This window comes from Bidens hawaiensis, unplaced genomic scaffold (assembly GCF_021521415.1).
Source record: "Bidens hawaiensis isolate Kalapana, Puna unplaced genomic scaffold, B.hawaiensis_p1.1 tig00033110_1, whole genome shotgun sequence".
Taxonomy (NCBI): domain Eukaryota; kingdom Viridiplantae; phylum Streptophyta; class Magnoliopsida; order Asterales; family Asteraceae; genus Bidens; species Bidens hawaiensis.
Window position 1 is genome coordinate 81,337 of NW_027495651.1, and position 70,597 is coordinate 151,933.

At 37.2% G+C, this 70,597-nt stretch overlaps 7 protein-coding genes across 10 annotated transcripts; 2 read left to right on the forward strand and 5 right to left on the reverse strand.

Moving 5' to 3' along the window:
* Positions 1-1,504: 1,504 nt before the first annotated feature.
* Positions 1,505-3,962, forward strand: LOC143584377 (uncharacterized). Of its 2 annotated transcripts, XM_077066446.1 has the most exons (8): positions 1,505-1,621; positions 2,500-2,735; positions 2,829-2,887; positions 3,005-3,064; positions 3,168-3,237; positions 3,397-3,466; positions 3,571-3,597; positions 3,748-3,962. In XM_077066446.1, exons 2-8 carry the CDS (start codon positions 2,529-2,531, stop codon positions 3,795-3,797), a joined length of 543 nt encoding a protein of 180 aa, XP_076922561.1. In that variant the 5' UTR covers positions 1,505-1,621; positions 2,500-2,528; the 3' UTR covers positions 3,798-3,962. The 2 variants fall into 2 exon arrangements, with proteins under 2 accessions (XP_076922561.1, XP_076922562.1); XM_077066447.1 differs by lacking the exon at positions 1,505-1,621 and having other exon boundaries at positions 2,338-2,735.
* A 404-nt stretch (positions 3,963-4,366) lies between these two features.
* Positions 4,367-6,815, reverse strand: LOC143584376 (binding partner of ACD11 1-like). Its single transcript, XM_077066445.1, has 5 exons — positions 6,699-6,815; positions 5,553-5,656; positions 5,362-5,437; positions 5,134-5,223; positions 4,367-5,042 (listed from the first exon to the last, which is right to left on the reverse strand). The coding sequence occupies exons 1-5, from the start codon at positions 6,702-6,704 to the stop codon at positions 4,518-4,520; spliced, it is 801 nt and encodes a 266-aa protein (XP_076922560.1). The 5' UTR covers positions 6,705-6,815; the 3' UTR covers positions 4,367-4,517.
* A 2,164-nt stretch (positions 6,816-8,979) lies between these two features.
* LOC143584391 (histone acetyltransferase MCC1-like) lies at positions 8,980-13,549 on the forward strand. Of its 2 annotated transcripts, none has more exons than XM_077066462.1 (6): positions 8,980-9,113; positions 10,564-10,758; positions 10,848-10,992; positions 11,648-11,744; positions 12,333-12,561; positions 13,087-13,549. In XM_077066462.1, exons 2-6 carry the CDS (start codon positions 10,637-10,639, stop codon positions 13,274-13,276), a joined length of 783 nt encoding a protein of 260 aa, XP_076922577.1. In that variant the 5' UTR covers positions 8,980-9,113; positions 10,564-10,636; the 3' UTR covers positions 13,277-13,549. The 2 variants fall into 2 exon arrangements, with proteins under 2 accessions (XP_076922577.1, XP_076922576.1); XM_077066461.1 differs by having other exon boundaries at positions 8,991-9,113; positions 10,558-10,758.
* A 4,704-nt stretch (positions 13,550-18,253) lies between these two features.
* LOC143584379 (WEB family protein At5g16730, chloroplastic-like) lies at positions 18,254-22,807 on the reverse strand. Its single transcript, XM_077066448.1, has 3 exons — positions 22,676-22,807; positions 21,451-21,670; positions 18,254-20,986 (listed from the first exon to the last, which is right to left on the reverse strand). The coding sequence occupies exons 1-3, from the start codon at positions 22,693-22,695 to the stop codon at positions 18,527-18,529; spliced, it is 2,700 nt and encodes an 899-aa protein (XP_076922563.1). The 5' UTR covers positions 22,696-22,807; the 3' UTR covers positions 18,254-18,526.
* A 4,761-nt stretch (positions 22,808-27,568) lies between these two features.
* LOC143584392 (uncharacterized) lies at positions 27,569-30,460 on the reverse strand. Its single transcript, XM_077066463.1, has 5 exons — positions 30,269-30,460; positions 28,931-29,063; positions 28,673-28,766; positions 28,446-28,526; positions 27,569-27,871 (listed from the first exon to the last, which is right to left on the reverse strand). Exons 1-5 carry the CDS (start codon positions 30,306-30,308, stop codon positions 27,737-27,739), a joined length of 483 nt encoding a protein of 160 aa, XP_076922578.1. The 5' UTR covers positions 30,309-30,460; the 3' UTR covers positions 27,569-27,736.
* Positions 30,461-32,229: 1,769 nt separating this feature from the next.
* Positions 32,230-40,259, reverse strand: LOC143584380 (protein PARALOG OF AIPP2-like). 2 transcript variants are annotated; one of them, XM_077066450.1, is made up of 11 exons: positions 40,156-40,259; positions 36,827-37,173; positions 36,555-36,736; positions 35,927-36,450; positions 35,366-35,848; positions 34,448-35,072; positions 34,127-34,357; positions 33,839-33,963; positions 33,568-33,743; positions 32,995-33,297; positions 32,230-32,915 (listed from the first exon to the last, which is right to left on the reverse strand). In XM_077066450.1, exons 4-11 carry the CDS (start codon positions 36,270-36,272, stop codon positions 32,337-32,339), a joined length of 2,868 nt encoding a protein of 955 aa, XP_076922565.1. In that variant the 5' UTR covers positions 36,273-36,450; positions 36,555-36,736; positions 36,827-37,173; positions 40,156-40,259; the 3' UTR covers positions 32,230-32,336. The 2 variants fall into 2 exon arrangements, with proteins under 2 accessions (XP_076922565.1, XP_076922564.1); XM_077066449.1 differs by lacking the exon at positions 40,156-40,259 and having other exon boundaries at positions 36,827-37,598.
* Positions 40,260-44,412: 4,153 nt separating this feature from the next.
* LOC143584381 (dual specificity protein kinase YAK1 homolog) lies at positions 44,413-51,778 on the reverse strand. Its single transcript, XM_077066452.1, has 17 exons — positions 50,998-51,778; positions 50,070-50,269; positions 49,838-49,991; positions 49,624-49,733; positions 49,454-49,523; positions 49,278-49,360; positions 48,859-48,990; positions 48,574-48,696; positions 48,258-48,408; positions 48,070-48,184; positions 47,880-47,962; positions 47,713-47,787; positions 47,512-47,586; positions 46,691-47,421; positions 46,261-46,419; positions 45,553-45,818; positions 44,413-44,665 (listed from the first exon to the last, which is right to left on the reverse strand). Exons 1-17 carry the CDS (start codon positions 51,154-51,156, stop codon positions 44,586-44,588), a joined length of 2,766 nt encoding a protein of 921 aa, XP_076922567.1. The 5' UTR covers positions 51,157-51,778; the 3' UTR covers positions 44,413-44,585.
* Between the last annotated feature and the right edge of the window lie 18,819 nt (positions 51,779-70,597).

Genomic DNA, 70,597 nt, shown 5'->3' on the forward strand with positions numbered 1-70,597 from the left:
GCTTTTAAATAACCTTATATGGTACTTCATACAAAGAAAATTAATATCGTAGTAGGCTGTAATAAAAATAAAATAAATAAATAATTTGATTTGATCAGCGTAATTTTACCTCCGAGTGACAAGTTTTGATTTTCCATGTAGTTAGCTTTGATCTAAATTTTTAGATGACCAATTTTGTTTGGGGAACCAAATGATTAAAAAAAATGAAGCTACTTGGCATTTTATTTAGTTAGTCAGTATTTCAGCGTCACCTAAATCAATATCATGCCTAGAAACTCAAATTTATCAAGATTCGCTTTTAAACTCGAAGTGAGGTGAAAACATTTGAAAGACATCCCACTAAGTGTTAAAAGTTGATGATCGCCAATCCCCATAAATAAAACGTCACATGTGTAAAATAATTGTGATAGACTAATAGTATTAGGGCTTTGTTTAGAGTTTTGATTCCTTGGAAATTGCCTAAGTTACCAGTATCATCTTACACGATATGAAGGACCTCCATTGCGATAATAAAATAGAAAATGGAAATGTTGATTACTTTGACGAACACCTCTATTGATTTACAATTCTATTATTAAGGCGCATCTGCTAGTGTTGATCCTCTAATAGAACTAAGGCACCCAGTAATTTGTAGCCATCATCTATCTAGAAATCTCACACATTCCAGTATTGAGTCTAAAAATTGTCAATTTAAGATATCAAACGCCTTTTTGAATCTACCTTGACAAACATCACCCTTTTTCCTTTAATTTTCTTAATTTGTGATCATGTTTCATTGATAATTAAAAACCCGCCAAGAGTGCCTCTACCCTTCCATAAAAACTACATACTCTAAGCTAATTACCGAACTAATTATAATAGTGTTTTATTAGCCAAAACCTCAACCATCTATTTATAGATGCAACTATAAGTAGGGGGTGAGTAAGTGGATTTTACTAGCAATACCTTATCCTACCCCAGACCCAGTTAATGGTATACTCAGGACTCAAGAGTCGAGAGCAAACCTTATTGTAAATAACCGGGTCTGACCGGTTCAAGTATTACTGATCTTACTTGGTTTATGCTCACCCATATAAAAGCAAACGGGTCTTACCAGCCATGCTAAACCCGAACCCAGACTTGGTTAATGGTATTACTGGGATTCAGGAACCGACCCTATTGCAACATAACCATGTTTGACAGATTTCGTGGGTTTCCCCGACATTTTCACTCCCACAATCCCAAGCCGCATTTATTTTATAACTATTTTAAATTAATAAATATAAATCTGATCGGTTCGAGTCTTGCAGGTCTCACGGGCCTTACTCGGTTTATACGCACCCCCTATAACTTAGAGCAAACGTCTCTTACCCGTCATACAAGAGCCGGACCCAGTTAATGGTATTCTTGCCTTCATGAGACTCGGTAACCGACCCTATTATAATATAACCAGGTTTAACGAGCGTAGCGTGTATCAAACCACATTTATTTTATAATTTTTCCATAACCAAAAACTAAAAAAACCTAAGCAAGCAAGTAGACTAGAACCATCATCCTGGCGCCGCAGTGATGTTCAACTAAACCCACCATCCGATCGGATCAATATTCCGATGCTAATTCCGGCAATATCATCAACTCACCGGTAATATATCTTCTTTCTTTATTCTCTAATTTATTGTATTATACTGATTCAATTTCAAATCAAACAAATGGGTATGAGTAAAAACATGTATTCTATCAAACCCAGTTGGGAATTTGTTAGATGATTGTAAAGTAGATTGATTTGGTGAATTAGGGCTAGTAATTGATCAATGCACAATTTTTTTTATAATTTAAGTTGAAATTTGAGCCTTTGAGGTTTGATTAGATAATTGATTGATAAGTTGATCTTAAAGTTTTGAACTTTATAGTTTTGGGATTGTGAGAATGGAATTTGAAAACTTACATACACAAATTTTTAGGGGTGTGCATGCGTCGGTTTTAGGCTAAAAGCAAACAAACAACCAAAGTTTTGGTTTTTAAGTTTTTGAAAAGGTTTCGGTTTTTTCGGTTATTGGTTTGTTTATTATTTTGTCATATGGGCTTGAAAGTGTTGGCCCGAATTTATTTTTTTTTTGGCAAAAAGTAATGAATTTGAGTCTAGACTTTTTTGTTAGTTAATTATAATTAATTGATTATTATACATTTGGGCCAAAATATTTGGGATAAGCTTTATATTAAGTTTTTATAGATTACTTAAAATAAAATGAGAATATAGAAGTTCGGTTCTTTCGGTTTTAGTTACACGCAAAACCGAAACTGAACCCGTAAATTGTTTTTTTTCAAAAACATAAAAACAAACCATTAGTTTTTGTTCGGTTCGTTTTTTTTGGTTTCATGCACACCCCTACAAATGGATTTAGGGGAAATTTATATGCAATTTCTACTAATACTCATGGCAATACTTATAATGGTTATTGTAGGTACTCAGTTAACACGCGGAAAATAACATTTTAAATGTCATCAATTTGGATTTTTAAGTGATAGGTATTGATTTGAATTTGGATATAATGGATGTAACATGGATCAGTGCTATATTAGTGGGAACAAGCTGCTTTGCTCTGGGTTTATTTATCGGTGCACGAAAAACGAGTATGAAGTTTTTTTTAACCAAAAGGGTTAAAACTGCTGCACTTGTAGATGGAAATAAATCGGGCGGGGCCAAATCGCTCCTTGAGATTGAAAAATTGGCAGAGATTATTGAAGATTTTAAGATGGTTAGTTGTTTTAACTTTTCAAACATAATATCCCTTTAGTTTTTAGCATTAGATAATATATATAAATATGTGTAATTTAATATTTTTATGCAGGTTTTGGTTGTTAGAAATGATTTAAAGATGGGAAAAGGCAAAATTGCTGCTCAGTGCAGGTAGATATAATAACTTTATTTATATAAAATGTTAAGACCTTTAATACTTGAAATTAAATTACAAATTATATATGTTTATATAATTATCTCAATGATAAAATTGTCGTGGTTTGGCAGCCATGCAACTTTGGGTCTATATAAAAAGATTCTTCACCGAGCGCCTAAAGCTTTAAATAGGTATTTTTTTGTAAATCATTTAATTTTTTTTAATAATGTTGGATCCTAAAATCTCTTTTTTTCCTTTTTTTTTTGTATTTGTTGTTATTTACATGTAATGAAGGTGGGAGATGTGTGGGCAAGTTAAAGTGGTGGTGAAAACTGAAAGTGAAGATGATATGCTGGAATTACAAGTATGTATTGTTTTTGTGGTTTATAATATTATTTTGATGTCACTATATATACTTAGCCGTGGTTTTCATTTTTGTGAAGTCACCAACAAAATAAGATTACTATGATTTTGGTTTCAACTTGTATTTATATTTTATATGTACATTTTTTTTACTTTGCAGCAAAGAGCAAAATCACTTGGTATACCAACTCATATCGTCATCGATGCCGGTCGAACACAAATAGCACCAAGTAAGCTTCTATACTGTCATATTTTTATGTTATGTTTTATTTTGTCAGTTTTTTTGTATGTGCATGTTTTAAAACTAATGTTATCTGATTTTCTTCTATTCCAGATTCACGAACGGTGATGGCAGTTCTTGGTAAGTTCATCCTTTTCTAGTACGGGTCAATTGGTCAAACGGGCTGGCAAACATTTTTTTGTGTCTCTTGTAGCTTTGTAATAATCAGTTAATGATATAAATGGGTCAATATTGCTAGTAGAATTAATGTTGAAGGGTGTAAACATGCAGGACCGGCTGATATGGTTGATGACGTAACTGGAGGGTTGAAGCTTCTGTAAGCAAGGGCTTATCGGGTCTAGTAATGAAGAGATTAGCAGCTCATTCTGAAACGAAAATGATTAGCAGATCTGTTAATTTTATGTTACATTTTCTTGATACTTTTGAACCATGCCACTCAAATGAAGTTGATGATGATGATAATGATGAAAAACATTAGTTGCAGCACCAAATTTAGTCATACCTTGTTTTGGACTTTTAATTTTTAAATGCATTACTTAATGGTTGAAACAAACAAAAAAAAATGATATGATAGATTGGGCTTCATGTACATGTGGGTCAAAATTGGTCAAATATAGGGTCTAAAAGAGAGGCGTTGAGCCAAATAGATAAAAGAGTTGTGTGCTTGGATTTCACCCGTAAGTGGTGGTCGAATGCTGTTCTTACGCCATTGCTGCAGAACCATTCGGATCATTGTCCTATCGTCTTTTAAGGTTAATTAGAGCCTCATGTCTACGTGACAGTCACTTGGAGGGGCGTTTTTATAGTTTTAGTTACTCCCCGACGCTTATCACGGGTAGTTGCATGTGGGTCAAAATTGGTCAAATATGCAAAGTCAACATAAGGCATGATTTTATGCAACACAGTCAAACAACTCAAATTACATATTTTAGCATATATCAAGAAACCAATTGTATTTCAAACCACTACTACTAACCTAGTATAAATCCAAGCAACAAATCCATAACTTCTGCATAATCTACATAAACAAATTAACAAACTTAAACTGAGCTAGTGGTGGTAGCACCAGTATTCGCAGCTTTAGGCGAACCAGTTGGTTCTTGCCGAGTCGACTCAGTCTTCCCCGCCTGTTCTCCCTCCGCCACTTTCTCCATAGTCTTCTGACTCACTTCACCAGCAGCTTTCGTGACCCTACTGAAAGCACCCGCCACCCAAGCAGTCCCAGTCAGCACATACCGATTCTTCATAAGAGCCGACCCTGCTTCACTGACCGTCTGCTCTGCTGTCGCGAATGCTGTCTTGGTCTTTTCCGACACTTGAAACTTTTGGTCCAAATCTCTCACTTTCTCATTCACAAGTGTCGTTCCTATGTTGATCTTTTCGGTAAGACCGATTTTTTGGTCGATTGTGGCGGCTTTTGCGGTAAATTGAAGCTTTTCGTCAAAAGCTTTGGCTTTGTTAACTGCATCTTTTCCCAAAATAAAACCTTTGGCTAACATGCTGCTTACAACATCTTCCGCCTTTAGTACAGTTGATTCAACAACACCTCCAGGTTGATTTGTTGCCTAAATTATGTTTTGCCAATATAATACTATGTCAGATCATATTTGATAACCCTTAAATGAGATATTTTTTAGAGAAAATGAAAAAACATACAGTTGATTGTTGCGCTGAAGGTGCAGCTACAGGTGGAGTGTAATCTGGTGCGAGTGCGATGGTAACAGACTGGTCAACTATGGTCGCTCCCTAATATCATCAAACAGAAACTTGTTAGATTACGATGATGTGGTTTTGAATAATCAAAATGGTAAGCTTTTTGTGGATAATAATAATAATGATAATAATAATAATAATAATAACAATAATAATAATAAGTTTATATACCGAGAGTAGAACTGCAGTCTCTGCACCTTGAGGATCCTTAAACGTGACAAATGCTTTTTGAACCCGTTCATTCTCACTGAAAAAGTAGCAACCGTTTGAGCAAACGTATGCATACAACCTTATAGTTACCACATAACATAAAGCTTGTATAAACAAGTAATCACATTTCTCGAAGATGTGTACTAACTAACCTTTGTATATCAACATATTCAATTTCACCAGAAAACGAAAAGAACTCCTTGATGTCTTGCTCAGTAGAACCTAAGGAAACATTGCTAACTTTGACAGTTCTTACCTATCAAGATAAAACAAGTTAAATAGCCACTTTGTTTAGCTATAACCAATAAGCATTAGGAAATACATGAAACAATAACTTAACTCAACTTACACCTATGATAATTACACACACAATAAGAATTGGATAAATTCAAATATCTAAGGTGTTAAACCAATAAACATTAGAGATAAAGACAAGGTTACAAAACTCACAGGACCCAATAGTAACTGATAACCAGTAGCCTTCAAGGGGCTAAAGACAGAAAACTAGTGAATTCTTTGGTCCGAAGTCCGTTTATGTTCATTCGTTTAATAAATGAACGAACATGAACAAGAATTTTCGCTCAATTAACTAGATGAACAAATGTCAAGCATGTTCAATTGTGTTCGTGAACGTCCAATAATGTGTTTGTTTACTTCCGTTTATGTTTATTAATAATGCTTGTTCACTAAAAACTTATAGTACTTTTTAATGACATCTCTAATCTTATCATATAGATTTTAAGAAGATTATTAACTATAAAATAGAAAACAGAAATGCATATGAGTATTAGATTAATAATTAACTCATATGTAAAACTAACATATGAATATAATTGTTAAAAAAAACAACACAAACTTGGTAGCCATTGACGCCGACCATTTTCGGTTAGCAAAATCAGATAAAACATTGTTTGTGTTCATGAACCGTTCGCGAACAAGTTCATTTCCTTAATGTACGAGCACGAACAAAAATATCCATTCGGTTAGGTGTTCGTGAACAGTTCACTTGTCGGATAAAAGCTTAACGGACGAACATGAACAAGGACTCGTTCGGTACAATTATCCGTACAACAATAACACATTAATTAGGGCACCAAAAACAATCGATTCGTTCGATTACACATATTTACTTAACATTAAAGCTTCATAACTAATAATAATAATAATAATAATAATAATAATAATCACTGAAAAATAGTAATCAAATACAGTTAATTAAAGTATTAAACAAATATATACAAAACCAGTTAACAAAAATGAACACGTCAGTTTGTAAGGAGAAGATTAACGTCACTAACCGACATCGGATCAACGGCGGTGGCGGTGTAACGACGGTGACGGAGAAGATGAGGGTTGATTATTAATAATAATAAATTTGGGGAAAACAGAAGGAGGTTGACACGTCACACTATCAATAGATTACAGATTAGAGGTGCACAAATCGGGTTTTTTAAATACCCGGGTTCGGGTATAGAACCGGGTTCGGGTATGACCGGGTATTGGTAATAGTCGGGTAGGGTTCGGGTTGGATATTGTCTTTAAAAATCATACCCTATGCATCGGGTTCGGGTAGGGTATAGAACCGGGTAGTCTAAAACCGGGTATTTGAATACCCTATTATCAGGTATTGAAAAAACTCTATTTACGGGTTTTTTCGGGTTTTTTTCCAGTATTTTTTTTATATAGATTGGATTTTTTAAAAGTTTACACCTTTTATTATTCGGGTATTTTTAAGGTATTTTTCGGGTATACATCGGGTATTTGAAATACCCGGTTTCGGGTATTGGAAAACCTCGGTTCCGGGTTCGGGTATTACCGGGTACAAATCGGGTTTTTGAGTATTACCGGGTACAAATCGGGTCCGGTTCGGGTTTTAGTGCCAAAATGCATACCCTATCCGTACCCTACGGGTAGGGTCGGGTTCGGGTTCGGGTATTAAAAACCCGGGTATTAGAAAAACCGGTTCCGGGTATTTATTTCGGGTCCGGTTCCGGGTTCGAGTTTTTTGTGCACCTCTATTACAGATACTACTAGCAAATCAAGCTTTTATAGAGATCCATCCGGATATTATTATTTTTGTTAATGGGCCGGGCTGATTTGTTGGTAGTTCTATACGGGTTGACCCGGAATCCACTTTATAATGGGTTGATCAAATGAAGTCATAAATGTGTGCGGAAGTGTTTAGAGAGAATGAGATTCTTGTGTAGCAAGTGATTTCATTCATTAACTAACCAAACGCCCTGACTGGGGGTTGACCACTCGAAACAATATTCAAAATAATAATTATAATGAAAAAAAAAGTGAATTATCATTTTAGTAGCACATTTAGGAGTTCCTCTTTATTCTCAAAGATGGAAAAAGAAAATCACTTTACAAATTATATTCCAAGTTTCCAACTAAAAATAAACAAAAGTATCACTATCATGAGAATTTGGTCAACTAGCAAGCCGCATGCCATTCTTCACTGAAAGACATATGTTTGATTTTTTATTTGGGGCGGTTTAAATAATATCCGGGTAAAATGATGAATCAGAGCTTTAATTTTGGGTTTGCTTTAATTTTGGGTTTGAACTTAACAGGAGACGAGGGTTTATGTATTCCATCCAATTCCCATGTATTAAGAGGGTACAATCTCGCGACGGTCGAGGAGTCGACCGTAGACATTGCTCTAAAAAGATGGGTTTACACGTAAGATCCTTTAGAACTGTTTAGAACATGGGTTTACACACATGTTCGATTCTTGTTTGGGTCGGTTCGAATGATATCTAGGTGAATGGATGAATAATTTTTAATCCCGTGTTTGAACCCAACATGGGGGTGAGAGTCTAAGGATTCCATATGGTTTCTGCACATCAATGGATATGGTTGACAAGTCAATCTTTAACATAAGGCTGTCTGTTGTGGCATCGCGAGCGCCTGGCACGAGCCACGTTGGCCACGGACACCACAACGCATCGACGCGAGCCGAGGCGAGTGTGGTAGCGTAGGGTGAAGCCAGGGAATGCTGCTGCTCTTCCTTTTTCTTTTTTGTGTGTGTGTGTTTGTGTGTGCGTTAAATTGGTGAAGAAGAAAAGGCGGAGAAGAAGAAGAAAAGAGATAAAAGAAGAATATGGGTTTTTTTTATTTAATCAAATTTTTAATAAACTTGTTATGAAATGTATTTTGACTTGGGCAAATTTTATTATAATTTCTAATGTTTGGATTGTTTTATAAAACCTGAGCTTTTTTTATATAATCTATAATTTATATACAGGTTTTTGTTTTCTAGTACTAGTATATAATTTTTATCATTTATTATACAAAATTATCTTGTAATTTATATTCTTGTTTTAAATTTTCAAAACAGAAAATAATAAAAATTAAAAATCAGATAATTCGTTGAAGCAACCACTTGCCTAGACTACAATAGACTCAGGCGGTTTCAGCCAGTGTCCAGACAACATTACATGACACAATATTATTGGATGAATTCGGAACTATACTTCAACGATAGTCTAAACCGAAAGACTAGGTTTAAAAAACAATAGTTATTATTGGATACTCTTGCCACTCAAGAATGTAAAAAATTAATGATCCAATAGTTGAGTTGACCCGACCGAACCCATTCCCCCTGTTTCCGTTCCTGTTCTTGATTCCTTCCTTCCTCAATTCCAATTCCATCTTCATCATCAATATCATCTCTAGATACAATCAATCAACCCATTAATCATGTGGTAAGAAACACCTTACACCTTCATTTTCTTGCTTTCTTGATCATTTTATCATATTATATCTTGGTACTTCAAGATTCAATTTTTATCCAGTTTTTGCCCTAAATATTTGATTTTCACTGTCTTTATTCTGATTGCCAATATACCCATGATTGATTTGTTAAAAATTTGTAATCTTTAGGGTTGTAGTTGCTGTATTTGGTATATTAAGATGCCCCATTGTCAAAGTTACTTATTACTGAATAATTTAAATGGTGTTTTTGTAGCTGATAATCTTGATTTCTTGATCATCATATGATCTTGTTGCTTCAAGATTCAATTTTTATCCAGTTTTTGCCCTAAAGATTTGATATTTACTATCTTTATTCCGATTGCCGGTATACCCATGATTGATTTGTGCCATAAACACTTTGAATCTAGTTGTTGTATTTGGTATATCATTGCTGTTTAATATTATCTGCACCATTGTCAAAATTAGTTATTACTGAAGAATTCAAATGGTGTTTTTGTAGCTGATAATCTTGATTTCTTGATCATCATATTATCTTGTTGCTTCAAGATTCAATTTTTATCCTGTTTTTGCCTTAAATATTTGGTTTTTACTATCTTTATTCCAATTGCTCATATACCCATGATTGATTTGTGCCATAATTTGTTAGATTCAATTGGGGCAGATTTTATGACAAATTTGTAATCTTTAGGGTTCTAGTTCTTGTATTTGATATGCCCTGCTGTTTGAATTAATTGGGGCAGCTTTAATAATCTACCCCATTGTTTTTATAAAGACTTAATAGTGAAGAATTTGGATGGTTTTATTAACTGATAAACAAATGTGTACTCTTGATTTCTTGATCATTATATCATTTCTTGTTGCTTCAAGTTTCACTAGTTGAAGCAATAGATACAAACACAACTAACGAACACAGATGAACACAAAAAATGTTATATTTGATTTGGCTAACTGAGACGTGTCAACGGTTCGTTCCAGTTAGCAACTTTGTGTTGTTTTTTTTTAACACTCATATTCATTTGTTAATTCACATACAAGTTAATCACATAATAGTCATATATTTATTTATTTATTTATTTTTATTGTTATTAATCTTGCTTAAATCTATATAATGATAAGATTAAAGAAGTCATTAAAAAGCATAAAAAAAAACTGTTAAGTGTTAACAAACAAACATTAACGAACTTAAACGAGCACCTTATCACAATTGAACGGACATGCCTTTGTTCATTTAGTTAATCGAACGAAATTCCTGTTCATGTTCGTTCATTTATTAAACGAATGTCGAACAAACATAAACGAACTTCCCTCTGAACATGTGGGTTGTTACAGCTCTATGCTTATTTGTCTATTTTAGGATGTAGAAAATTTTTAACAAGTAGTTTAAGATTACTTATTTTAGCAATTACTAGCACAACACAGAATCTTAATTATAAGTTTCAGTGACCGAAGCACGACCGCTAGTAGTTGAGTGCAATAAATGGAAGAAAATTTTGGGTATTAATCATAAATCACGATGCCTTTGAATTCAATGATGAACTTGAGAGCATCTCACCATCCATCCATTTCTTACCGGCCTATACGACCCTCGGATCTAGAAGTTCTTGTAAAGATTCATGGTGATCTTTTTCCTATAAGGTTAGAATATAAATGTTATTATTATTATTATTATTGTATAAATATTGTATGCAAAATAAGAAATACTTATATTTATTATTATGTTTTAGATATGAACATGAGTTCTTCCACAATGTTGTTCATGGCCGTGAAATAGTTTCTTGGGGCGCGGTTGACCGAAACCGTCCAAACGGTGAAAGTGATGAGCTTATTGGATTTGTTACCGCACGGATTATTATGGCAAAAGAAAGTGAGGTGATTTCTCTTTATTATTATTAGATAGAAATTTAAAGGAATATTGGTTTTTATTAATCACAACTATCGTCTTTTGGTCACTGCCGGTCCCAACTAACGAATTGGCTGTTGACAGTCCCAACTTTTAACGTATTTGTTTTTGTTGGCCTGTGATTAACAGAATTGTAACACCGTTAGTTGCAGGTTGCCGGAAAAACGTTTTTGACCGGATAACTCTTATATTTTCCCGAAAACTCAACATTTTCGTCCCATTAGAAACTTTGTATCGGACCTGTAGAAACGTTTTTCTAGTAAAAGCCCCAATTATTGAGGTCACCGGAACCCTAGAACCATCGTCGGAAACGGTTGATGGCGCTCAAGTGGTGGTGGTTGGTTGGTGGTGAGTCAGTTGGTGTTTTCCAGCAAAAAATGTGACTTTTTAGGCCAAAAACGTTTTTCCGGCGACTTGTAACTAACGGCGTTAGGATTCTGTTAGTCGCGGATCGTTTGGGACAAATACGTTAAAAGTTGGGACCGTCAGCAGCCAATTCGTTAGTTGGGACTGACAGTGACCAAAGGGCAATAGTTGAGATTAATAAAAACCAATATACCAAATTAAAAAGTATTTTTATTTGTACTCGAAACAAGAACGCTAATTTTATCCGATGCATTGCAGATAGAAGATATGCTGAGATTTGACAAATCGAGACCGGATCAGTCTCTAGTTTATATTCTGACACTAGGCGTAGAATCTTATCGAAATTATGGTATAGGTAAAACATCGGTTCCGATTTATTATTGACAGATTTATTTAAACCTTTTTTTAAGAGTAAATTACACTTTTCATTCTTTAAGCAAATTTCAGGTTAAGGAAATAACATGTTTTGTATCACTTTTTTGATTAATGGGTCATGCGACCTGCACGTGAGGGCATTTTTGTCTTTTTACCTATTTACTTGTAAAATAAAAATATAAAAAAAAAGGTCTTTTTCAAACATAGCTTTAATATACTTGTTCATATTATACCTGATTTGCTATGCGTGAAGAAAAAGAGCTGAAAATTTTGATTAAGGTTTGATAGAGATTAGATTTGTTATGTGTGAATAATTTTTTTTTATTTTTTTTATTTTTTTATTTTACAAGTTAATAGGTAAAAAGACAAAAATGCCGTCATGTGCAGGTCACATGACTGGAGTTAATGGACAAATTTAACGCTCGTAAACATAAAGGAAGTTTCTTGTTATTTCTTTAGTTTAAGGACGAAGCCTGAATTTTCTATAAACTTAAAAGACGAATATTGTAATATATTCTTTTTTATTTTTTTATTTATTATATCTTAAATTTCTATGTTGAATTTTCAGCCACTTCACTGATCCGGGAGGTGATCAAGTATGCATCCGATATGCCAAACTGCAGAGCGGTTTATTTGCATGTAATTTCATACAATAGTTCGGCTATTCATTTATACCAGAAAATGTCATTTCTTTGCATAAGGAAACTGCACGCCTTTTATTATATAGACAACCAACATTACGATTCATATTTGTTCGTTTACTATGTTAACGGCGGCCGGTCTCCTTGTTCACCCTTGTAAATATGATTTCTTTCTTTGTTCATAGTTTAACGAATAAACTGCGGTTTTCGTCCATGTGGTTTGTCCAAATATGCGGTTTTAGTCCAATAGCTTCAGATTTGCGATTTTCGTCCCAGTGGTTTCATTTCACTTGCAATTTCATTAACCCCGTTAAGTCTGGTCGTTAAAACCACCATCGTGTCCTTCACGTGAGGGGCAGTTTTGTCGTGTTCCCCCCAAATACACCCAGTCCCTCACGTGAGGGGGGCTGGCGAATTACGACTAGGGTTTATTTGTGGAGAAAAAGGACAAAAATGCCCCTCACGTGGGGGACACTCTGGTGGTTTTAACTACCAGACTTAACGGGGTTAATGACTTCAGGTTTAATCGCTAGTGAAATAAAACCACAGGGACGAAAATCGCAAAGTTGAAACTATTGGACTAAAATCGCAGATTTGGACAAACCACGGGGATAAAAACCGTAGTTCACTCTAGTTTAAGCCTTAAGGGGTATTTTGGTCAATGTGCTTACATTTATGCAGAGAGCTTGTTACGCTTCTCGTGACATACATGAGGAGAGGGTTAAAGTTGGTATTTTCAAGAGTGTGTAAAAATAATGAGAAAAACGGGCCGAGACGAGTCAAATATAGAGACAAAGGTTGCCTTCTACCAATGACACAAGGCAAAAGAAGCATTACAATCGAGGGGCCCGAGGAGATTGAACGTCTATGAATTGACATTTCCGCCCCTCCTAACCGTTGTTTCTTTTTCGTGGTAGTTTGGTTTGAAGCAAAACAATAAGAGACATGTTATATTATATACATATATAGGTTATCATCAGCCTGAATATATTTAATATTGAGGTTTGACTTTTTGTAAAACTTTTTTTGTTATTGGTGGTTTGAAGCTTATGCAAGTGTAAAGTGACAAAAGTGAAATGGTTTGTTGTTTCACTGTGCTTTCATATGTTTGTTTCATGGATTTGGTGAGGAATATGAAAGAATACATAAAGATATTGATGGATAATGTCATATAAAGGTTGTACATTGCAAAACATTTGTTTGAATAGTTTGTTTTGTGAGTAGGAAGAGGTGGAGATGTAGAAGTCTGGGCCGGGCTCAGGCCTAAAGGGGTTGCACCTTTTAGGATTATTTTTTCAGGTATTTTTCGGGTAATATCGGGTATTTGAAAAATCTGGTTCCGGGTATTTGTAAGTATGAAACCGGTTCGGGTTTTCGGGTATTACCGGGTACAAATCGAGTCTGGTTCGGGTACGGGTTTTGGCACTAAAATGCATACCCTATTCGTACCCTACAGGTAGGGTCGGGTACGGCTTCGGGTATTAAAAGCCTGGGTATAAAAAAACCGGTTCCGGTTTTTTTTTCGGGTCCGGTTCCGAGTTCGGGTTTTTTTGTGCACATCTAGGTGGAGGTGTAGAAGTATGGGCCGGGCTTAGGCCCAAAAAGTCCAGCTTTTTTAGGCTCGCTTCTAGGCCCGTTGAACCTAAAAGTTGCATGTAGAGGTGTAAACAAAACCAGTTTTTTTTTCAAACCGAACCGGTTTGGGTTTTGCATGGTCAAAACCGGTTTGACCCAAACGGGTTTCAGCGTAGTACAAGTTGAACTGATCCAAACCGATTCAGTTCGGTTTAGAACTGGTTTTAGGCAAAAAAAAATGCTTTTCAAACCGGTTTGATTGTGAAAAGGCTGAACCGTCATACGAACCTGCAGTTCGGTTTTGTTTGGGAACCAGTTTGACTGAAACCGGTTTTTGATGTGAACTGGAACCGGTTGGATATGCGACGGGTTTTTTAGTCTCGGTACCAAACCTGGTCTCATCCATTTTGTATTTGTTAGCCCGTTAAACATTACCCATCAAGCTCACACGTGTACTTGATTATAGTCTTATGTGATTAAAAATTACTAGTTGGGATGCCCGTCAGCTCGTTACCTTAAACATGATCTTAAATTTGCTTCACATTATTAATATAAGCTATTCAACTGCACTTCTAACTATTATATAAATTTAATGATGTCACTAATAAAGTCAACATACTATTGATTATATTTTTTGAAGACTATAATATATCAATATATTCGGTTTCAGTGCGGGTAAACATGGTCGGGTAATTTACGGGTGTCACCAAATATCGGTCCGTTCAAATCAACGTAAAACTTCAAAAACTAATGCAATACATGATCCCATACCCAGATACATGTCCTGAATGTTCTGGGTTTTAGATTACCCGTCGGTTTCATGGAAGCTTTGATCAAGATACATGATTTGTTTAGTCTTTTCTAATGATTTTTCATATACTTTTATGTGATTAATTTTAGATGTAATGTGAATGTAATATGTATATTTGTAATGTTTTATAAGAACTAATTATTAAGTTTTCAAGACATCTTTTGATTCTTCAAAACTATATTGTTAAATGTCAAAATGACATGTTTGCGTCTCAGTGGTTTATGGGCGGGAGGGACATCGTTTTAGTTGATGGAGGGATTCAAAAGGACGTGCTTTGGAACCACGGGGAAGCAAACATATCATTTTGACTTTTAAGGGCACAATGGGCTCCCACCCATAAACCACAGGGACGCAAATAGGTATTGCCTCTTAATAATATAATATTTTTGTTTTCAAAATTTTTAATAGCAATTTGAAAAATATAAAAATAAAATCTTTTTTTTTGTAAACAAAAAGTTAGGAAGATATAAAAATGGGTCAAGGGCCCAATGTGAGACTACCAGGCCCAATTCCACTTTTTCAAGAAAATAAGTGGGCTTTAAAATGTTTCAGAATCAGGCTTTTCGGATATGGGCTTTCTCACCTCTAGATAATATCCATAGGCCCATAAGTTAGTAGCAAAAAATAACTAAACAAGAAAGTGAAAAACTGTTACCCATAACTCTAAATGCTAAGTATAGCACAAGAGTAGTTAATAATAAACTTTGATTATGGTACAAGATTTATAATATATTGGAGGTGTAAATACACATATTTGGGGTTAATAGTTTGTTCTTCAAGGCTTGCAACCAACCAAAAACTCGGGTCTAAAATAGTATACGATACCTTAACTGAAGTGTTGTGCGTTAAAACACTACCCGTCCTCACTGGACGAGTCTCTTAGACAACCACCAAACTCTACAACTCGAAAATCATTTGTTGCATCTTAACTGTTGAAATATATATCAAGTGATCAGTATTTTCAATCATGTTAATTTTTTGTTTTTTTTTTGTGAGACTTGGAAAATTCTCTTCATCGCGATTCGATTTACCTTATTATAAGTATCAAATATTATTTAATTTTATTAACATTACTGGGTAGTTTTAAAATGTTATTTATATCTCAATGTAACCTAGGGCTGTTTGTTCATTCTTATATGCAAACAGTTTTTTAGTTTATGAAACAAAAAGTTATTAGTGGAAGCTTTAAATGAGGTTATTTTTTGAAAAATAAAAAATATATATATATTATTAATTATTAATAAGGATAAATGTCAAAACGATTTTATTTTAATGAATCGGAGTTGTGGACCCCCCACCCCCTTTACTTCTATCGGTCCCATACGCCCGTAAAGAACATGCAAAGCTTTCATCCTTGGGAGATCGTTCTTAGGCAATGCGTTGTATCCTTTGAGTCTACATTCTCCATGCTTCGACGCTTCGCCACGTCAGCATCTGCTCCATCATTCACCTCATTACTCAATCTATTTTATACCTACCATTTGTTAGATTTTTTTTTATTAATTTTAATGTTAAATGATCATATGGCTCATATGAGGAGCCGTATGAGGTGGTGTTTGTCGAATTATACGGTTCGTATGATGTGTTTGGCTAACACATAAACGACTACTGAGAACACTCACATAGTCATATGGTCTGTATAACCATTTTTGGCCTTGTCATATAAAAAATATGTAAAACTCTAGTGTAAGAATCTGATTTAACACCTTGCAACCTAACAACCAGAATGATGTGAAATGCACGTTGGTGTAAAAATTTAGGAGTGGTGCCAAAACTTATTATTTATACCAAATAAAATTTATTATGCTTATGTAAATATTTGGCGCGTTTAGCCTAACGAGCCTAGTCAAGCTCGATATGAACACCAAGATTAAACTTATTATTTATACCAAATAAAATTTATTATGCTTATGTAAATATTTGGCGCGTTTAGCCTAACGAGCCTAGTCAAGCTCGATATGAACACCAAGATTAAGCATTAGTTCTTAACTGAGCTCCAATTCAAGACCGAGCTCATTCTGTAAGCCAGTCTCAAGTAGATCACGAGTGACCCAGCTCGTTACACCTCTAAATTTTTATTTATATTTATATTTTTTTAATAAAAAACCAATTGCCATATTTAAATGAGTTGTGACATTCTTCATGACAAATTCTCATTATTACTTGCATAAAATGAAAGTAAAAAAACAAGACCCAAATGCCTTCTTCCATTTTGGAAACCCAACTGACATGTGCTGCACCACATGGTCCAAACAAGATATGACTTGTCATGCTGGCAGTCTAGTCTATATTATTGAACATGATGGCCAACAATTGCCAATTGCTTAAATTGAGTATGCATGTGCATGTGCATGTGCATGTGCATGTGCATGTGCATGTGCATGTGCATGTGCATGTGCATGTACTATTTGCCTTGTAACAATTTAAAGATGTTCAAGCATCATACACCACTTGCACTTGCAGACACATGGGCCTCAAGATCACTGACATAAGCATTTGCAGAAAAACTAACTGTGAACAGATCATTTTTAATTTAATATAATAGGTACAACAAGATGCAATTCACATATGCATACAATAATTGTTTCTTTTCTTTATTTTTTTCTTTAAATTAAATCTTTTAAACATGCTTAGAACTTAGAAGGGTATGAATGTATGATTACATAACTTCCATATTTAAATTTATCAACCCATAAAACTTCATTTTTTTGACTTAAAACTCGAGTTATCGTTGTATACGCAAAAAAAGGTTTGACTTTTATAGAAAAGTCAAACCGAAACCAGATGAAGCTACTAATAGTAGTTTACACAAATATTTCCTGTATACTTGAAATTAAACTACTCATCAAGTTAAATGATTTTGCTTAAAACTCATAATTATAACAGTTTACAGATTTTTTTTTTTTTTTTTTTTTTTTTTTTTTTTTTTTTTTTGAATCTTTAATTTTACCTTTTACAGATTAAACAAGATTTTGACTTTACAGAAGAAAAGTCAAACTAAAACCAGATGAAGCTGCTAATTCTTAACCATTTAATATCAGTTTACACAAACTTTTCCCATAAACTCAAAAGTTTAACAAACTTAACCATCAAGTAGTTTCTCCGATTTTTCTTGAAACTCGAATAATAATAGCAGTTTACACAAAATGTTGACTTTTACCAAAAGTCAACGTGAAACCAGATGCTAGCTGTTTCCTTCCAAATAACAGTTTACTAAAAGCTTTTCCCATAGAAGTTACAAATGAACCTACTAATCAAGTTATACGCTTTCGTTTTGTTAAAACTCAAATACTGGTGGACATAAAAGATTTTGACCATTACCTAAAAGTCAAACACAAAACCATATATACTTCAAATAAGTCTATGGTTTCTATCTATCAAGTTATAAGCTATAATTTTGCTCATAACTTGAATTATAGTTTGCACAAAGCAGTTTTGACTATTTTGACTTTTACAGAAAAGTCAACCAAAACCACATGAAGCTGTTATTTCTTTCCAAATAACTTCTTAGGTTCCATACAAGGTGAAATCAGTCACATACAAAGGGAATAGCATACACATAATACAATATAGTAATAATAATGACAATAATAACAAACAAATCTCCAAAGACGATACGTGATACGTAATTACGCACTGTTTTAAATTTAAAAAAAACAAATTTAAATTGTATCGAAATAAAAAAAAACAAAAAACAACACAACACATGTAACATTGATTTACCTCTTTCTTTCACTACTTCTGGTTGGTGTTACTTGTGCCTTTCTTCTTCAACAAGCTTCCAAACTTTTTCAGCAACGGTTTCTTCTTCTTCACTTGCGAATCCTGCTTCGACGGTGACGTGGCGCCATTTTCGACGTTTTCAGCACCGTTTATGTTAATCTGATCATACCCTTCACCGGTTTCGGTTTTGGAATCCACGTCATCGTCGAAAGACTCGTCGTGGCCCGTTGTGTCTCGTTCGGGCGACAATTCTTTTTCTTCAATTTTGCAACTTTCCCACATCTTAAATTCACCCTCTTCAGAATCTTTATGTTCTCCGTTCACATCTTTCACAAGTGAATCCGTTTTAAATTCAAATTCTTTAGTTTTATTCTCATTTTCGTTCTCGTTTTCGTTTTCAACCGATGGTGTTTCTTTTGGCAGTTGCTCGATTTTAGCGTCTCCGTTATGTTCAGAGAATTCCACCACTTTCGGAAGCATGTCATAATCTTTCTCACTGTCGGTCGCGTCATCATTTTCAACAACTGTCACTTTAGCAGATTTCTCCTCGAGCAATTTAGTCAACTCCCCGATCTTTTTCAAAGATTCGACTTCCCGTGCTTTAAGCTCCGAGATTTCTTGATCAAGACTCTGAATTTCATTTTCTTTATCCATCAAACCTTCTTTCAAATGCATACTTTCGGCTTTTGCATCACCGAGAAGTTCTTTAAGATACCCAACTTCAGTTTCGGTTTCCTTCAAAAGATTCTTGATGTGGGCCCGTTCTTCGTTAGAAGCATGCGTTTCCTTTTCGGTTTCTTGAAGTAAAGCTGTTAACTTGCTAACCTCCGTCTTCAAAGATTCATTTTCTTGATTTGAATTCTTCACACAATCCATCAATTCGGTTTCTTTTTCTTTCCATTCCGATTCCGTGATTTTATGGCTGTCTTTAGCTTTCTTGATCGTGTTCATAAGCATGTCGATTTCATGTTTCGCATCGTCAAGCATGTTTTGGTACTTCTCGTTTGTTGTTTGCAACGCGTGTTTCAAATCTTCAATTTGTGCTTCATAGTTTTCGTTTTCGGATTGATTTAATAGTAACTTTTCCTTAGCTTCTCTTGCTTCTGCCGAGACTTCATGTAAAGCCGAAGCTAAGCTTTCCAACGCTTTCTTGCTTTTTTCTTCTTCGTCTTTAGAAGTTTCCAATTCACTTATGAGCTTGTTCTTTTCTTCTAGAAGGTTCTGCACGCTGCTAGCCGCTAACTTCTCATTATTCAAAGCTTGTGTCTTTTCTTCCTTCACAACTTCAAGCTCGTTTTTCAAGATTTCGGCTTTTTTTGCCGTTTCAGAAGCTTCTGACTTTAACTTTTGAAGCGCGCGCTCGGATTCTTCAAGATCGCCTTTTTGTCTCACGTTCGACATTTCTAATAACCCGACTTTTTCCTTCAGAGAAGAAAGCTCGGTTTCGGCGTCTCTCAACAAACGGTTGCTGTCTTCCAAATCTTTGACCGTTGACTCGAGCGATGCGTTTGCAGATCTTTCTAATCTTTTCGCTTCTTCCGCTTGAAGATCCAATTCTTCCACACGTTTCTTCCATTCTTCCATTAAACTTCTTGCATATGATTCCGACATTTTAGCAGTTTCTAACTCAATGTTTAGTTCCTCAAACGAAGCTTCAATATGCACCAACTTTTCCTTATACACTTTAGCTTTTTTGAGCTCAAGATTCAGAGTTTCAATCTCCGATTTCAACTCTTTTTCCTCTGATTTCAAATACTCGACCTCGGATTTCAATTCAGACACCAATTTGTCGGTTTCTTGACCCTCGGATTTTAACAACTCGATCTCTGATTTTAATTCAGAAACCAACTTTTCACTCTGACTTGCTTCCGATTTCAGAGTTTCAATCTCCAAATTGAGTTCAGAAATCATCTTATTAGCTTGATCGGCTTCCGACTCGAATTTGGCATTCAACAATCCCTTCAATCGAGTGATCTCATTCGTTAAAGTTTCCACCTTTTCCATCTGCGCTTCAGCAATCTTTGTTGCATCATCCGCATGCTTAAGAGCTTGATCTTTAGCATCACAAGTCATGGTCAACTCTTGTTTGACTTTTTCAAGCTCTTGAGTTGCAGCAACGAGCGCTGCCACGTCAGTAGCGTGCTGGTTTTTGACGGAATCCACCTCTTTTTCCCATTGTTCTTCCTTCTTTTGAGCGGACTCGATTCCCGCTTGTTCCATTTCAACCGCGCGGAATTTTTCGATTTCGATGTTTTCTTCCGCATTCTTTTGAGCCACGAGTGCCTCACGAAGCTTCTCGTTTGTTTCTTCGGATAACTTTTGTGCTTCTTTTAGATCATTAATGGCTTTTTCTTTCTCCTTTTCAACAGAAATTAACTTCTCTTCGGCTTTTTTAAGATTTTCTTGCAAAGCAGTTAACTGAGCTTGCAATTCGGACCCCTTTAGCACCCCCCTTGGACTCGGTGCCGGTTTCTGAAAATCCACAAAGAAAACAAAAATATATAAGATAATTTCAAAGTTTCATAATATAAAAACAAAAACTTGGCTTATCCTATTACAAAACTAAAAAAGTTTAAATTTTATGGTCCTGCAAAAATTGGTCAAAAATCTTGGATCCGTCATATACTTAATTTTTTGATGATGTGGCAATGCATATATTTTGCCAAATCAGCAATACATGCCCATGTTCAGTTAAAAAATTAAATCTTGTTTCAGAATCCATACCGGATTATAAAGATTTAAGCTACTTTTGATCATGATCCGATTATTTACGATGAGAAGTATAACCGTCAAGTGTCAAGAGGATTTAATTTGGATTCTTGATTCAATTTAACCCAATTATAAACAAAAAAAAATTGTGTAAGCAATTACAATAGAAACATAACAATATATAAAAAATATTAAGAATGAAAATTCAAGAAATGGGGCCCACTTACTTCAGCAAGGCTGCTGGTCTTCGGCGACCGTCGATCTACTATCGGCTTCGAAACCGCAGGCCTCGGGGACCGCTCCACCGAGGCTCGTGTGCTTGGAACTGGAGATGGTGAATCGGTTTCCGATTTAGCGACTCCTCGGCCAAGTTTACTGACTCGAAGCGTCGCCGGTGATGTTTTACTTATCGGAGCTTTGGTAGCCGGAGGTGTATCCGATGAAGATCTATCCAATTTCCACATTATTAATTATTAATCACAATCAGAAACATAAAAAGATACAAACTTTACACTAATCACACACAAATACCAAACCAAACATAACTAAACACAACTAAACATGTTAATAAACCCTAGAAATGGGATATTTGAAATTAACCAACATTATTAATAATTAATCACAATCAGAAACATAAAAAGATACAAACTTTACACTAATTACACACACAAATACTAAACTATACATAACTAAACACAACTAAACATGTTAATAAACCCGAGAAATGGGATCTTTGAAACTAAACAACATTATTAATTATTAATCACAATCAGAAACATAAAAAGATACAAACTTTACACTAATTACACACAAATACTGAACTAAACATAACTAAATAGAACTAAACATATTAACAAACCCTAGAAATGGGATCTTTGAAATTAACCAACATTATTAATTTTATCAATTATTAATCACAATCAAAAACATAAAAAGATACAAACTTGACACAAATTTCACACAAATACTGAACTAAACATAACTAAATAGAACTAAACATATTAACAAACCCTAGAAATGGGATCTTTGAAATTAACCAACATTATTAATTTTATCAATTATTAATCACAATCAAAAACATAAAAAGATACAAACTTGACACAAATTTCACACAAATACTGAACTAATTATAATTAAACATAACTAAACAGAACAAAATATATTGACAAACCCTAGAAATTGGGATCTTTGAAATTAATGAACATAAAGGCTAAAGTTAGCAACTTTATACCATAATAATACAACTACCAATGGGGGCTTAGTGGGTTTTCAATTTCTTGAAAAAACTAATGATCAAACTAGAAAAATGTTGAAAAATGTCAGATCTGAAGTGGGTAGTTCAAGATTTCAAGAAAAGATGAAGACCCAGATCAGGAACAAGAAATCAAGTACAGATTGAGTGATAAACAGCATAAAGGTTTCAAGCTTTAGCAAGAAAGATGTGAAATTTACTTTGACTTGGTAGTAGACATGATCAGAGTGGTGACACTGGTTCAGTAGAAGTAGAAGATATGGTGGTTTTAATTTGGAAAAATAATGTTGATAAAATAATATGAAGTGTTGTCCCAACCAAACCAGGTTGTGCAGAGAGAGAAGGTTGAGATTATTTGATTAGGGTCGGTGCGGTTACATTTAAAAATAATAATAATAATAATAATAATATATTTAGGTATTTTGTTAGTGGTGCGGTTCGGTTTTTTTTGGCTAAAATCAAACGAAAATCAAAACTTTGGTTTTTGGATTTTTGAAACCGTTCGATTTCGGTTTTTAGTTTTCGTTTCGGTTTCGACGTTTTCGGGTTGTCATATGAGCTTGAAAATTTTAGGTCGAAATTTTTTTCTTTTTTATAAATTAATAGATTTATGTATAAATAATGTTGTTAATGGTTAATTAATAAACTATTATACATATGGGGGGGAAATATTTTAGTTATATATTTATTAATTTTTTATAAGTTATTTAAAATAAAGAAAACAAAAAAATAAAAATCTAGAAAATCGGTTTGGTTTAGTAATTTCGGTTTTTATTACATGCAAAACCAAACCATTAGTTCGGTTTTTACAAAAAAAAACAAAACAAAAACAAATTGTCGGTTTTTGTTTTCATTTAGTTTAGATTTTTTTATTTTTGATCGGTTTTTCCTGTTTCTTACACACCCTTACCTTTGCCTCCAAAGCTGCTGCGTTTCTTAAAAGAATTAAGTTGGTTGTGCACAGTAACTTATAAACGTCAAAGAACTATAATTTCACTAATCACTAGAACCGGTTTTGCCATTTAAAAGTGGCTCGTTTTGGATCATTTTATTCGGTATTAATAAAATTAAGATTCCAAAAAATTGAAAAAAAAAGGTATTAATTGAGTTGTACATTATGCAATAATGGATGTACAATGAGCCAAACACACTTGCCCAGTCATTCGCGTGCTGCCTGCCTGTCTTGTCTTCATTTCTTTATCTTTTTGCCAGGCCTATGACCTCCTTTCCATATCCCTGCAACTTTTTTATTTTTATTTTAATTTATTATTATTTTTTTATATTTTAAAGATTATTTTCAAGATTTTGTTTTGTAGATCTTGCCCTACTTAAAGAGACAATCTAAATAAATATGTTAATAATGGACCATAATTTCATTTATTGATCTTGATTCTTGGATTAGTATGATAGAGACAAATAAGTAAATTATTTATAGTTTGGTACTTTGATGACTTTTTTCTATATATATAATTTTATGATAAAAGACAAATAAAAATAAGTAAATAGCATGTTTTGTATTTTGATGACTTGATCTACATATTATTTCGGAAAGTATTATCATTAACCTTTTTAATCTAGCAAAGTTACTATAACTTTTACCATAAAATCCAGGGCCTGAGTTCAGTCTATTGTTTAAGTTTGTTTGTACATACCTTATATTATGTTACGTAATATAATCATATAATATATGGACAACAAATACGAGACACACAAAATTAAATGGTATATCTGACCTCAAACATAATTTGTCAATCATGTGTTATCTGAGATAGTATATTAAGTTTAACGGAAATTTTGCAATTGAGAAACCCGTCAAAATTAACAAGACACTTCATAAACAGAATAAACATTATTTGAAAACTTTATTTTTGTCATTAATATATAACTTCATTTATCATTTGTTGAGAAAAGTGGTTATATTCAATATATTTTATGCTTTTAAATTTGGTTTATATACCAAAATATACAATGAACTTAATTTTTTAATTTTTAATTTTGGTTTTCATCAACTAAACATTTGGTTTTATTAAGTTCACATGATGGACTATAGACTCAGAGACACTTTCAACTAAGTTTAATAAATAGCATGTTATACTAGGTGCAAAAAGAATGGCCCCCCACCCCTTCAAATGTCACTCATTTTTGTTCTCTAAATTTTCTAACAAGTATTACTTAGATTATGTGATTTATGATTTTTGGCTGTGACTACTTATCTTATTATAACAATTTTTTAAATAACATATATTCTTTTAATATTATTTATATCATTTTATCGGGTTGACAATTTAAAGTTACTTATACAAGATTGTTTATGTGTGGTCTCAACGTGTTATATAAAGCTTGGCTTATGTGTCGATTGATTAGTTCGCAGAAAATGTTACTTAACATTAAGGTCAACTTTACTTTGAAAAGCTTTCTTTTATTTTATTATTTTTCTTTAAAAGGATAAACATGTGTTTGACTTAACGGTAAATATAGACGGGGTCAACGATTTAAATGAAATCGACAAGACTTGTGAGAAAAAAAAACATTTTGTGATGAAAATGAATAGGTGACCAAATTCCAGGGATATTTTTAATGAAAGTGAAAATGTGACCAAATATGAAAAAAGTGTGGCTTGATAATTAATAAATGTTTATACACTTTGCTTTTGATATTTATAGATTCCTAATCCCTGAGATTGTAGAGCTACTTAGTCATGTCTGACAGATTATAATGAATAATAATGTTATCATCCCATGTTATATAATATTATTTTTAATGGTATTACAATTATAGTGTGAAGATATAGATGAAAAATAAAAACAGAATAAAGAAAAAAGTAATCATCTTCCAAAAGATAATGTTAGTGGGTGAACCAAACCCTTTTGATAAGTTTTGGGTTAATTGCAACTACATGCAAAAAAAAGTTAAAAAAATAATTATAATAAAGGTAAATATAATAATATTAAAGTTGTGGGCCCCACAATCAGACTACACCACCAAAATGGATTTGTCTGGTTTCACTTGGCTAGACTGCCGCCGCTTTCTTTCAACTATTCACTTATTCTTTTACTAAAATTCCCAAAATAGTCTATTTATAGTTTGAGTTTCCAAATTTATCTCTCATAATTTAAGTTTCCAATTTTATCTCTTTGGAATTTCGTCGCCAACAACGTGATAGCGAAAACCGACGATGCGTTAGCGAAACAAATAGAATAACGACTCGTATGGTCTATTAGAAGCAAAATCAGAATATCTAGTTATGGGATTTTGGAAAATGGTTGTTTTCATTATTCAATTATTTGCATTGGTTCGATTATGAATTAACATTCATTTAAAAAGGGTTTTTGGATATTAATAATACAACTTTGATCTATTGGTCGGTATTAATATCAACTGAATCAATGTTTTCTGACAATTCCAACTTTTAACATATTTTTCTCAAAGTGAAAAACGGCATACTAACAAGTGAAAAAGGGTCAAAAGAAAATTTACATAAGCTCCATTTTTTTATACTCAGTCTTGAGCACTCGAAATCTCAGAGATGGTCGTTAGACTTCACAAATCTAACATGTTGGTTGTCAACCTAGAAACAAAGTTTTCTCTCTTTTCTCGGTTTTCTCCATTTCTTTTGTTGGTTTACATGAATTATAATACGGTGTTGGTGCAGGCATAAGATTTGGCAAAGTTCTTGGAAAATCATCCTGATGGTGATGACGTTTTGTTACAGGCACACCACTCATTTCTTGTGTATATGTTTCAAATATTGCAAGTTAAGTGCACAACGTATAACTGACAATTAACAATGATGAGAAAATGATTATAACAGTAGCGAAAGAACAAGGGTAATTAAGGTACACTATGATTGTTAAACTTTCTACTACTTAAAGTTAGGTACTTGTTACAACACAATAACTATAGTCATTAGTTTGCAATCTTGGTTTAATAAGCGCAAGGTGTGTGCACGCCTTCGTATAACCAAATAAGCTTTATTTACAGACGGAGTGTTTGAAATTCGGAAAAACGCTTTATGACAGAGATTTTTAAATGTAGAATTATTATCGGTCAATACACAAGTTGAGATTATTTATTTCCAATTTGCTTATAATGATATGGCTTTTATGTGTACAAATAACATCTCATATTGAAAAGATCTTATAAGCCAATCAAATATGTATAATGTTTCAAATATGATATATAGCAACTTTAGAAAATAGAAAATGACATAATTACAAAAAAGCATTTGATTACTTATGCAATTTTAAACATGTTTTTGGACTGATATAGATGAATCTGATATATACTTGAGTGATGTTAACATAATTAGGCTGTTTGCTTGGCACCCCAAGTACCAAAGGTCCGCGTCATCATTTTTCATGTGTTATATATGTATCTACATCTAACAGTCGAGTGACATTGATTCACAAGCAAAAAAATCTTGGACATGTCACTGACGCGGTACTTAATATATATTTAAAATTAGAAAATATATATTTAAAATTAGAAAAAAGTTGAAACTTAACTTTCTACGTTTTATGTTGAGTTTCCAAACTTTAAGACGCGCTAGATTTTAATAAAATCAACTTTCATCTATTGGCCAAAGATTAATCCAAACTCAATAAATGTTTACAGACAGTCCCAAATTTGAACGTATCTTCCTTCAGCATCCACATACGTATATTTCACTTCTTCAAAACGCTAACGAGGTTACTTTTCAGTTAGTACGAAATTATTGAAAGAAAATGTGTTCAAATCAGTGTTGTTGAGACCGGACGATCGGCCGGTCGAACCGGTCCGATTCACATAGTTAGCTCGGCTCCCAGTGAACCGGGCGGTCTGAACTGGTCAGAGCGAAAAACCGGACCGGTTGAACCGGTTTTCTATGAATTTTTTTTTTTTGAAAAATCATTTTTCAAGGCCGACACGTCATTTTTTGACCAAAGTTGTTCGGCCGGTCCGACCGGTTGAACAGTCCGGTTCGGTGTCCGATCCGGTTATGAAAACATTGCTTCAAACTTGACACTGTCAGTAAACATTTCCTAAGTCAGGATTATTAGAATCCCGCAACACTAATAATAATTCAATTCAAGGTAATAATTTATAAGCATAGATTAGTCTTAGAAAACCAGATATTATGATCAAAAGTGTACACTACACAAACAACTCATGTTTGTAATGGATGAAACTGAACCATAGTTTTCAAAATATCATCTTTAACCACATTTGTTTTTTTTTCTTCCACCAGATTGAAAAACTGATATTATGCATCACTTGTTCATTCACATGGTGGCTTCTTCAGGGTCGGTCTCAACTGGCACGCGCGGCATGTTATTCCCACCTCTCAAGCGTGAAGACACGTTGTCAATCGCAGAGTTAAGCTGGCTTATTTTCGCATTCAATGTCTGCCTGGTTTTCTGCATTTTTTGGCATACAAAATTAAACTAATGAGTACCAGTAAAAGTGGCAAGATGGGGCGGGTCAAAACATATTCAAATCAAAATGAGTCTTTTTGCAAGGGTCGCGTAGAGGTGTAAAACAAGGCAAGCAGGCTCATAAGCTATTTGAGATCGGCTAGTTAAAAGCTCAAACCAAGCCGAGCTTAAACTAGCCTAAGCCTTAAAATAAGCTTGCTTTATAAACAAACCCAAGCTTCACTTAACGAGCTCGAGCTAGCTCGTGAGACTAATATTTATATAATATCATTCAATGCATTTTATTATATATAATAATAATACTTATTATATATAAAATTATAATAAAAGTAATAAAATAATATATATTGGGTTATACAAAAATTATAATTAAAAAATATAAAATAATTAAAAATGTAAAATTATTAATGATTATTACATAAATCTTCGGATAAAATGATTTAGAAGGTAGCATGCATAAAAAATAGACATAAAACACACCCCAAATCGACTCATTCATAAGCGAACAGGTCGAGCATAATAGCGCAAGACCAAACACAAAATTACAAAAACGCACCTCTAAACCTTCATCATAGTATATTGGCCGTTTCGCCCTCCTAAATCCATATTCATCTTCGTTCAAGAGAGATCTTCTTATCTAGTCATTGAACAAAAATACTTATCAAGTTAACACAAACACTTACATTCAAATCTTGGTTGAGCAAACAAGTAAAAGATATAAATTTGTGTGATAAATTAGCACTTAATTAAATGGATATTAATGCATGAGGTATTCATTTTCACCTGTGGAGCGAAGATGTATGCAAGAGTCCCACATAGCGCACCGCCCAACAGAAAACCAGCAACAAAGTCACCACCACTTCCACCGCTACGATCACTGAATACAAAAAATTTAAAGAACAAAATAATAGATATAAGATCCGCGAGTTAACTCATTAACAAATTCACATAAAATGACACATGAAGAGAATTTTCTTTTCCCTTATTTGTGTTCCCATGAAAAAAAGCATTAGTTAACCAAATGCAAACAAGGTGTCTTACTTGTACTGCGCACATGTCGCCAACTTCTTCAGAGTTCTTTGTTGGTTTGACTTCTTTTGATGAGTCAAAGTAGTTTTACCATACAAGAACGAACTACCAGACAAATTCTCATGTCCCTTGCGACCAGATCGAACTGTAGAACATAAAACCATCACACAAACCATGCACACGCTCAATCACGAACTAAATAAAACCATGAGTTTTACAAGAAAAAGATATATATATATATATATATATATATAAGACTTCAGCAGCATGCAAACAGATGTGAACATCTATCGTTAATCACATTTCTACTACATTATAAGCTACAACTTAATCAACAACACATGGTTTCTATCACCAACCATTCAAAATCTCTTTATCCTTCTGGTTATTTTTACATATCAATCTCCTCCAACCCCTATATTTGGCCGATATTGACCCCTAAATCTTTAACCAATCACATAAAGAATGTAACTTTCTCTCCAAATATGATAAAACCATGGGCACTCCATGGCAAGCTTTGAACCCATGTGGTAAACCTTTGCCACTTAACCAACCTATGCTTATTTTTTGTGTTTAATTTAATTTAAATTTAAAAAAGCAACTAAAAGTTCTAGGCTACTTGTGGGTATCTGATGCCAGTGATTTTGTAGTTTGTTGGTACTTGAGGGTAAAAATGAGATAGCAGCGCAGGATTGACCGGTGCATGGGTAATACCCTAAGGGGAAAGGACTTAAAGGGTACCCAAGAAGCATCTTTAACCATAGAAATCAACAACAATTACCAAGAAAAATCAAAAATTTATTTAACAAGAATTCAAGATTTCAAAAACCCATAGACAATTAGTGGCAAGAAACCAAAGGGTACCCAAAAAACACCTTTAACCACATATATCAACAACAATTACCAAGAAAAATCAAAACTTTATCCAACAAGAATTCTAGGCTTAACAAATCCTAACAAAAAAATCATAACTTAAACAAATATTAAACAAAGGATGTAACTTTCTCTACAAATTTTATAAACCCTAGAAAGAAAGAAGCAAGAACTGATATAAACCCAACAAAATGCTAAAAATCACAACTTTCAAAGGGCAAATTAGTCATAAAATCTAACGGGATTAAACTGATACTTCAATTAACCAAAAACCCATAATCAATTAACCACATACATCAACAAAAATTACCAATAAAAATCAAAACTTTATCCAACAAGAATTCAAGATTTCAAAAACCCTAAAAATTAAAAAAAAATTATCACCAAAAACCTATAAACAATTAACCATAAAAATCAAAACTTTATCCTACAAGAATTCACAATTCAATAAATTAAGCAGAAATTACATAAATTTACCAGAGATTGAAGCAGGTGAGACAATGGTGGATGCAGCCATGGATCAGTAGAGATTAAAGATCAAGAAATGAAATGAATGGGGTCAAGAAGCAGACAGCAAAGCAGTGGATATTATTATATCATAAAGAGTTGCTGGTGAAGGGTAAAATTGGAAATTTTAATAATATGTACTTCCGTTGGTCTTTCCGCCACCATTTGTTTGCCGAAGATAACTACTTTGGTTTCATCGGAATTACCCTTTTGACTATATTAATATGTGTGGGTCCCACCCATTTTGATTATATTTTTTTTAAACAGGTTCACATTACAGTTTGGTTTGGTGTTAATCCGGGAAACCATCCTGTCGGCTGCCAATTGACAGTTATTGTGACTCACTTTTTAAAGTAACACACGGTGAGACGAAAACCTGAGGGGGCTCAAGATCCGAACTGACAACCTCGCAAAGCCTAGCTCAAATCTTTCATTTTCATAATCTACCAAAAGTGACACAAGTGGATATCGAACTTGAGTCTCCACTGGAGAACATATAATGTGTCCTATAATTTTATATTAAATTATTATTTTATATATTAATTTTTATGTTTAGATTATGGGTTGTGAGCGAATTAAAAAGTACATAACGGTCTGTGCATCGTCATGTAGACATCATTTAATTAAAAGAGAGATGAATGTACATGTATGTATGTGTTTGCATGTGATTGATGGATAAAAGTAAAACCCACTCACCCGAAGTGGGGGAGGGTACCCGCAGATGATAGAAGTGTTGTGATTTGACGGACGAAATCTTGTCACAATTAGGGGCGCCTTAGGCCATATGTAATGGGGCTTGGGTTTGGGCGTATTAGGGCTACATTGGGCGTGAACACCGCCCCCCCCCCCCTCGGGCGATATGTGGGCGAAATGGGGCGGGGTGTTATTATCACCGAGTTGGGTTTAAAATATTATTATAATTATTAATTAAAACAATATATATATATATAAAAACATACACATTCTTCTCCATTTCATACACAATTCATACCCAAATTCTTCAAAAAATCTAGCAAAATGAATCCTACAAACAACCCGAACCATCCGAAACCCGTGGAACTCACCGCTATCATGACAGAAATGATCAAAAAACACGAAAAGTTTGTCGAGGAACTCAACGATACCATGAGAAAAACCAACAAACAACACAAAAGGATTGTCGCTATGATGGAGTTGCGGGAAATGAGTAAAGAATACGAATCCCTCAAAGCGGCCGGGTCACACGAAGAGGCCGCATTGTTGCAACGACGACGAGTCGAAAAAATGCGTGAATATTATGGATATTAGTATTTTTTTTAGTTATGTATTTTTTTGTATTTTTTTTAAGTTTAATGCATTTTTATTTAATTATTTATATAAATTGGTTTTTATTTGTTTAGTTTAATTATAAAAAGAATATAATAATAAATTTATAGCCCCTACACCATTACACCCCAAAATTAAATTCTCACTCCTTACTGACTGGGCGCCACGTGTCACAATTCGCCCCTATTTATAGCCCCTCCACTACGCATAGCCTTATAGTTTATATCATTAGGTTTATAACTATTAGGTGGCTACATGAAAATTAGCCTCTAATTATCAGCAGATTTGCATAGAGTGACTCAATGATTAATTGCTAATTTGATAAATGTTTATACTTTTAGGATCATAATATTCGTTCAACTGTTAATCAAACTCTATAGCTAACGCTTCATTATATTACCAAACTCCACGTAAAAAATACGTTACATGGCACACATGATTCTATTTAAAATTGGTTATGTAATAAACGCATTAGCTAATTAGAAAAACTTAAAAAAGCATCGGAACCAACCACATTATCATGACAAAACACCCCTCTCCCCAACAAACTAAAAAAATTCCCTTTTTAACTTAAAAAGTTATAAAAATTTAACCAAAAACACTCATTACATGAGTAACAAACAAACCACAAAAACATCTATAAAGTACTTTCCAAAAGGGCTGCCAAGAAACCATTATTCACAAACCCCTGTGTATCATATATGTAACTATATCGTTCGTCATCATTTGCTACTTATCTACCATATCTAGAAGTACCCGATTGCCACTTACCATTCGCCCTCCTATCCTCGTCGGCAGCCTTATCTAGCGGTGAAAACGCAAGCGAGAGTGATAAAGAAGATGCCACGTCATCATTGTCCTTTTTCTCCACTATCATATCATCGTTCTCTTCTTCGACCAAACATGTAATATCTTCGTTTAAATCCAATTCAAACACGGGTTTCTTTGGGGGATTTTTTTCTACGGGAAAGAAGTATCTTTCACCGTTACTCTTATTTTCTGAGTCAGCCTTCTCGATATCTAAATTACTATTCTGCCCATATAAATCACTCTTTTGCTTCTTGTTAGAGTTTCCCTCTTCTTTCACCATCCGATCACTCACATCACGCCATGTGTTTGTTTGACTTGGTCCATTTAAGTCAACGTCGTCTGAAAGGTCAATAAATGGACGTTTTTTGGGCTTGTTTTGAACATGGATTTCTGAGATCACCTCTTTGCTACTAGCTGGAACTACACTAACACTATCGACTGCTTTATGTGAAGCGTTTGGAAACTTTAAGATGACGTTTGACTCCGGGTCAACATGTTTATCCTGTATGGAAAACCAAATCACCATTATTGTATTTGAACTAAATAATGTTTATCCACATTTTTAACAAAAGAATAAATACCTTTTCAACTGATCCGGTTGTACTTGCATTCTCGGCCAATGGTATTTTATCAATTGAGATTAAGGAAACGGGCTGAGAAGCACAACTTTCTCCTGGATTATTAGGAACTTGACTTGTACCGTTTAAGTCAACATCGTCTGAAAGGTCGATATATGGGCGCTTTTTAGGCTCGTTTTGCGCATGGGTTTCTGAGATCGTCTCCTTCTTGCTGGTTGGAGCTACACTGACACTATCAACTGCTTTTTCATGTGAAGAATCTTGCAATTTTGAGTTGACCTTTGACTCCGAGTCAACATGCTTATCCTGTATGGAAAAACGAAATCACATTAAAATGAATGTCTGAAAATACAAAGTCGTCACTAATAAAAACATGTAGACATAAGATCAGTGTCAAAACATGATGGCAAAATGGACAGGTCAAGCGAGTTGAGTATGGGTCAAAACGAGTCATTTTGGTTCGGTTCGGGTCATATGGCTCAAGTTGGCCCGTCAGAGGGCAAAGCATAACCTGATTCTTGCTTTATCGTATTTGAACAAAATAATGTTATCTACGTTTATAACAAAAAAAAATACCTTTTCAATAGATTCGGTCAAACTTGCATTCTCAACGATTGGTACTTTATCATTTAGGATTGAAGAAATGGGGGGTTGAGGAACACAACTTTTTTCAGGATTATTAGGAATTCGATTCGACGGTTTTTTTTTCTTTCCTCTGAACACACCCCAAAGATAGAACAACATATTCCAACCTACACATAAAGGATATAAAATATGTAAGTCACATGCATGTGTTTGTTACAGATACGCACATGTACAAGTATTTATTAAAAAAAGGTGTTCTTACGGTTGGATTTTTCTGGAAGCTGATTGGATGGGAATATTAAAAGTTTAACCCCATTGATGCTTCCAATAAGAGCTAAATCACCCTTTATCATATCATCCAATAAAACTAGGTAGCTTTTCTCATAGCTGTCATAAGAACAAAGAATTTCTAAGAAATCAAAATTACAAGTATATCTTATTTTGAACATGTTAACCTGTTTCAAATTAAGCTGTTTTTTTTTTTCAATTTTAACCGTTGAAATAAAACATGACCTAGATAACTAAACATAGGGATAGAATTTGTGGTTACCTCTCAAGGTCTTTAGCAAAGAAATATATTGCAACATTTTCCTCTTTTACACCACTATTTTCAAACTGTGTGGGCCAGGCACTAACACGTGATACCCCATTCAAAAGAATTTTGTGAGGAAAATTGTTCACGGCTTCAACAACTCTTGGCGATGCACACATTGACAAATGTGCCTGTAAACCATCCCAAAATTCAGCTGCTCTGCCACTTCTATTAATCTCAAAACCGCCCCTACAAAAAAAATTAACTATTTAAAAAACTCAAGTCCAAACAATATGAAAACAGAAGTATGGAAGTGAAAAGGAAAGGAAGAAACCATACTGCCAGATGCATTCATGATCAGGAATAGCTGAATTCTTTAAAAGAGATGACAATGCCACATCATCATGGTTGGATAGTCCAGTTGCCAAAGGCTTATGACTGTTACCATTTGACTGCTTTGAATGATCAACACTATAGGTTCGTGAAATTTGCCCTTGCCAATCAGTTGACGACACCTCAGCTGAAGTCAAATTCACAGCACTTCTTGAATGCGGCACACGGTCAACAGTGGCTGCTTCATTGTTCACGGTCGGGACAGATGATTCATCTGGTTGATCTGCAACTTTGCTCTTTCTGTAAATCCCAGGCTTTTTAAGCAATGCTGCTTCGATTGCATCTTTTAACTTATTTTCTCCATTTTTCACGTCTTTTGAGATTTTAACAGCCGATGCGTTATTACCAGAAGACCCTTGTAAAACTTGACCTGTTTGTTTATTGTTCTGACAAGAAACACCAGAAGTGCCCATTGTATTTTCCTTGACTCCATCAGCAAGATTAGTTGATTCTTTAGATATCACTTTTGACGAGTTTTCAGTAGCCTTATGTTCAACAGAATTGATATTTCCACTAGATGATGCATTTCCAACCTTAGTGGGAGATGATGGCAACTGCTTGTCAACTTGACCTAATACAGAAAATTTTAAAAATACATGAAATTGTTGCCAAATAAATATTGAGCGAAAAGTTTCAGCCTTCCTCTGAACACAAAAATTGATTTATAAAACTTCTATAATGTAATTTCATTAACCGTACATACACTTTCTTTAAAATCCGGTGGCCCCACTTTCTAACGAGTTCCAATACTAAAATGTGAGCCTGACAAGTTACATGACCGTCCCTACCTTAGATGAGCCCGTTGGGCCCATTTGTGCATCTCTATTTCATAACTTGTACCCAATATGGAGTGAAGAAAAATACCTTGAGAAACAGACGCTTCTGCACCTAAACTCACTGAACGGTCTTTTGGCTTTAATCCTGAAGTGATTTTACCATCGCCTTTTGACAGTTTTGCTTCAGAGTTGGGGCCCACAGAACCTGAATTACTTTCACCACGAGATGACGATAACCTCTCACCTTTTGGAGTCAAAGCAGAATTGGAAGTATTTAACTTTACTGAATTAGTCCTTTCAAAAGTCCTTTCTTTCTTATTAATTAAATTTCTATGATCCTGAACATGAGGTGAATTTGGGGACAACATTTTAACTTTAGAACCACTTGGACCAAAACGCCCCAGGTTTGTAGATCTAAACGACATGGATTTAGACATTTCTTTGCCTGATATTGAATCATGAGAAGGACGCTCTTTTGTTGACTTCTGCCTTTGAAGAACAACTTCATCAACAAGTTTAGTTTTAGACTTTGCATTTGGAAAACTGAAAGAACTGGATTTGGAAAAAGCACCTGTAAATTCATCAAATAAATCAAATACAACTTTTACCGACATAATGTGACCTTAAAATCGGGTACAATGTTACATACCTTGTAAAGATTGTAAATGTGGGCGTTTAACAGGAGAGCGTGACCCTTCTGCGGACTCGTTATCAAAACGAGAATCGGAAGAAAACTGATGGCTGGATTTGACTTTCGCACGATCAACATCTTTGGTTGGCCCTGTGATCTCAAGAGCCTGTTTTTTAAAAGATGAAGATGACTCTAATTCTTCTGCACGTCTTTTTCCAGATACTTTCACAGCTGCTGAATCTGAAGATTGATCTTTTTCAACATCTTTCCGGTTCTTTTGTTGATTTTTCATTTTAGTTTCCTCCAATTTGCATTCTTCACATAACCAATCGCCTTCTGGAACTTTATCTATCATTACTTTCATGCAATAGCTGGCAACATATTTAAAAGAATTAACAATTTAATATCTTTATTAGTCCAAAAAAAATCCCACTAAAAACCGGTAAAATGACTTGCGTGTGTTCGGCACCATCGAGACACTTAGAGCATACAGCAAGTAAATCCTCACGCCCTGCATCTCCACATATATCACACACTTTAACCTGTCATCAACAAATAATTTAGCAAAAAAGGTGCATTTTTCTAATTACATAACATGCATTTAAACAACAGAAAAAAACTAAAAAGTAGGGTTGATGGTACTTACATCATGCTCCACAACATCTGATTCATCACTGTCATCTGTATGATGGCTTTGTGATGTTTCTTCTTCAAGAGGTTTCAAATGTTCTTCATGCATATTATCACCATCATCGTTGGGTTCCACTTTTTCCTTTCGTTTGTCTACATTAATCTTATTATCACCATCAGATCTAAGTGAAGATTTTTCTGCATAAAGATAATTACATGATCCTATCAAAAACTTTATAGCTGAGTTATAATCAAGAAAATTAACAAAAGGTGTAACAAAGAATGTACCTTCAATGTTTCTTATTCGATTAACATTATCAGCATCATCAGGCATGTTTGCTCCATCATTGACCTTGTTTATATGACTAGCCTTCTTTTTAACTTTACTTTCAGCCTTTTCAGATTTAGCATTGTAGCTTGAACTTGTACTCTCAGAGTTGCTTGTTTCACTAGTTGCTTGCTGTTTGTATTCACGTGTTTTACTCTTAACAAGAGTTTTAACACCATTAGGTTTATCAGAACTTGCATTAGCTTTTTTCATTGGATCTAACTTAACATGCAGACAGGATGAATATAGATTAACACACAAGTCACAAACAGCAGCCTCTTATCTCCTTCATCAACTTGAAAAACACCTAAACATGCATTAAGAACACCAACAAGCAAGAATTAGTTATACTATTATCACAAACAACTAAAAATAACAGCATATGAACCATATACAAAGTAGATGTATGATTGCGATTAACAAAATGGTCAAGTAAAGTAGCATGCATGTCATTTAACTAACTAACTAACTACATATGAGAACACTGTAAATAATGGCTTCTAGCTTGAATGGTTTATCAGTTGGAGGCCCTTTCTGAAGACCCCACGGATTATCCTGAAAGGTCTGACAACATGTTGTCTAAGCTAATAAACAGCACTTACTAAAAATAGCATGAATTAAAAGAATGTAAGATCAACTTATGACAACAAGCAGTCAACCTTCCATTTATGCATATGTCTCACGAATAAATTGGATTATCCTGCAAGGTCTGAAAATGTGTTTTCAAAGGTAGCAACTTTATATTTTACCAGCATCATGATCTTTAATCACACCTTAGATCGCTGAAATTTAAAAATGATAACCCTAATTCGAGTCTTTGAGGCGTCTTGCATAAATGTAAAGACGACTGCTTGTTGTCATCAGTTGAAGTCTTTTAACTCATGTTTTTTTTAGTAATGACATGTGAATATTGTGATTCATTAGACAAGTAGACAACTTATATGATTATCAGCATAACATTATTCTCTATATATAGAGCGTTCCCCTATGTAACAAACATGTTTCAACCAACCTGTTTTTTGTCCCCCGTAAACAAAAAACCTGGACCCACCACGGATATCAAACCATGCACAATTCTTCTACTTACATTAACCTCATGCTAAACAACCAGCGCATATCTACTAAACACATATGTAATATCACTCACAGAATAGTATTCCATTATCCAAAAAATCCAACACTAAACTTAGCTAGCTAACTATATAGCATTCATACACATAACTTCTAACATAAGACAACTACAAGAATTCATGCAAAATAAACCCTAATAAACCAGTACTCACAACTCACAAGTAATAATTCAAAATATGGACAGTCAGTCAGTAATCTAGAAAACTAAAGTTAAGCCGATCAAAAACACGACCCGAACAACTGAACACTATTCCATTATCCAAAAATTTCATCACTGAATTTAGGTAGATAGGTATATAGCATTCACACACATAACTTTTAATATAAAAAAGCTACAAAATTCATGCAAAATAAACCCTAATAAACCAGTACTCACAAGTAATAATTCAAAACATGGACAGTCAGTCACATATATTATACTAAAGTTAAACACGACCCGGCCACGGTTGCAACCCACTGGAATCCTCACGTATTACACTAAAAGCTTCATTTCAGAACAAAACCAGCAAATGCATACCCCAACACAATACAAAACCCTAGAATTGATTCATCATCTGTTTATAATTTCAAATCAGTTTCCATCTGTCAGTCTACCACACGCTATCATAAACAAAATCAACCGATAAAATACCAAGACTAAATTTAGCTAGCTAGCTATATAGCATTCCTACATATAACTTCTAACACAAGTCATCTAGAAACTAAAATACACAACCCGAACACGTTTCCAACACACTGAAATCTTCACGTGTTATGCTAAAACTATATAACATTCCTCCATATAACTTCTAATACAAGTCATCTAGAAAACGAAAATACACTACCCGAACACGGTTCCGACACACTGAAATCATCATTAGAGAACAAACTAGCAAATGCATATTCCAACGCAATTCAAAAACCCAAAAACTAATTCATCTGTTTCATCAGTCAATCTACCTCACACTACTACAAAAAAAAGCACAAATAAAAAACAATCAATAACCCTAGGTACATCATATACACAATCAACACAGAATTAACCAAAAAACATAATAAAACATACATCAAGAACTCGACCGATTAAACATTCGTTAATTAAACGATCCTATCCTACTTCGCTTTAAGCATCAGTGAACACACGACCGACCGCAAGATGTATCGTGTTAATTAAGGCAAAATTAGAATTCAAATAGTCAAAAACCTAAAACTAATGCATCTGCTTCATCACTCAGTCTACACCACACTATCACAAACAAAATGCACAAATCAACAACAACAAAATAATAATAATAATAATAATAATAATAATAATAAGTTAATAACCCTAGGTATATGCATCTGTTTCATCTCAGTCTACACCACACTATCACAAACAAAATGCACAAATCAAACAACAACAACAAAATAATAATAATAAAAATAATAATAGTAATCATTAATAAGTTAATAACCCTAGGTATATGCATCTGTTTCATCTGTCAGTCTACACCACACTATCGCAAACAAAATGCACAAATCAAATAATAACAATAACAACAACAACAACAACGATAATAATAATAATAATAACAACAACAACCAATAATAATAAGTTAATAACCCTAGGCATACGCAATTAACCTAAAATCACAATAAAGCATGCATCGATAACTCGGCCGATTATAACCGTTGTTAACTAACCTAACCGTGGTTAAACAAACTAGCAAATGCATAATATAACACAGTTCAAAAACCTAAAACTGATGCATCTGTTTCATCTGTCAGTCTACACCACACTATCACAAACAAAATGCACAACTCAAATAACAACAACAATAATTGTAATAATAATAATAAGTTAATAACCCTAGGTATATCATATACGCATCTGTTTCATCAGTCAGCCTACACCACACTATCACAAACAAAATGCACAAATCAAATAATAATAATAATAAGTTAATAACCCTAGGCATACGTAATTAGCCTAAAAACACACAACAAAGCATACATCACAAAATCGACCGATTAAACCGTCATTAATCAGCCGATCGTTCTTCGGTTTCACCGTCCACAAACACACGATCAATCGGAATACAAATCGCGTTAATTACGGCGAAATTAGGGTTCAAATAGTCAAAATAGAGGTGCAGTAAAACTGTAAAGATGATTAACTAACGGATATTGTGATGTTTACATATTGATTGATTGATTTGTGAAAGAGATGAAGAATCTAGGGCACGAATTCAATCACCAGTGATGAACGAATATACATACATATACATTTGGGAGTGTTTGGTTTGGTTTAAAGGTTTTAAGATAAATGATAATAATATTATTTTTAATCTGGTTCCCAAACAGTAGAGGAGTTAATTTCTTTCTTGTATTTATGGGGTTTAACGTGTGAATTGAATTCTATGGTTATGTTTTAAATGCGTGTAATAATAATAATAATAATAATAGTGATAATAATATACATCTTTTATTTATTTGGGTACGATGAGTAAGTGGTGTCGACACTTGAACTGAACGAGTTTATCTCATTGCATTGTCATGCCTTCGGGCGAGTGTTTATGGGCGTTGACCTTGGATGAGGGTTTTCCCTGTATTGAAAGGAAAGTGTACCCCGATGCGATGAATTTAGTCAACAAGATATTTGAAGGATTCGTTGATCGTTCAAAAGAAAAAGTTTGATTCCATAACTTTTGTAAACCATGGTGGGTTTCTTCTGTTGGTCTCCGGATTGGGGCTAATAGGGAAGATTGATATGCAAGCTTCTTTTAGAGGACGTGTTGGCCTATGAGCCTAGCACCCGACAGTTAAATAGATATGATCAGGTGAGCCAGTAGATCGTCAGTGATTCAAGTTGTCGTTTAAAAAATGTAAAGTTGCTATAAGATTGTATAAACTTGTATTTTTTTATATTTTTTTTTGTATTTATGGTGTTTAGTGTGAATTAAATTATATAGTTAAAACTTTACATGCTTGTAATGATAATGATGTTTTTTTTATTATTATTTTGGTAATTGTTTAAATTTAATAAATATTAATTCCGTTTTATTTATATCTTTTGTAATTAAAATAGCACCCAAATAGCTTAGTTTAAAGAAGGAACATGCGTTCAAGTTTCATTTGTGACAAAAAAAAAATATATGGTTTAGAACGGGTTAAAGGATTTTTTTATCTATGTTGGGTTTTTTTTATGAAGGTGGCATGAAGATGATCTAGTAGGTTAGTGGTCCGTCCGTTATTTAAATGGTTGCTAAAACAATATGTCATTTGTAAACCATGTTGGGTTTCCTCTTTAGAGTGATCTTCAAGTCGGGATTGACAGGGCGGGCTGATGTACGAATTTCCATTCGGGAATGTGCTAGCATAACACATGACGCATCTGTACTTAAACAATAGAAATGATCGAGTAGGTCAGTGTCACTTGTTTATTCATATTTCCCTTTAAAAAAGAAATGTTAAGTTGTTATAATAAGATTGTATAAAATTAAATTGTCATAGTCTTTTGAGAATAGTGAAGATAAAATTATGATTTCAATATTCATCCCATGCGGAACACGTGTGTCTAAAAATATTGATTCCTTCAAAAAATACACCTTTCAATGATTATTAAATTGGGGTGATGAAGTATGAGATGAATATTAATATTCTATATGCACCGTTGAATGAACATATTTTTCAAAATTTTAAATTAAATGTATATACCTACTTGTCTTTCACGCATCATCTTGTATTAAACGTGTGCTAATTGCTTTAAACCCGTACAATATGGAGAAATGTGATGGAACTTGGTCGGTATTAATTTGATTCATTACATTATTGGTTCGTATAATATTAAAAACTAGCGGGTTGTTTGTGTAACTTAATAAAATTTGAGGGTTATTATAATTAAAAGTTATAGGGTTAATTATGTAATTAATGAAACTTAAGGATTACTATATTAAAACGTAACGGGGTTAATTGTGTAACTAATTGAAAGTTGTGGAGTATCGTATGTAAATAGGCGTTGTGGGGGCAGATTGTGTAACTAAATGAAAGTTGTAGGATACCATATGTAAATAGGTGTGCGGGTACCATTTTTGTAACTAAACGAAACTTATATATACAATATGTAGATATTGTTGTAACTTATGTAGGGAAGTTATATCCAATGGCTCTTGATCAAGTTAAGTCCCGAAAGAGTCACCGAGTATGGAATGGTTACCCTAGATACACTTTATATCATTATTGGCCATGTTTGGGTTCGAACCCTTGGGTTAGAGTAAATCCTAAGTCTAAACCGATATTTCCCAAATTATAACTAGTTTTAGAACCATGTCAACTTCCCTCATCAAGTAGTGTTACTCATTTAAGTATACTCAAACATCATGATTTTAAGGTTCGTTCAATTTGGTAAACGACAGTGAGCATGAATCACCAAAAACAAGTAAAAGTGAAGGGGGGGGGGTGAGTATGGAACTTGTCTTGGCACACTAACAACCGTAAGTTGTAATTATTTAAAATAATATTGTAATCGTACACATACGGGTCTGGTTTAATCGTTCTCGACATAGGTCATCATTGACTAAGTCTCAAGTAGGTAGTTTTAAGTCCATAAGCACCAATGCACCATCCCTTGGTGTTGAGTTTGTATTCACCAAAGTTTATAAATAAAGAAACTTTATATAAATGAAAGTTAATTAATTCGTATGACATATATCAATTTATGGACAATTTCATAAGGTTGACACAAATATGACCAAGTCATTAAAACACATTAAGTCATATTGGGCGCACACATAATGGGCTTAGGCCCAAAATAGTAATTAAGTGGCTGTTGATAGAGGTGCACAAAAAACCCGAACCCGGAACCGGACCCGAAATAAATACCCGGAACCGGTTTTTCTAATGCCCGGGTTTTTAATACCCGACCCTACCCGTAGGGTACGGATAGGGTATGCATTTTGGCACTAAAACCCGAACCCGAACCGGACCCGATTTGTACCCGGTAATACCCGAAAACCCGATTTGTACCCGGTAATACCCGAACCCGGAACCGAGGTTTTCCAATACCCGAAACCGGGTATTTCAAATACCCGATGTATACCCGAAAAATACCTTAAAAATACCCGAATAATACCCCTAAAAAGTGTAAACTTTTAAAAAATCCAATATATATAAAAAAAAATACCGGAAAAAAACCCGAAAAACCTGTAAATAGAGTTTTTTCAATACCCGATAATAGGGTATTCAAATACCCGGTTTTAGAATACCCGGTTCTATACCCAACCCGAACCCGATGCATAGGGTATGATTTTTAGAGACAATACCCGACCCGAACCCTACCCGACTATTACCAATACCCGGTCATACCCGAACCCGATTCTATACCCGAACCTGGGTATTTAGAAAACCCGATTTGTGCACCTCTAGCTGTTGAGACTTGTATGGCCCCATTATGCAATTGCCCATAAATCCATAATGTGTATAAACTAGAGGTGTACAAAAAAAAACCGGTTTGAGACCAGTTTTAGACGAATCGAACCGGTTTGGGTTTAAAACCGGTTTCACCCAAATCGGTTCCCAAACCGTCAGTCTCAGGACCTGTTCCCCTTAAGATATACCAAACCGGTTTATAAACTAAACCGAACCGACGTGACCAGGCCGCCCTATCTTGCTTCTAAACCGGTTTATTAACCGAATCGGTTTGAGTCAAAACGGTTTTGACAAGGTGTTGACCAAACTGGTTTGGTTTATAAACTGGTTCGTTTTGGGTTTAAAACCGGTTTTGTACACCTCTAGTATAAAGTATAAACTATTAGTTTAAAACAGATTATTATAGATTATTTTTAGTTATTACCAAAACCCAAACTGGCAAAATATGTGTTGTTGGACTTTAGGTGGAAATCTACTTAGCCGACTTAGGCCCAATAGGCCCAAGTGTGTCAAAAATGCATAATCATCAAATTGGATCAAACAAAACTTCACACATATTCATCATTCATCACAATAACATTCAAACACCCCTAACATATAAACACAACCCAACATGTGAAATAAACACCCCTATCCAATCCATTATCCATCGTGTCAATTGACGGATTGAATCATGCAATCTAAACACGATCTATATTTTTACTAGCACACACTTAAAATCGCATAACACGACACATTTAACCCATTTATCTAAACAAGTCAAACAAGTTAGCTGATGGTAATTAAATTGTTAAATGTATTAAACAAATAAAAAACAAATAATTAAACAACACAAACACAACCGTTTAATAAAACAAGTCAACTCAAACACGAAAACATAATATCATAAACAAAAGTGTGATCCAAGATAGACACAAATTGCTATTACAAGCAAAGTGGTCATTAACATTTTGCAATTTGCTATTAGCATACATAAATCAACCAAATTAAAACCTTTTTCCACAAAAGAAAAGATAACAATAGCAACAAATGAAGAAAATAAATAGAAGGAAGCCATATTCATAAGTTTTAAAAAAGAATCACTATCAATGCACATCCATAAGTCATCATGATAATACTTCAACTACCAATTATCATCATCACAACATTCCCTCCTTCATTACACTCCATATTTTCTATATATATAATTTTAAATTTTAACCATCATGTAATCCTTCCATACTCATTTCCACCATGAGAAGACGGTGCGATATTGGCCGCAATCGGATGGTTGCCCCTACGCCCTACAAAAAATAAAGAAATCGTTACATCAGACAGTTTTGACTCATTTACTTGTAATTACCTCGATTTAGGTAATATTGTAACTTTAAAGAAACGACTCAAGAGGTATATTATCACTAAGTTAATATAATATGGTTTAGAAAAGTATGAAATAAAGATGTAACAAGTCAACCCGACCGACCTTCCACAAAAAAAAAAAAAAAAAAAAAAAACCTAAAAGAAGCAGCATAGTCCTTTACTTGTAAGGGAAAAATAGTAATTTTAGTAAAAGTTATCGAATTTTTAACACGGTGAGTGGAAAGGGCGAAAAGTGTGACAACATATGAACTTCAGGGATGTTTTTTGTACTTACTACAGTTAAGGGCAAAAACTGCAATTTACTATATATTTAATATAACTCGCCAAACGGGTAAAATCAAAAAACTTAAAAGAAGCAAAATACTACTTTACTTGTAAGGGCAAAATAGTCATTTTAGTAAAAAGTTATCGAATTTTTAACACGGTAAGCGGAAAGGGCGAAAAGTGTGACAACATATGAACTTCAGGGACGTTTTTTGTACTTAATACAGTTAAAGGGCAAAAACAGCAATTTACTAAATATTTAATATGACTCGGCAAACGGGTAAAATCAAAGAACTTAGCCAAAAATATATAAAAATGTGAGTCCAACAAAGTTTATTTTTAATGCGTAAAACGTAAATAGTTTTATCGGTTAATATCAAGAAAATGCAATTTTTATATTCATATTTGAGACACTAATATTTTACAAACCAAAAACCAAACCCGACCCAATTCCATTTCAACATGTATCAAAAAGCATCTATTTTGACCCGATATCCAACCAAGAACGAGTCAATATAAGAAACAAGGAAAAGGGTATTTAACATACCCCATGGTGCATTGTTGTTGCTTCCAGGTGACCGTTGACCCGCTGAACTGTAATTAGAAAGTGGGGTCTGGACCTTGCCATGATGATTCCATTCACCACCACGACCACCCGTACCCATTGACCGCCCGTGACTGAACCGTTGAGCGGGCTGTTGACCCAACCGGCTAGGTGGAAATTGAGAGAAATGAGGCGTTAAATGGGACGGACTCATATTCATCATAGGGGATGGTTCTGCATGTGCGAATGCTTGCATAGGACCGTTCGGCCTGCAAGAATCAAAAACTCTAATTAAATCGAATAAAAAAAAATATTTAGTAAAAAAAAGGGGTCTATTACATCAAAATATGTAAATTATTTTCACCCCGTTTATAAAACGGGTCATGCTTTAAACACGTCCACTAACTAGTTTATGACCCGTTCAACCAAGTTTTTTTACAACCCACCAAATCGATTAACACATTTACAACTTCGTCATCCTTGCCAACCCGTTTGAGACATTTGGACAAATGGGTTAAACGGGTCGTGACCGGATCACACGATTTGAAGTGTGCGAGTTAGGATGATGCTTTCGACATGAGTAAAAATATGGGCCATTGGGCCGCGCTCGGGTTGAACTCAACCCGCAACCTTCAACCGACACCCCTAAATTTGTATGTAAAAAAAAATTATTTTTTTTGCCCCATTAAAAGATGATGACGTGGCACATACCTTTGTGATGACATATTTGAGTTTGGCATTTGATTATATCGCCCGACTCCAGTAAAAGACTCTGCGGGAGCAAACGGTTGACTAATTCGCATACCCTTATTAAATTCCATTGTTATGTTGCTTAACTCGGAACCGTCATCTTGCAGAAGCAGTTCATCACTAAAAAAATAAAAAATAAAAAAATGATTTTTTTTTTCAGAAAATAATAATAATAAAAATTAATAACATTAATCATTACCTATAAAAAATGATTTTTTTTAAGAAAATAATAATAATAAAAATTAATAACATTAATCATTACATATAAAAAAATGATTTTTTTTTCAGAAAATAATAATAATAAAAATTAATAACATTAATGATTAATCATTACCTATATAAAAATGATTTTTTTTTTCAGAAAATAAAAATTAATAACATTAATCATTACCTATAATTAGGATCCCAGTCCCCGGGATCAGGCAACGAGCTACTAGCTTCAGGCTTGTCATGACTAACGCTTTTCGGATGCAATAGCAGTTTACCCGAATACGACCCGGGGGCCCCACCATGGGCCCCGACGTTTCCACTATTCCTCTGCAGTTGTTTCCAGCTTCCCGCATTTAAATTCGGTGAATTAACGTCTGGAAACTGCCCTTGCCAATGCCCCGAATGCGCACTTTCTTGAGTTGGTAAATTACCAGAATACCCCCACCCTTTTCTTCTATTCATCTGATTACCTTTTCCAAGGGGCGACACGTGAGGATTCCCCCCTCTAGCAGGTGAACTCGGGCCATAATGTCCGGGAGATCCAGCTGGCACCTGGCTATAAGGCGGAGTGAACTGTGACGGGCTTGTACCGAGTGACATGGGTGCAAAATTGCCAGCTGGACTGAACGCAAACCCGTTTCCGTGAGGCATTTGCATGATTCTTCGTCTAGCATCGGGGCTGGTTCCGAGAACCGGGTTGTTTTGCGCAAAATGGTTCATTGCAAACGGGCCCACCGGTGAATAATATGCAAGCATGTTACTGTTGTCTCCGTAACTGCCGTAACTACTTCCAAGTCCAGTGTTGTCATTGTAACTGCCATGACTACCTAAACTTCCGAAATTACCCCCGTGCGGATAAGGCATTAGTTGAATATGAGAGTTGTACATTGCAACCCGATTCCCGCCTAAAACCTACATGGAATAACAATGACTTTCAGATAATCAGTTTTAACTAAAACGCCCCGTAAATGAGGTTTAACTTAAGAACCAGATATTACTCACATTAGGCGAGAGACCTGCAGCAAACCAATGACCTTCGGCTGGATGATGATCAACCTTCACATTATGCAAAACGGGCTGCAAAAACAGGGAGATTTTTTTTATTTATTATTATTATTATTATTTGGGGGGGGGTTAAAAATTTAGAAGGAATAAAAAAGTCGAATAATTTGCTTTCATAAATTAATAATAAGTACTACTTACCACACGAGGAGTCTCGGGAGCAGGTTTATAAGGGCACGTAAAAGGTTCACCGGTAACAAAAGGATGCTTAGAAGCCTGCAGCATAATATCAGCATTTAAAACCATATTAATATTGCCATAGTGATTAAATTATTATATGAAAACATAATATTAATATCATTAAGAACCTGCAAAGGTGACCACCGCTTAGCCGGATCGAACTCCACAAGTCCCTTCAAGAAATCGATCAGCGACAGTCGCAGTTGACTTTCTGTAACATTTTTGTCATAATATTGTTATTATATATTTATATATAACGTTTAAAATTTCGGGAGAAAAAAAGTTTAATAATTTATAAATATATATACGGCTAGTAACCTCTAATAATAACTTCTTCTTTCAAATCTTTCCTGTAAGGATACTTTTTCACAATTCCTTCAAGATTCATGTGACTGAAGTACTCTTTTCCTATTGCCGGTTTCTTCATCTCTCTCTAAAAACAAAATAAGAAAATTAAAATAATAATTACATGAAAAAATAACCGGAAATGAAAAACGAGCACTTACGGCTTCATATTCTTCTTCACTTAAAGCTTGATAAATACTTCTTCCAGAAGAAGAAGCTTGACTACCATCTTCATGGTTTACATTCCCGACACACTTAAAGTATTTGCTAGTGTTTTTGGCCTCTTTCAACACATAATCAGGCGGTTGTTGCCTAAATATAAATATAAATAATAATAATAACATCAACAATAATAATAATAATAATAATAATAGTAATAATAATAGCAATAATAATAATAATAATAAAACTTGAAACATTAGCTAAAAGCATAAATCTTTTAGATTTAAGAGTTATAATAAGGAATATAATATGTACCCGATTATTTTTATCATTCTTTTTAGAAGATCAAATTCTGATGCCCCTGGAAAAAGTGGCAGCCCGAGAAAGAGTTCAGCAACTATGCATCCAAATGACCACATGTCGATTGCAGTTGTATACCTAACGGTGGTTAAGGTCTAACAAAATAATAATAATAATAAAATGCAGCAGCAAAAAAAAAACAACAAAAATAAATAATAATAATAATAATAATAATAATGATAATGATAATGATAATAATAATAATAATACTATAACAGCAGAATTAGAATTGAAGGATACTGATAGCCAAGAACAACTTCAGGTGATCTGTAATACCGACTCTGAATATAAGAATAAACGGTGTGATCTTCCATGCACGCAGATCCAAAGTCAATGATTTTGACTCCCGGTGGCTCATCTTTGGTTTTGGAACTAAATAATAAACAGGAATAACAGAAAAATTATGGTGGAAATTTCGACCCGTTTACTTATCAATGGGTTGTGTGCTATCATAAACAGGTCAAACTAAACAACTTAGCTAAAAGAACGGGTCAAACGGGTTAACCTGACTGAACAGTGTCTTTGTAATCACAACTGATGCGTTAATCACTTAATTTTTTTTTAATGACACAAAGTGTTTGCAGGTTAACCTAACCTGACCCAACCTGGGCTGTTTTGACCCATTTCAACCCGACCCATATCGGGCAAAAGGAGCTTACCCTGTGCATAAAAGGATGTTTTCGGGTTTAAGATCACAATGGATAATAGCTGCATCCTTCATCAGAGCTAATCCATATAAAATCTAGTACAAAATATATAAATATAAATAATAAAACGAGGCACAAATAATAATCACACAAAAATGATAATTTAATTTTATTTTTTTTAAAATAACCTGCTTTGAGAATAGCTGCACAATGCTCAATGATAATCCACGAAACCGATTTAGCCTTAAAAGCTCATACCTTATGTAAAATCACAAACAAAACAAAAAACTCATAAAAATTTAAAATCCTAATATAAATCTGATAGAAAATGATTTATGTACAACAAACGAAAACTTACAAATTCGATTCAAGCATTTCAAAAGCTATGCACAAATGCCGTTGATATACAAAGTAATCATAAATTCGAACAATGTGATTTTTATCGTCCGGATCAAACTTTTTGTTTAACTGGCAATTACAAGAAAAGTAGGCAACATATATAAACAACTAATACTTTAATATTAATTCGTATTAAATTCAAAACCCTAGCTAAAAACTAAATATTTACTTACGGTGGTCAATATTGAAACTTCAACCAAGGCCTGTTGATAATAAGCAGGTTGATTTTTAATAACTTTAACCGCAACAAAACGACCAAGCTCCGCAACCCAACATTTAGCAACCTGCCCGAACGTCCCCTGCCCGAGCATATCTTTTACAATATATCTGAAAAAAGAAAAAAAAACTTGATTATACATATTCAAATATTTAATCAAACTAGAAAAATAAAGTGAAAACATTAACCTTCTCGGAGTTTCGGAATTAATAAGGGGACAATTAACACTCAAAATAAAGTCTGAATTTTCATTATCAAAACCATCATTGAGTACTCCGGCAGACGGGCTTGTTAAAAACCGTTTAGGGTTTAATTCGTCTGAATAATTAAACTCTGGATTGCATTGCCGGTATGTCTCAACTAAACCCTTGGTTAATCTTGATACCAACTGCAAAATATAATGAAATGCACATGCTTTTAATTAATAACAACAAGGTTGATGTCACTAAATATTAACCAAGTTTCAATTTTGTTTCATACTGTCAATGTTAAGTCATTTCGATTAACTACCCTGCAACCTACATTATCATTTACATATGTTAATAATCTAGATAACTACTAAAAACACTAAATTTATTCTAAATTCCATTCTCAATAACTTCAATTAAACAGGTGTTCAAGTATAGCATATCATATGATCAAATTGTATAAAAAGAACATATTTTGACACCAACTGCAAAATATAATAAAAACGCACACGCTTTTAAATTTTAATTCAGAACAGGGAAAATGTCACTAATTATTATCCAAGTTTCAATTTTGATTTAAACTCTCAATGCTATAAGTCATTTTCATTAATTACCTGCAACCTACATTACCACCTACATATGCTGACCTAACTTTCCAGCTGTGTAATAGCTTATGTGGCGCCACGTCATCATATGGAACGAGCTACACGTGTGCAAGTGTAAGTATCACAAAAATTTTCACTAAAGTCGAAAAAAAAACTGAAACTTTAAAGTTTAAAGGTAAAACCTCTTGATTACTACTAAAAACATAAACTTTATCCTGATAAATTCAGCTAAGCAACCCATTCAAGCAGAACATATCATATAAATGCATGATCAAACTAAACTATATAAAAAGAACATATTTTGAGAGGTCAAAAACACTCACAGGTCTTTTAACAAAAACACCCAAGTTCCGCTTCCTCGATTCCCCGTTCACAATCGAAGCATACGGACGAAAAACAAGCTGTTTCGGACTCCACGGAACCGAAGCTGAAGCAGATGTCAACCTCTCATCAGCTGCCACCATAACCTTGACCTCTTCCATCCCAAAATTCAACTAACCAATTTCAACTAATTCCCCTAAAGACTTCAATCCCATTATCATAACTAAAACCCCACAAATTCAAGATCCACCAAATCACTCCAAGATTGAAACTTTATCCAACAATAATAACAATTGATGGATAATATGATCTGGGTATTCAATAAAGACCCTAAATTTTCCACCAAATCACTTCAAGATTGAAACTTTATCCAACAATAACACAAAATATGATCTGGGTATTCAATAAAGATCCTAAATTTACCACCCAATCACTTCAAGATTGAAACTTTACCAACAATTTGACACAATTGATGGATAATATGATATGGGTATTCAATAAAGATCCTAAATTCAACAGCTTTATGAGATGGGTGATGAAAAGCAAGAAAAGATTGAAATAAAATGTGTAGGAATTGGGTTTCTTGATCAAGATTGAAACAATTGTTCAATCAAGATTCTTTGAATTGTTGGATGAATTAGTCACGTCTAATTCATCTGTGTGTATATATATATGTGTGTGTATATATATATGTTTGACGATAAGGTGATTAGAAGAAGAATGCTTGGAGTGTTATGTTAAAATTAGGGTTTATCTTGTTTTGGGATCTAATTTTTAGCCAATTTAATCCCAAATTATTAGTTGTCACATTTTGGTAAGTCATGTCTAAATATTATTATGGTTGTGTTGTCATGATGTGTCATTGTGTTATTTTTGTTAAATAAAAAACTATTATTTATTGTATTGATTGTTAAGTGTATAATAATAATAATAATAAAATAATAATAATAATTATTATTATTATTATTTAGTTAATTTGGTAATATGAATTGTAAGTGTTTTAAGTGTTATAGGTGTTTGTTAAAGTGTTAAAAGAAAGTTACATGAAATTGGCCATAAAGGAATTATTGTAACTATGAGTGACATGACATACTAGAAAATTATTATATTTTATGTTGTTAATAATTTATTTATTTAACAAATAGAAAACTTATTGTGTTTCCTTTTTATACGTGTAACCCGTTTTATAAATATATATACGTACTAAAATTACTTGTTGGCTCCTGAACTAGAATTATAAGACATTTAAACTTATGTAATATGTGTGTTTGACCCGTTAACCCGTTTACAACTTTATTATGACTTGTTAAAATGAGTCATGTTTAAGTTAATGAGTTTCATGACTTTTGATGCGTATGAGCTAGGTTAATATTTTTTAGACGAATAAGTATATGAGTTTTATTTGAGTTGTCAATTTCATTTTACCAACGTAACATGATTATCAATATAAGTTATAATGCATTCATCAAATCTACAGTAATGCTATTTCAAGTTTTTACATAAACCTTTTTGAGCGGTGAACACACACCGCCCTAAAATCTACTCCAAAAATCGATCTTGAAGAGGTAGGTCCCAGCAGAGCCCAGTTGGACCCGCAAGACTCACCTTGAACAGGGACGTCTGCGCAATGACCAACTGCTCCCGCAGGACCCACCATGCTCAGAGAACCTTACGCGCAGTACGCCAGCTGTACCCGCAGGGAAAACCTCCCAATGGTGAAGTACCCCGCCTGTTCCCTACAAGCCATCAGGGAAGGCTACCCGCACTAACAGCAAGGCTACACGCACAAGGCACTAGCTACTTCAGTAGTCACATGAAGGAATGAGCAAGGCGGGAATACTCCCGCCTAAATGAGCCAGTCCGTATGCTTCTGGAAGATCTTTTGTACTATACCTACTAAGGTATGGGCAGAACAGACGATTTGACCAGAACAGCCCATGAACCAATCACAGGGTGACAGCTCACCGACAACAGTACGAGGAGGAGCACCCTCTAGTACTGTTTGTCACTATTAGCCGCTGCCTACTCACCAACCCTTACGATGGGACGTGCGCAGCCTACAGTTGGTGGAACAGTGCGTAGCCGGCAGTAAAGGAACAGTGTACAGCCGACCTTGTGGCTGTCGGCCGTAGCCTATCCACCAACCAGTATGGCCTGTGCGTAGTCCACTGTTGGTGGAACAGGAATACTATTCAGCCGGCTGTACCTTCTAGGAAACCTACCTTCGGCTATAAATACTCCAACACCTTGGAATGGTAAGGACATCATCTGATATCTCATTATCTTATCTAGCAATCTCTTAATATACACATATTCAGAGCAATCTAGTCTGATTCTCACGCCGGAGGGTGGTCACAAGGAGGAACCCCCCCCCTTCTCAGTGACGAGCTTACGGTGTCTGTTTTGCGGGTCACCTGAAGAACAACCTTCTCTGCTGGACCTCATACTCGTGGGAAACATTACTTAACCCCCAGATTATCCGTAATCTGCCCCGGGTCACTTAGTGTTTCTTCATTGGCGCCATCCGTGCATAAAAGCTAGAACTAATCCTTAGTTTTTTCAAAATTTCTGAAGAAATGGTTAACGTTACTCCGGTCCAAAGGCCAGTAATCGACCAAGAAACCCCGGTAACCACAACCCCAGCAACTGGGGGGAACACCGGCGGTTATACAAATCTTACGAACACTACCCCGGTTACCCAAGCCGGGGCAAGTGCAGTAAATATTCCACTGGGGTTCACTGATGCCCAGTTGGAAAAACGAACGAGGGTCCCTCGCCAAACACTAGATCAAGTTAAGGCGTGGGCAGAGGCACGTCAGAAAGAGTTCCAAGCTGAATTGGATGAACGCTTGCGTTCAGTTCAACAGGCTGACGAATTCGGCAGTACTCGCCAACATCTCAATATGAACAGTGAGTGCGAGTACTCAGCCGATGAGAGGGAAGAATCCGATACCGACGCAAACCCTCGCCATAAGGCGAAAGGGAAGCGTAAGGAAACGGACTTCCAACCAAAAAGGAATTTTGGGGAAGCCTTTAAACCAACGAATGCGGAGAGAAACCCGCGTGACTTCTCCAAAACCTTTAGACCAACTGCTACAAATGCAGGAAAGTCAAAGTTCGCAAGGGACATTGCGGAAGCAATCGCCCCGAGAAGTGCCAAACAAATGTCCAACATTGGCACTTATGATGGTCTATCCGACCCAGACGACCACTTGAACAGATTCATTGCGGGGGCAACCGTCAGTAACTGGACGGAACCCACGTGGTGTTATATGTTCCAGATGACTCTGGTTCGAGCGGCCAGGGCATGGTTCGACCGTTTACCGATCCACCACATTTATGATTGGGCGGACTTTCAGAACAAGTTCAGCCAGCACTTCAGCCAGCAGAGGAAATATACTGAAGAACAGTGGACGATCCTCAACTGCGTTAGAGAGGAGGATGAATCTTTACTAGACTTCATCACTCGCTTCAACTCCAAAAAGCTAAGTCTCGGCAACATAAGTGAAGATCTTGTTCGCGCCGCTTTCATCCAGGGCGCCGAATACCCAGAGCTTATCCGCACACTGACGGGTAAGGATGGCATGCCATCAACATGGGATGCCATCATGACGGCGGCCAAGCGCTTTGCCGAGACGGAGAAGCAGCTGGGAAGGGATCTTCCCCAGAGTACACACCTCTACACGCAGAGGACTAGAGAAAACAATGTTCGGATCGCCCGGCAGAACAAAAAGAGGAAGCTAGGTATCTGGCAGTCAAGGGTAAACTTTGACACCTCATCCAGCTCTCACCCTCTTGTTGGCGAAAGAAATCACACACACCCTTCAAGCCAAAAACACCGGTGGACACCACTCACCAAAAGCGTCACGGAGATATTTGCCAATGAAAAGCTACCATGGCCAAAAGCTCCAATGATCCGGCAGTGACCTAATGCGGATCAGAGCAAATCCTGTGACTTCCACGGGACAAAAGGTCATAGTACGGAAGAGTGTACATCCTTGAAGGATATTGTTGAAGCATTCGTCAAGGATGGAAGACTGGCACACCTGGTGGCATCAATCAAGAAGGGAGGAAGGAACGACAACCGGTACCGAGGCAACGGACGAAAGCCCGTTGACATCAGCATCAACATGGTTCATGGCAAGATCAGAGGAAGAAAAAGGCGAACGACAGAACCATGTGCGTGGAAGGAAGCTGAGGTGCGCTTCCCGCGAGTGCCAGGAGGACCCAGCAAAGAAGGCCCTATCGTCATCAAAAGCCAGCTGGGGCACTACATCACTTCTCGCACTCTTGCTGACAACGGCGCCTCGTCAACGGTGATGTACAGGCAGTTCTTCGACAAGCTAGATGACGAAGACAAAGAGCGCCTGGAAACGATCTGCGCCTCGATGGAAGGGTTCGATGGCAGCACAAACACCCCCCTGGGCATCCTATCTTTCCCCGTCACTCTTACGGACGGGAATCACTCACGCACAGAAGACGTGGATTTTGTCGTAATGAGGAAGCCACACCACACATACGACATTCTCTTCGGAAGAGACGGGATGGCAAGATTCAACACCGTGGTATCCTCAGTCCACGGCATGATGGGATGGCCAACAGCTGAGGGTGTAGCGATGATCACCGGCATTCCCCAGGTATGCATCGCATCTGTCTCATCTAAACCCAAACCAAAGATGGCTAAACCAACCATCACCGAGCCAGAAAGATGGGCCTTCAACGGCAAGTACCCTGACCAGGCCGTTTCCATTGGCCCAGCAGTTGTTGATCCCACACGCACCTTACTCAAGCGCTTATTACAGAAAAACGTTGACATCTTCGCGTGGACACCAGCTGACATGACTGGTGTACCCCGAAGTAAGGCAGAGCATAAGCTCAAATGCGATCCGGCTGTTACGCCAATCGTACAAAAGCGCAGAGTAATGGGGCCAGAACAAACTAACGCGTGTAGAACCCAAGTCAAGGAACTCCTTGACGCAGGCATCGTACGCGTTAGTAGATATCAAACTTGGGTTGCAAATCCCGTTATGGTACCGAAGAATAACAAACAATGGCGCATGTGCATAGATTTCAAGGACTTGAACAAAGCATGCCCCAAAGATTGTTATCCGTTACCTGAAATTGATCTTAAGGTGGATTCGTTGGCACCGTTCCGCCTTAAATGCTTCCTGGACGCGTATAAGGGGTACCATCAAATCCACATGGCCGTTGATGATCAGGACAAAACCCCTTTTCGGACGCCCGATGGCACATTTTGTTATCAAATGATGCCATTCGGACTTAAGAATGCCGGGTCCACATACCAACGCCTGATTGACAACCAGTTTCATGCCCAAATTGGGAGGAACTTGGAAGTCTACATGGATGACTTGGTCATCAAAAGCCCTGACCCAGAAGCGATGTTGAAAGACATCGAAGAAACTTTCAACACGCTCAGGAAGATAAACATGAAGCTCAACCCGAGCAAGTGTGCCTTTGGAATGGAAGAAGGGAAGTTCTTGGGGGTCATCGTCACTAAAGATGGCTTCAGAGCGAACCCTGAAAAGGTCGAAGCCATTATCAAAATGGAATCACCTACTACCATCAAACAGGCTCAGACACTGAATGGACGACTAGTGGCACTTAATCGCTTTTTGGCAAACCACGCGGATAAGTCGTTTCCCTTCGTGTCAACGTTGAGAAACTGTTTAAAGAAAACGCACTTCCACTGGACACCAGAAGCGGAAGCAGCTTTTCAGGAGATTCGGTCACGCTTGATCGAACTCCCAACGCTCACAGCACCAAAAGCGGGAGAGGAGTTAATCCTATACCTTTCCGCAACAGATAGAGCAACCGGGGCAGTCCTGCTAGTAGAGCGAAAAGGCATCCAGATGCCAATCTATTATGTCAGTCGTATCCTAACAGACGTAGAAACCCGGTACTCTACCCTCGAAAAATTAGTCTTAGCACTTATACACGCTTCACGCAGGTTAAGACGATATTTCCAGGGTCACCCAATCACCACTCTCCAACTTCAAACTTGCAAACGTTCTAGGCAAACCTGAGTTATCGGGACGCCTAGCCAAATGGGCAATTGAGTTGGGGGAGTACGCGATAAAGTATAAGCCAAGACCAGCCATAAAAGGCCAGGTTTTGGCCGACTTTATTGCAGAAGTGCCTGCATCGCGGGAAAAAGAGTGCCAGGAAGAGGCTCAACCCTCTCCAGCACAAGACATCAATGATGTCTGGCGACTCTACACTGATGGAGCAGCCAGTAACGAGGGTTCAGGCGCAGGGCTGAAACTAACCAACCCAGCAGGCCAAGAATACACTTACGCTATTCGACTGGACTTTCCAAGTACGAATAACGAAGCCGAGTATGAGGCATTCTTGGCTGGGCTGAGAATTGCGCGTAAGATGGGAGTGAAAAACTTGGAAGCCCACGTGGATTCCATGTTAGTAGCCAATCAAATCAACGGGATGTACACGGCCGTGAACGACACAATGGCCCTGTACCTCGCACAAGCAAAATCCCTTATGCGCGATTTCAACGACTGCAAAGTCATACACGTCAAGCGAAGTGAAAACAAATCTGCGGATGCGTTAAGCAAGCTTGCATCATTAGCCTTCACCCACTTAGGAAAGGATATCCGCATTGAACTCCTCGAGACACCTTCGGTCCCGCACAAGGAAATTTGTGTCATCCAAACCGGCACAGAAACATGGATGACACCAATAATAAAATACCTTGCGGCGGGTACACTACCAGAGTCAAAAACACAGGCAAGAAAACTACGCTGTAAAGCACTGAATTATCAACTCATCGATGACATCCTTTACAGGCGTAACTTTCTTGGCCCACTCTTAAGATGCGTGGACAACCAAGATGCTGACTACCTCCTACGGGAAGTACACGAAGGCATCTGTGGAGTACACGCAGGTCCCCGCGCTGTTGTAGCTAAGCTAAACAACGCGGGATACTTTTGGCCGGGGATGCATACGGATGCGCTGGCATACATCAGAAAATGCAGGTCTTGCCAGCTTTACGCACCCAACACGTGTAACACCCCGACCGACGGCGGATTATACATCGGGGCGCTACCAATTGTTTCATTACTCGTGACACTATTTGGGTGTCAACATTTAATAAATACATTTCATTGCGCACGCGCATAACACGACATAAAGTAACATAAATCACATAACATAACTCATAATATTCAAATAACATAATTTGTCTTGTTACATTTTAATCTAGGTCCAAAGAAAAAGAAAACATCCTACGTGTCCTTGAGATTCCCAAAAGCAGCTACAGCAAACCTGAACATGTGTTAAAATAAAACGTCAACACTTGCGTGTCGGTGAGAAATCAAGTTTAATAGATATAAATAGATAACAACAAACACTGCGCGCAACATGTGCTTAACTGGGGTTTAACATAGGGTGTAATCAGATTGTGATCAAGCCTAAATAGATCATAGCTCATAGTTCAATCCGTGCTCCCAATCGAGCACAAAAACAATAATCATACGTGCATGTGTAAACAAAACAAGAAAACCGTAAACGACAGGTCTCCCGTGTTCATCTAATGGATCCATGAAAACTTCGGAATAGGCCGAACAAAGCGGTTAATGATTCACACATACAAATAAACAGCCAAGTAAACGTCCATAACACATGGGGTTTTGCGCACATAAATTTCATAAACAAGTTTAAGACTCAAGTTGTACGAACACATGAACATCCCAAAACGTTAAAAATAAAAGGGGATTAAGTACGAGATTACTCACTTGTAAACGGTGCGTTGAAAGATAATGCAAGAACCAACTTTTAAACAAGCACAAGTTAACCTATAAATAAGAGGTTATTGGTTTAACGATTGGTTTTTATGTCTTGAATATATGCAGAACACAAGTATCGATTTTTGTTAGTTAAACAAATTAAAACAAAATATATATATTTATATTTACCGAGATTCTGGGCAGAACAGAAGAGAAGACGGAGGCAAAGAGAGGAGTGGCGTTGCTGAGGAACTACGGCATAGAGCAAAGGGAGAGAGATTTTGGGGAGTGTTTAAGTGTAGTGTGTGTAGTGTTAATAAACAAGAAATTAGCTTTATTTATAGGAAAACCCTAGGGAACACAATCCCTTGAAAAGGGGAAAAAGATCTTAACAAATCAAGCAAAAGATATTAAAAAGCACAAGAAAACAAAAGCAAAAGATATCAAAAGATATGCCGGCAGCTGCAGGGGATGGGGAAAAGCTGACAGGTTACAGATCAAAGCATGGGAGGTGTCAGATAAAGCACTGTTCAAGACATGCAAAAGAAGATTTCAAAAGATTATGTCAGTCACTTTTTCTGTCAACCAATAGGATTGGTGCGCATGCTGCGCCGAAAGTGGCTCTTCGGACAGATGGCGGAACTGACCTACAGTGCTCAAACAAAAGATAAGATATTACAAAAGGATACAGGCTGGCATAAACAGAAGAAAAGACTTAAGGTCTAGCGCGAGAAGACTCGAGCGCGCGCGCGCGAGGGCGAAGGCAGACAGAACGATCCTTAGCGCGTCGCGGGAAGAACTACAAATCCTTAGCGCGCCGCGGGAAGAACTACAATCCTTAGCGCGCCGCGGGAAGAACTACAATCCTTAGCGCGTCGCGGGAAGAACTACAATTCTTAGCGCGCCGCGGGAAGAACTACCATTCTTAGCGCGCCGCGGGAACAGTTAGCCTCGCGTATCGCAGGAACAGCTGGTCTTCACGCAGGCTTCATTGTAAGGAGTCTGGCGCGAGGAGCTGCGCAAACATCCTTAGGCGGGAAGAACCAAAGGACAAGCAAAGAGTTAAGAGAAAAGGGGTTTAAGGCTTAAGGGTTAAGCAGAGGGGCGGGACGGCGACAAGAGAGAAGAAGAGGCGGGACGGCGACAAGAGAGAAGAAGAGGCGGGACGGCGGAAAGGAAATATTATTATTATCATTATTATTATTAGATATATATATATATATATATCTATATATATATATAAGATAAATTTATAAAGATTATAATCAAATTTTAAATCATAAAATCGGATCCGAAAACGGGTACCTGGGTCGGGTCGGATTGGGCAGTTGTCACAACACCCACCGCCCGAAGAATGAACTTGTTCCAGTCACCTCTTCATGGCCATTTCAGAAGTGGGCCATCGATGTGACAGGCCCATTTCCTACAGCAGCAGGAAATGTTCAGTTCCTAGTGGTAGCCATCGACTACTTCACCAAGTGGATAGAAGCAAAACCCTTAGCCCAAACAACCGCGAAACATATCAAAAAATTTATTTGGGAATTTATTATTTGTCGTTTTGGACTTCCACATAATTTGGTGAGCGATAACGGCACCAACTTTGCTGACAAGAAGTTACAACAGTGGCTGAAAGAACTTCAAATCACCCACACCTTTACCTCAGTGGCACACCCGCAAGGTAATGGTGAGGTGGAAAGAGCAAATAAGTGCATCGTTGAAGGCATAAAGAAAAGACTCTTGGAACACAGATCCGGCTGGGTGGACGAGCTTCCGCACGTCCTTTGGGCAAACAGAACGCTGAAAAAGGCCAGTACGGGAGAAACCCCGTTCAGCCTCACTTATGGCACTAAAGCTATGGTCCCGGTCGAAATTGGTTTACCTTCACCAAGGGTCTTGATTCAGCCAGAAGACAATGATGCGGAAAGACGGTTAGCTCACCGAGGAACGCAGAGACTTAGCCGCAGTGCGTGAAGAGAACTACAAGCGACAAATGCAAAAGTACTACAACACGCGGGTAAAACTCTGCAACTTCAATGTAGGAGACTACATACTGCGTAACAACGAGGCTTCGAACCAAGAACGCCCGGGAAAGCTGGCCCCGGTCTGGGAAGGGCCATACCTTATCAAAGAAGTTCTGGGAAAGGGAGCATACCGGCTCGAAAGGCTCGATGGCACTCCCATCCCAAGAACATGGAATGGAGCTCAATTACGCAAATGTTATATGTAGATCAATTCCAAACTTGTAAAGAAAAGGCCTAGAGCCACTTCTAATGGAAATGATTCTCCTTTCACAATGTGTTAATAGCCTTACCTTTATACTTATGAACTTCCCACACTGATGTGCCGGTATTCACCGCATAAATCGGGGAAGAAGTAAGTCGTTACGTGTGGAAGGCGGCAAAACCCGCATAAACACAACGGTAAAAATTTCAAGTTTTAAGGAAAACCTACACGCAGGTCAGATGTAAGTAAAGTTTAGCCATCCTTGTAAGTGCAAGTGACGGTCTTACCCGCACAATCACGAACAAGGAAGCAAAACTTCAACCTATCATCTACCACGTTCAAAGGTTAACTTATTCTGAACACTTAGAAAATTTCAAAAGGAAAGATGAGGAAAACTTCTACGCAGGTCAGATATAAGTAAAGTTAAGCCATCCTACTAAGTGTAAGTGACGGTCATACCCGCACAATCATAAAAGAGGAAGCGAAACAAACTTATAATTTGCCACGTTAAAAAGTTAACTTATCTAAGTACTAAAGAAATTGCTAAGTTAGATCAAAACATGCGTAAAATAAACAAGGCAAAGAACTAACACAATCTTTATTCCATCAAATTCAAATATTACAAAGATAGCTATACAAAAGCAAAAATCTACGCTAATGGTGGAAAGGGATCTTCAGAATTAAGCTTCAGGACCACTTCCACTTGGACCCGCTCCATCAGTAGAGCGTGGTGGTTCAAGGAAAGCTTTAAGGATAGCTAGCCCATCATCAGCAGCAGCGACTTCGTTCACCTTCTCCACCACCGGATGCGGGAAGGCGGCATACTGGTTCACTGCTTGGTCATAAACAGCTTCAGTATCCACATCATACAAAGGGAAGTTGGAAGGCGGGATGCCTTTCTCAACGAACCCTAGACCAAGCAGGAAGCCGGCCTTTTCCCCATCCTCATGAGAAGCGTTGAGGGCTGCGCTCATAGCATCGTCATAAGACGTCTCTGAGAAGACCCGATGCACAACCTACAAAAAAAAAATACAAGTATCAGAACCTTTTCTATTTACAAAGAAAAGCGTAAAGACATGAAAAGCTTACCTGAGACAACGCTTCTCGAAGAAGCCATTCCTTGGCAACCAGAGCTTCTTGGAGGGCGGCTTGAGCTTGGGTACAGGCGCGTTCGGCTTCACTCTTATTAAGGTTGGCAAGCAACACTTCCTTTGCAGCAGCCTCTTCGACGCCCTTTAGCTTCCGCTCAGTGTGGTCAAGCACGCCCCTCTGGTCCAGGATCTCTTGAAGCTTCTTCGCGTCCTCCATCGCCAAGGCATCATGAGCCTGCTGGAGAGCCTCTAATTTGGCCTTAAGCTCTTCATTCTCCACGCGTAGAGGCTCAGCAACAGCTTCAGCCTTGGTGGCCCTTTCAGTTGCGTTCCTAGCAGTTTCCTTAGCCAGCCGAAGCTGTTCATTAACAGCTTGGGCAGCCTTGGAGCGAGCCTCGAGACGGGCCTGAACCTCAACTTCAAGGGCCTTGAACGCCTTCTCCTTCTCCGCCGCCGCGGCGGAAAGCCTCCTATTCTCCTCCTAGACAGCCCGCGCCTGAGCTACTTCCTGAAGGCGAGCTGCTTTTAACTTGTCGTTTTCACGACAAAGCAGCTCGACGCGCGGCTGCATCCGGGCCAGGAGAACCCGAAGCTCATTGCTTAGCCTACCCTCCTGGTAGCTAGCCATGGCTTCCCCCAACGCACCACTGGGAGCAGCGTGACGAGCCCACTCCACGCACTCCACAGGTGTGCGAAGGGTTGTTCCTCGGCGGATGTTCCAGCGTGGAACATACACTTCATTGGAATCCGACACTGCAAAACACAAAAGCAGTTAGGAAAAGATGATATATAAAAAAATAAATAAATAATAATATATAATAATAGGCCAAGAGAACCCTACGCACCTGTAGGGTCGATAACAGGCCGATAGCCGCCAAACCCGTCACCTGAACCCAAGGGAAATCCGTCCAAGAGGTCAGGTAGACGGGAAGGAGGCAGAGGTTGGAGAGAAGCCCCATGCATACCTGAAGGATCGGCCGTCGATGCCGATGACGGAGGTGGCATGGTGAAGTCCGCCGCGGTCGCCGTTGCAGAGTCCGCAGCAAAAGTAACCGCCGGCTCAGTGAAATATGCTGTAAAAATAGCACTCACAGCCGGCGGTGACGTCATCACAGCTGGAACAGTCGGCTCAAAGGAGTGAGCAACTGAACCAGCGGAAGCAGGCGCAGGCGCCTGGGTCGTCGCCTCAGGTAGGCTGACCAAGCCTACCGTCATTGGCGGGGAGGTACTCCTCTGCGCTCCACCATGGAATGCGTCAACATCCACGCCTGCACAAAGAAGATAAGTATTAATGATGGAAAAACTATGAAGTTAAAGATAAAGGAAGTTTGTACTCACGGGTTTTCTTGAGCCTGAAAGTACGGACAGGCGGGGATGAACCCGATGGAGCCGGCCTCTTTGCGCCGCTCACCGTCGTCATCCGGGGCTCTCCGGAGGTTGTGACATCTGCCCTGATCCGACCCGACCCAGGTACCCGTTTCTCTGATCCGATCTCTTTCTTTTATGATTTAATATTTATTTATACTTATATTTTACTTTTAATAATAAAAATATATATTTCCTTCCCGCCTTTTTCTCTCTCTTTCTTTCCGCCGTCCCCTCCCTCTTCCTTCTCTCATTCCGCCTTCTTTTCCCTCTTGTCGCCGTCCCGCCCTTAAGCCTTGTTTCCCTCAACTCTTTGCTTGTCCTTTGGTTCTTCCCGCCTAAGGATGTCTGCAGCTCCACGCGCCAGACTCCTTACATGGAAGCCTGCGTGAAGACATCTTGTTCCTGCGATGCGTGAAGAGAACTCTTCTCGCAGCGCGCTAAGAATGCATGTTCTTCCCGCAATGCGCTAAGAATGTATGTTCTTCCCGCGATGCGCTTAGAATTCTAGTTCACGCAGCACGCTAAGGAGGCGATTCTTCCCGCAGTGCGCTAAGGGTTGTTGTGCCAGCCTTCGCGCTCGCGCACTCAGCCTTCCCGCGCTTAACCCTTGTATCTTCTGTTTAAATCTAGCCGTTTGCTTTTGTGTTGTCTTATCTTTTGAGCCGTTGACCTAACCCATCTAATGTCTGAATAGTTACTTTCGGCGCAGCATGCGCACCAACCCCATTGGTTGACAGATAAAGTGACTGACATAATCTTTTGAGATCTGCTTTTGCCATGCTTGACCAGTACCTTTATCTGATCCGCCCATGCTTTTTACTGTTCGCTGTCAGCTTTATCTTGCCCCTGCAGCTGCCATATCTTTTGATATCTTTTGCTTTTGGAATCTTTTGCTTTTTGAGATCTTTTCCCCTTTTTCTAGGGTTTATGTCTCCTAGGGTTTCTCTATAAGTAATAATAATATTTTCCTAACACTTCACACACAAAACACTTAATCTCTCCTGTTCTCTTGCTCCTTGCTCTCTCTGCCGTCTTCCTCTCTGCCTCCGTCTTCCTCCCTGTTCTGTCCTGCTTTTCCGGTAATATATATATATTATATAATAATTTACTTATTTAATTATGCTAACTTATTATCTAGACCTAAAACCGATCGTTGAAACATAATCTTTAAATATAGGTTAACTTTGCTTGTTTTAGAGTTGGTTCTTGCATATCTTTCACCGCATCGTTTATCAAGTGAGTTATCTCGTATCTAATCCCTTTTATTTTAAATGCTTTGGGATGTTCATGTGTTCATACAAAACTTGAGTCTTAAACTGTTTATGAACTTTAGTCGCGCAGTATCCCATGTGTTGAGGACGTAGACTTGGCTGTTTATTTGTATGTGTGGATCATTAACCGTATTGACGGTCTATTCCGCAGTTTTCATGGTACCATTAGATGAACACGGGAGAACTATCGTTTATGATTTTCTCTTTTGTTTACACATGCACAGTTAGTCTTGTTTGTGAGCTCAATTGTGAGCACTGGCAGTCTTGTCTCTTAGAGTTGGTCCCGATCAGATTACACCCTTGTTGAAAACCAGACGTACACATGTTACGCGCAGATTTATTGTTATCTATGTATTGTACTAAACTTGATTTCTCACCAACACGCAAGTGTTTGACGTTTATTTTAACACATGTTCAGGTTTGCAGTAGCTGTTTTGGAGCTTGTGGACACGTAGGACGTTTTTACTTTTGGACCTAGAATTAAAATGTATCAAGACTAGTTAATGTTGTTTGAATGTTATAATTTAAAATATATTGATTTATGTTTGATTTATGTTCTATATTTTCCCCGCTGCGCGTGCGCGATAAAATGTGTATTAATAAATATTGACACCAATAGTGTCGCGAGTAATGAAGCAATATGTGGCGCCCCGATGTATAATCCGCCTTTGGTCGGGGTGTTACAGATTGGTATCAGAGCTCGTTGACTTTAGGATAGGTGGTTAGACGTAACGGCCTAGAATACCTAAGAGTCCCTTCTCGCGCATGAGAGAAATCTCATGTTTGCGCGCTTATTGTTAATTACTCGTTATTTATGAATATGCTCGCACTTGCGCAGTATATGATTTTATGTTTTATTCCGCGATATTTCGATTTTTGTGAATTTCGATTTTTATTGATTTTACTTACATATTCGTTTGTTGGGATTGAAAATCCGAAAAGTCATGGTGATACATGAATAGTTGATTTTCAATTTCCATTTACGATTATGTTCTGAGGTTGGAGACTTGAAAAGTCATGGTGATACATGAATTGTCAACCTCCAATACTCATTTTCTTGTATATTTTATATTGAAGATTTGGAAAGTCATGGTGATACATGAATCGTCAATCTCCAATACTCGTTTACTCGTATATTTTAAATTGGGAATTCGGAAAGTCATGGTGATACATGAATTGTCGATTTCTGATTCGAATTTGTTACCTTTATTAAGTCTGCATTTAGGGTCATTTATTTTACTTTAACTTTTGATAGTATCTAACTCCGTGAAACCAAGCTTTTCGAGGTTAAACTTTGTGCTAAAACTAAGATATTAACTAAAATTAAAATTTTTATAGAATGCCTCCGCTATCTCGCCGATTTCAGAGAAGAGAAGCCTCGCGCATGCGTAGACAGCAACGTTCCCAGGAAATGGCCGCCGCAATAGCCCAAGCTTTGAGCCAAAACAATACCAATACTTCGAGTTATAACATTAAGTCCTTTAACGCGGGTAACCCTCCAAAGTTCACAGGTCTTGAAGGAGCCACCGTGATGCTCCAGTGGCTCGAGAAGATAGAAAACACTTTCCTCCACACCCAATGCCCCTCAGACAGACGAACCCTATATGCTTCCAGTGTCCTGGAATCCAGAGCGCTTACATGGTGGAATGGAGTAACTCATGCGCGTGGCGCAGAAGCTGCTTCTAGCATGACATGGGAGGAATTCAAGGAAATTCTTACGCGAGAATTCTGCCCTCCCAACGAAATTAAGCGCCTGGAGGAAGAATTCTGGAACTTGAAGCAATACAGCGGTGAAGCGCGCGAGTACGCGACGCGCTTCCACGAGCTAAGCTTACTGGTCCCTCACCTTGTTACCCCTTCACGCCGAGCAATCGAGAAATTTCTTGGGGGTCTTCCCATGGAAATTCAAGATTCTGTATGGGCCAGAAACCCAGTTACCCTCTCTGACGCCATCGAGTTGGCCGCTGTGCTTAGCGACAACCATGTCAGAGCAGGAACCCTGTTCCTGCGGGGAACTGAGAAGACCAAAACCACCAAAACTGTCCCTGAACCCGCAGAAACCAAACCAGAACCCTCAAACCGTAACAACCTCAAGCGCAGGCACAAGGCCTATGCGCTTACCAACCCGCCCATTGTCCAGCAACCCGCATACCAACCCCCAGTTTACGCGCCTAACCCTCTGTCAGCCTACCCAACTCCTCCTGTAGTCCACAACTATGCCTTAACCAATCCAGCACTCCCTGCCCCGCCAACTAAGAAACCTTACACAGGAAACCATCCCTTTTGCCCAACCTGTAGATTTCACCACCCAACCCAAACCCCGTGTCGACTTTGTAACCGATGTGGCCGTACTGGTCACACTGCTGAAAACTGTAGAATCCTTCCCGCAAATCCAATTGCGCCAACACCACCAGTCTACCCGCAGAACCCACAATCAATCTACCAAAACCCACGACCCAGATCGTGCTTTAACTGCGGTGATCCCAGTCATTTCCGGAACGCGTGCCCGAGACTGCAAGTGCAAATCACACAAGCGAATCCGGTGAACCAGATTTCGAACCAAGTGACGCGTGGACGAGCTTTTAACATAACCGCGCACCAAGCGCAAGCGAATAATGACGTAGTTAATGGTACATTTTTACTTAACGGATTTTATGCTTCTGTACTTTTTGATACTGGCGCCGATCGAAGCTTTATCTCTCGCGCCTTCGAGCAGAAGCTTGCGCGACCGCGCAACGATTTAAAAGAAGATTTTTCAGTTGAATTGGCTAACGGTGAAACTGTTTTAATTAACTCGGTGATTAAAGATTGTACGCTTAACCTTAACGAAAACGATTTTCTGATCGACCTCATCCCCATGCCTCTTGGAAGCTTTGATGTTATTATTGGTATGGACTGGCTCTCGCATAATCGCGCCGAAGTTATTTGCGCCAAGAAATTGATTCGCCTACCTCGAGAAAATGGTGATCTTTACATTTACGGCGAAAAACCCTCCAGTGGTCTTAAACTTATGTCTTGCGCCGAAGCCCAAAGACTCATGCGGAAGAAGTGTATTGCATTTCTAGCCCATGTGGTTAAACCTGTTGAAGGAAAGAAGCTTCGCGATATCCCTGTTGTGCGTGATTTTCCTGAAGTTTTTCCTGATGATCTTCCTGGTATCCCTCCCGCTCGTGAAGTCGAGTTCCGTATTGATCTTGTCCCTGGTGCTTCCCCCGTGGCTAAATCTCCTTACCGTCTTGCACCCGCTGAGATGCAAGAATTGGCCAGCCAACTTCAAGAGTTGACTGCTAAAGGATTCATTCGCCCTAGCTCTTCGCCCTGGGGTGCTCCGGTGTTGTTCGTTAAAAAGAAAGATGGATCGTTTCGCATGTGTATTGATTACCGCGAGTTGAACAAACTCACCATTAAAAACCGGTATCCCTTACCGCGTATTGACGACCTCTTTGATCAACTCCAAGGTGCCTCTTGTTTCTCGAAGATTGATCTCCGCTCTGGCTATCACCAGTTGCGCATCCGCGATGAAGATGTTCCGAAGACTGCTTTTCGAACTCGTTATGGCCATTTTGAATTCTTGGTCATGTCCTTCGGTCTAACCAACGCACCCGCCGTTTTCATGGATCTAATGAATCGGGTGTGTAGGCCTTTCTTGGATAAATTCGTGATCGTGTTTATCGATGATGTTCTGGTGTATTCTAAGACCAAGGCCGAGCATGAGCAACATCTTCGGTTAGTGTTGCAGAAGCTTCGAACCGAGCAGCTCTATGCTAAGCTTTCCAAGTGTGAATTCTGGTCTGATGAAGTACAGTTTCTTGGTCATGTTGTAAACAAGATGGGTATTCATGTCGACCCATCCAAGATTGAAGCAATCAAGAACTGGATTACGCCATCCTCTCCTTCTGAGATCCGTTCCTTTCTAGGCTTAGCTGGTTATTACCGGCGCTTTATTTCGAACTTTTCAAAGATCGCTTTGCCTTTAACAGCTCTTACGCACAAAGGTAAACCATATATTTGGGGCTCGAAGCAAGAAGAAGCCTTTCTGACGCTCAAGCGTTTGTTGTGTGAAGCTCCTGTTCTTGCGCTACCTGAGGGTAATGATGATTTTGTCGTGTATTGCGATGCATCCAACCAAGGTCTCGGTTGTGTTCTTATGCAACGAGGCAAGGTTATCGCTTACGCATCAAGGCAACTCAAGGTTCATGAAAAGAATTATACAACTCACGACCTCGAGCTTGGTGCAGTTGTTTTTGCCTTGAAGATCTGGAGACACTACCTTTATGGTACTAAGTGTATCCTTTACACTGACCATAAAAGCCTTCAGCACATCTTCGATCAGAAGGAACTTAACATGAGGCAACGCCGATGGAACGAACTCATCAGCGATTACGATTGTGAGATCCGGTATCATCCTGGTAAGGCTAATGTGGTAGCCGACGCGCTCAGCCGAAAACCCTGCCAACTTAACTGTATCTTGCCGCGCACCCAGCTTCACTTCGCGCCGATTCAAAGCAACCTTGAATCGCGTATTCGTGACGCGCAGCGCGCATCCATCAGTAATGGTAACCTTCGCGCCGAGTTAGCGTGTGGCGCGGAAGCACACTTTGTCCCTAATCTGAGTGGAATTCTCTGCTATCTCAATCGCATCTGGATTCCCTTTGATGAGAATCTTCGCGCTGATATCCTGAGTGAAGCGCACAAATCTCGGTATTCTATTCATCCCGGCGCTGATAAGATGTACAAGGATTTGCGCATAACTTATTGGTGGCCCGGTATGAAAAAGGATATTGCTGTGTTCGTAGCTAAGTGCCTGACTTGTTCTAAAGTTAAAGCTGAACACCAACGTCCATCTGGTTTGCTCGAACAACCAGAAATTCCTACGTGGAAATGGGAAGGTATAGCGATGGACTTTATTACCAAGTTACCTTTGACAGCAAGCAAACATGATAGCATTTGGGTAATAGTGGATCGATTGACTAAATCTGCTCACTTTCTGCCCATTCGTGAAAACTACCGTGTTGAGCAGCTCGCGCAGCTTTATGTCAAGGATATTGTCTGCCGCCATGGTACTCCTTTGAGCATCATATCCGATCGCGATGGCCGTTTTATATCTCGCTTTTGGAAATCTCTCCAATCTGCTCTAGGAACTCGCTTGGACATGAGTACGGCATATCATCCTCAGACTGACGGTCAGTCTGAGCGAACTATCCAAACTCTTGAGGATATGCTCCGATCTTGTGTTCTTGATTTTGGAGGTAATTGGGATTCGCACCTGCCTTTGATTGAGTTCTCTTATAATAACAGCTATCATTCCAGTATCGGTATGGCCCCATTTGAAGCACTTTACGGTCGTAAATGCCGCTCCCCGATCTGTTGGAGCGATGTGGGTGAAACTCAAATCACAGGACCCGAACTTGTTCAAGAGACAACCGATAAAATCGCCAAGATCCGTGATCATCTGCTGACTGCCAGAAGCCGACAGAAGAGTTACGCAGATCGTAGGCGGAAGCCTCTCGAATTTCAAGTTGGTGATCTTGTTCTCCTCAAAGTGTCGCCTTGGAAAGGTGTTGTCCGCTTTGGGAAGAAGGGTAAGCTTGCTCCTCGTTATGTTGGTCCATTCAAGATTCTCGCGCGTGTGGGAAAAGTTGCCTACAGACTTGACCTGCCGCCCGCGCTCAGTAATGTGCATCCAACGTTCCATGTATCCAATCTCAAGAAGTGTTTAGCTGACGAGAACCTTCACATTCCACTTGATGAAGTTCAAATTGATGAATCTATGCATTTCGTTGAGAAGCCTGTCGAGATTATGGATCGCGAGGTTAAGCAAACCAAGCGCAGTCGTATCCCTATCGTGAAAGTTCGTTGGGAGTCCAAGCGCGGAGCCGAGTTTACATG

Coding starts and splice junctions, on each gene's coding strand:
- LOC143584377 (XM_077066446.1), top strand. CDS start 2,529: ATGGATGTAACATGGATCAGTGCTATATTAGTGGGAACAAGCTGCTTT. Junction 3,467..3,570: donor TCGAACACAAATAGCACCAA/GTAAGCTTCTAT, acceptor CTTCTATTCCAG/ATTCACGAACGGTGATGGCA. Junction 3,598..3,747: donor AACGGTGATGGCAGTTCTTG/GTAAGTTCATCC, acceptor GTAAACATGCAG/GACCGGCTGATATGGTTGAT.
- LOC143584376 (XM_077066445.1), bottom strand. Junction 5,438..5,552: donor GAATATGTTGATATACAAAG/GTTAGTTAGTAC, acceptor CTACTTTTTCAG/TGAGAATGAACGGGTTCAAA. Junction 5,224..5,361: donor AGACTGCAGTTCTACTCTCG/GTATATAAACTT, acceptor TGATGATATTAG/GGAGCGACCATAGTTGACCA.
- LOC143584391 (XM_077066462.1), top strand. CDS start 10,637: ATGCCTTTGAATTCAATGATGAACTTGAGAGCATCTCACCATCCATCC. Junction 10,759..10,847: donor GGTGATCTTTTTCCTATAAG/GTTAGAATATAA, acceptor ATTATGTTTTAG/ATATGAACATGAGTTCTTCC. Junction 11,745..12,332: donor TTATCGAAATTATGGTATAG/GTAAAACATCGG, acceptor TTGAATTTTCAG/CCACTTCACTGATCCGGGAG.
- LOC143584379 (XM_077066448.1), bottom strand. CDS start 22,695: ATGTCTACTACCAAGTCAAA. Junction 21,671..22,675: donor ATGTCTACTACCAAGTCAAA/GTAAATTTCACA, acceptor GAAATTGGATAG/ATCTTCATCGGATACACCTC. Junction 20,987..21,450: donor AGACCAGCAGCCTTGCTGAA/GTAAGTGGGCCC, acceptor GTGGATTTTCAG/AAACCGGCACCGAGTCCAAG.
- LOC143584392 (XM_077066463.1), bottom strand. CDS start 30,308: ATGGCTGCATCCACCATTGTCTCACCTGCTTCAATCTCTG. Junction 28,767..28,930: donor GCGACATGTGCGCAGTACAA/GTAAGACACCTT, acceptor TTTTGTATTCAG/TGATCGTAGCGGTGGAAGTG. Junction 28,527..28,672: donor CATACATCTTCGCTCCACAG/GTGAAAATGAAT, acceptor TTCAATGACTAG/ATAAGAAGATCTCTCTTGAA.
- LOC143584380 (XM_077066450.1), bottom strand. CDS start 36,272: ATGAAAGTAATGATAGATAAAGTTCCAGAAGGCGATTGGTTATGTGAA. Junction 35,849..35,926: donor ACATTTACAATCTTTACAAG/GTATGTAACATT, acceptor ATGAATTTACAG/GTGCTTTTTCCAAATCCAGT. Junction 34,358..34,447: donor GATCATGAATGCATCTGGCA/GTATGGTTTCTT, acceptor TTTTTTTTGTAG/GGGCGGTTTTGAGATTAATA.
- LOC143584381 (XM_077066452.1), bottom strand. CDS start 51,156: ATGGAAGAGGTCAAGGTTATGGTGGCAGCTGATGAGAGGTTGACATCT. Junction 50,270..50,997: donor GTGTTTTTGTTAAAAGACCT/GTGAGTGTTTTT, acceptor TATATTTTGCAG/TTGGTATCAAGATTAACCAA. Junction 48,185..48,257: donor GTGAAGAAGAATATGAAGCC/GTAAGTGCTCGT, acceptor TTTTGTTTTTAG/AGAGAGATGAAGAAACCGGC.